The sequence below is a fragment of the Manis pentadactyla genome, chromosome 2 (genome assembly GCF_030020395.1).
Source record: "Manis pentadactyla isolate mManPen7 chromosome 2, mManPen7.hap1, whole genome shotgun sequence".
In the NCBI taxonomy this organism is placed as follows: domain Eukaryota; kingdom Metazoa; phylum Chordata; class Mammalia; order Pholidota; family Manidae; genus Manis; species Manis pentadactyla.
Genome location: NC_080020.1, coordinates 232,409,566 through 232,481,654, shown reverse-complemented (window position 1 = coordinate 232,481,654; position 72,089 = coordinate 232,409,566). Strand labels below are relative to the sequence as shown.

At 46.2% G+C, this 72,089-nt stretch overlaps 1 pseudogene; it reads left to right on the top strand.

Annotated features, from left to right (window-relative positions):
• The first annotated feature begins 71,404 nt into the window (after nucleotides 1-71,404).
• The window catches only part of LOC130682688 (complement factor H-like), a 2,061-nt pseudogene continuing 1,376 nt past the window's right edge, over nucleotides 71,405-72,089 (top strand).

Genomic DNA, 72,089 nt, shown 5'->3' with positions numbered 1-72,089 from the left:
AAGAGCAATAATTCATTCTCAAATTCTAAACTTTGTTTCTACTGGGTGGAGTATTCTTACATAATTGGTCATTGTGCACCAAGTACAGATAATGATAACAAATTGCCTCTGTCTATGCCATTCATTTGGATATTAAGAGTTAGATATTAGCTCTGACTCTACTAATGTGTTGCTCTGTGATCTTGGAGAAGTCACAATTTCTGATATATCACATAAAAAGTACTATATATTTTCAGTGACCTCTTCTACCACTAGTAAAGTATAATTCTGTGATTGTGTACAATCATCTACTTATCACTAATAAGCAGAAGAAATCACAAATGCTACGGGAAATTTGAAAATGAGGCATTAAGGACACACACACACATTAAAAGTAAACAAATTTGACTCAAACTGAGAGCAAAAGTTATACCTCAGGGGAGACTTCATTCCTAGAAATTCTTCAACCTCAAGGACAGCACAAGTTGTCCTCTGAGAATACATTATTCCCAGAATATGTGACAGTTTTAGAATAATTTTTCTCTTCCCATTCAAAGTCTATTCTAAAGAGCATTTTATTATTCTAAATGCATGTTTAATTATTATAATAGCTCTTTAAAAAAGGTCAGAGACTTTCTGTAGGCCACATAGGAAGGATGTCACTCCTGTCCTCTGGTGGAGTAAGAATACCCCACAACTGGCTCCTCTAATAAAGCAAGGAGCCCCTGAATTAGCCGTCGTAGGACAGAACAGTGACTGCCTTCCCAGAGAGGAACCTGCGGTCAGAGGGAAGTGCCATGTCCAGACACCTCAGGGACATACCGCATGCCTGCACAGTGTAGATTTGACAATTTGACCCAGACCCTAGGGGCACAAAATCTCTTTTCAACAATCATCAAGAATTCCAAGATTATGTCATAAGCTTGATGAGAAATAGCACCTTTGAGGTCAAACATCAAGGAAACCACAACACACCCATCATTTTCATCAAGGTCCATTTCATTTCCAAGAACTTCTTCCAACTTCAATTATAGGAGCTTATTTTCTCTTCTGCTTTATTATTCAGGCCATGTTCTTATTTTCTTTCAGTCCATAGGGAAAATAATGCATGAAGTGAGTGCAGCAAAGGAAAAAAATAATTCTTCATTTTGAGTTCCTAAGGATTTGAAAATGCTCTTTACTAGTAGAGGGCCGTCTCTTGAGGAGACGAAGCTCAGCTCCTGCCCTCGGGTGGGCGCCCCTGCGGCGGGCCGCGCCGTCTGTGTGTGATCCGGCTCTGTTCTCAGGTCCTGCCTCTCGCCTTCGCCACCATCCATCACCTGTTGCACGGTGTATCTGGGAAGAACTTGACTCCCTGTCGGCACAGTCTGGGGCACTTTAACCCTCCCTGTGGGCACCGTCTGATGCCCATCATCTTTTCTGTTAGCTCTTCCTGCTGAAGTACCGGGACTGAGAAAATCTGGAGGCACTGGACTCTTAAATGTGGACTCCATCTTTAAAGTTCAGAGAAACTTTGACTAGCTTGGGAAAACCGAGTCCGCACGGAGAGCTGCTTCTTGGGCCGTGACTGCTCACAAAGAGGGAGCTATATAGTTACAAGGATTTGAGCATCGATCAAAGAGTCATATCAGGTAAGTAAATTTGTCCCTAAAAGCCATTCGTGCCCAAACTTTGTCTCCTACTCTAGGGAGTCTTGGAAACCCCCTCTTCATGCAGACGGTATATATATGAAAAGGAAATTTCCCTGATAATCCACCAAGAGTCAGTTGTTATATATATTGGATTATGGATTTGTCAGTAGAGGAAGGAGGTGCCTCAACAATGGGAAATGTGATGGAGACGCATGACTCTTAAGGCCCAATTCTGGCTGGTGAGCTCACCCCCAGCCACAGAGCAGATGCAGTGAGTCTGGCCCTCCCCTTCATTTTTGGTTATACTTGTGGATGTAATGTTAGGGAGGATCCTTTGATGTTGACTCTGTGTTCACAAAAGGAGAATATGAACAAGGACATTAGAAGCATTTTCCCTGAAATTCCATATCCATGAGACCCTGAAGGCCAATTGCACACATTTTTCAGAGAGCATTTTTGAGTGCCCTATTATGGACAGAACACTCGGCATTTTAAACTAGCCATCAACCAGCTTCCCACATATCTTCAACAAGATCTATTTTAGAAAGAACTGTGAAATTTCTGTGTTCAAATGTTATTAGAAGGAAATGTCAGGGACTGCTTCTGAAAGTAATCATGAGAAGCAGGTGTTGTCTTCCCAGTGAGGGAGAGATGGGGGCATCGGCACCCAGCAGGGCAGCTGGCTGCCCAGGAGAACTGCAGGTTCAGGGACCAGCACTGCCGAGGGCGGGCGGTCCACACAGCAGATACCAGAGCGAGGAAGGTGGAGCCGGGCAGAGACTCCTGGCCTTGGAGAGAGAGACGCCTGGCTCGGGCACCTGCAGGTAATGAGGGAGACCTAGGGAGACAGGCTCATCCAGGGAATGGGGATTAGAACATTGAGATGCAGAGTATTTCTGCAAATATACCAATTATTTTTTATATCTGACGAATCAGTTTCACATAAAAACTAGATGTAGCCTATGTTTGGGTAATGAGTAAAGGACATGAGAATATTAGTAAAGGACATTAGCCATAAAATATGTCTTTTCAAAGAGTCTTAAGGATATAGGAAAAATAGTTGTTATATGACATTACCTGAATAAAAAAATAGAACAAGAAATTATGTGCATAGAATAATTTCAAATACATGTATAAATATGAACTTATTTTATTCTTTCCACCAGACAATGGTCAGAGATCCCGCCCCCAACCTTGATAAAATAATCATCATTAAAATAATAGAAAAACCCACAAAAGACATCCAAGCTCAGACACCGAGGGCTGGTAATGTGGTGGGGGGAGAGCGGGTGATCACGGCTTATTTGTGCTTTGTATCTGGGTGGACACTCCCATGTCCACATCAGTCCACACTGGGTGGTTTGAGGAAATGATGTCCCTGGAGAGGAGGGCAGGGAGTGGGCTGAACATACACACGGGGCACTCACATGCGGCAGCAGCGGGCAGCGGCCACTGTCTTGCTGCTGCTGAGGGAATGGGCAGCCACGCAGGCACAGAGCCTGTCTCTCCCCGCCACCATCTCTTTCACCTTCCTGCTCCCAGGTCTCAGGCCCAGCACAGGTGTTAGAAGTGGTTTTCAGCACAGTTAGGTGGAGGGTGGCAGGGGTGGGGTGCCAGGGGTGGTCACTGTGCTGCACGACTGCAGCCCCAGCACCACCCACTGTGGTTGGAAGGTTCAGTGGCCGGAGTCTCCCCACCGTTTGTTTTTTCTTCAGGAATCTGTTGTCTAATTCCCGAGGGCATGGAAGTCTTTGTTGATTGTGCAAAGTGGGTGTTCGGCATTGGTTTCAAAGTATGGATATCGTGCCTGCCATTTCTTTGCTTGCTCCTTGGCGATTTTTCTCAAGCTCATCAAATCAACAGATTTCCCTCATTTGCCACACGGATCGTCAGGAATGACTCCTGGCCTTTGGCCCCCAGGGTGATCTGGTGGGAGCGGTCCGTGGGCTCTGAGTCGGCCTTGGCAGTGATCTGGTGGACAGTGAGGAACCTGGATTCCTCACTGCCAGGAGGGACCCAGAGCTGCAGCAGGAGTTGGTGGGACCTCCAGCTGACGGGGCACTCAGATTGTTGTCATCACACATCCGTGGGTCAGCAGGACAGCCAGCATGCTGTGGGGGCCTGGGCGGGGCACACCCTGGTGGGCTGCAGCCTTAGGAGCCCCTCCAGGCTTTCATGGTGAAAAGCCAAGCAAGAGCTACAAATTAAATTTTAAAGTTATGATTCCCTCCCAGTGCATGTGGCGCAGACCTTGATCTCCGTTACGTTGTGCTGCGCTCTCCAGACTTGCCATGATGCTGTATATGAATCCAGCACTAGAAAAAAAAAGAAGTTATGATACATAGACTAAGGCTGAGCTAATATTATTTCTTAACCCAAACTCCAGAGGTTAACCACAACTTCCCTAAACAGATAGAAAGTAATTTTCCCCTTAAACTGGTTTATTTGGAATTAAAAGCCATTCATGTCTTTGTATTTCTTGCCTTTTGTTATTCATGTTGCCTTTATGTCCAACCAACATAAGAGTGGACCATTTTTAAGTAGCCCTTTGGGGGCATGTGAAGTGTGACCATTGCTAGAAGCCCTGGTCCGTGTGCACAGACGTTCTGGGGAAACGGAGCAGAGATGGGGAGACAGCATTCTTTGAGCACCGACTGCCAGGGTGGCAGAGTGTCCCCTTGTGCATCCAAAGCCAAGGGTCACAAAGAGATTCACATTTAAGAAAACAAGGACTATGTGACCTTGATTTCCAAGGATCCTGTGTCTGCAGGAAAAGCAGCCACTGGTTCAGTGCGATGATGACCTGCCGTTTGGCCAAACCACTGCCACGGAGCCCTTGTGACATGGCTGTGTCCCTGCCATAGCACGAGGGCCCTTGTCCGTCCTCGCATGCAGCACCACCGAGCTGCACCCTGCTAGCACGCACCCCTCAGGCCTCACAGTTTGGTTGTCTCGATAGTTCGTATTGACGCCTGTTTGCCAGCCTCTCTGGGCTGCATTTTGCTTGGGCTGGGCTCCTCCACGCAGAGCAGCCCTGTGATGTTTTGATCCCAAGTGCTGTGTAAAAAGAAGAATGGCCACAAATTCTAGCCAGAAAAAAAGAGTTGGCCAATTAAAATGCTCAGCACTTGATTGCAGTGGGTCCGTTACGAGAAGACCATATTGTAAGTTCACACGAACAGAGACTCAGCACAAAATGTATTCTAGGCTGAACATTCTGCTAAAGAGAGCTTGAAGTAAGCAATAAATAAATAAACAAAATCTCTACTTCAAAAAGCTAGAAGCGGGGATTTGAAGGAAACCGGTAAATGGCCCCTTTGTAGAAATGATGCTTTCTCCCCTTTTACACTCACTAATTGACAACTATGTGGGTCTATTTTTTTTTTTTATTTTTCCTTTCCAGAGGGAAGAAAAGATTTGAATTGGCTAGGATCCCATCAGCACAACTAGCTGGAGACAAGCCGTCTGTCCCAGCTGTCACTCGCTTTAACTGCCACTCTAATTGACAATGAACTCAGAGACCTGTAATAACTGGCTGCTCAGCGACTTCGGCAGGTAATGCCTTCCTTTTAGGACCCATCAGGCCCATCTGTGCCCTCTCAGAGCCCTTCCCCTGGGACCCCGTGCTCTGTGACGCTGCGGAGCTCTGCTCACACCCAGGGCTCACCTCATTAGAGAGGCTCTGCGGGGCCCCAGGGACGGCCGGCCGGGGATGAAACTGAAAACCTCCTACAACTTGTCCTAAGACTTTAATCCCACTGCCAGGCATTCACCACATCTGCTGTTCAGCCCGAGCTGTTCGGGGGAGTTTTGTACCAACTGTTTTTGCTCGTACTTGTTTTATAAGAAATATTTATTTCCATGAGGTTTATTGACCACTATATGCTTTGCTGTATATTCCTAACTCTTGTTCCTTTTAATGTCTGGTTTCCTTTACGGCAGGGGACAGCATACACGCTGCAGACGGCCTGAACACAGTGATGAGGTCAGCAAAGGGGGTGGACAGCAGGGTGTCTCGGGTGCAGTCACATGCCGACCGGCAGAGTGGGGAGAGCGTCAGGGAGCACGACCAGAACGCCAGGCGCTGGACTTCCAGAGACATTTCCTTCACAGTTGATTTTAAAATTTTAAAAATATTCATTTTCTTTTGAAGCATCACTGTTGTCGCTTGGGCTCAGAGATCGTGGCCACGCTGACTTTCTAAGCTTCTTGGTAGAACAGCAGAGGCCTGGTGGGATGACCTGAGCCCATCTGTGTGGCCGGGGTGGTCAGTCCACTGGCGCTGAGGGCAGACACCCCTGCCCACGGAAAGGTGGGCTCTGGTCGGTGTTCACCTCCCGATCTGGGCAGAGGAGACCACGCGAGGCTCCTTCCTCGCAGCTGCTATTGGCTGCGTTCGTTTGAAATATGAATGAAAGAAAGCCTGGTTACCTGTAATGCTCCTTCAAGCTACACTTCGCTTCTTGCGCCTGAAGCGTGTATTTATTGCACAGAGAGCCAGGGCTGCAGGGCCCCTGCTGGTCTCCTGGGGGGAAGGCCGTGCGGCGAGGATGTCCAGGGGTTCCTCAGGCCAGCAGCTCCACGAGACAAATGCACGAAAACAAAGAGACGGGGCACCAAGCAGCCCGCGTCGGCGCATTCGGGCAGGCGGTGGGGAGCAGCCTCGGCCGCTCTGGACCTGCTCACTCAGAACCTCTGGAGAAGGTGCCGAGGGTCTGCGTGCTTCCCGAGGTCCGTGGGTGACCGCCGTGCAGGGACACTGGCCCAGCTCTGCAAGGGGCTCAGAATAAGGTCTGTGAGGCTCCGAAGGAGGAGAAAGCCCACAGGTGCCAAAGGGAGGCTGTTTCAGGCGGGCAGGGAGGCTGGCTTGCACCCCTGCACCCAGGAGTGGGAAGCTGGAGCTGAACTCTGGGGTGCGGTTTCCCCCGAGCTGAGAGACCAGCGGGAGCAAAGCAGGGAGCGAGCCCCAGAGGGGTCAGGGCCCCCGTCTTGGAAGGCGCTGAGACCTCTAAGGATTGGGGCATTTTCCTGAATTCAATCTGTGTTCGTCATGCTTTTCCTTTTTATAGAGTCCCTCTTCTTTAAGATCTTAAAATTTAACAAAAATAAGTAAAAGGCAAAAACCCCTGTATTAGCTGGTGAGGCATCCTAGGCCAAGCCTGACGTGACTTGAGGGAAAATCAGCTCACTTCTCACTCAAGGGCAGTTTTTGCATTGGCTCGTTTTAGTTTTTAAACACTGTAAGAGGGAGAAGTAAGATTTTAGACCTAGAAAGGCCCTTCAAGGTTATATGGTAAGCTATTTTTTTAAATGTATTTGTTCTGAGATCAGATATCCAGAAAGGATGATGTTATTCAGTCAAGATAGTACATGGGATTGAGCTTGTCCCCAATCAGGCTTGCAGGTCAGTCCTGGGGGCCCCCTGCCCTGCCCTCAAAGGAGGCCTGCCCGTCCTCCTCTCACCAGTCATCCATGAGCTAAACTTGCTTCCCCCTTACGACAGTCCTTCCGGCTCCTTCATCATTATCCTTGCAGCTTGGCCACCTTGCAGTTAGTCTATATCCTCAGGACCTCAAAAGAAACTCAGCACTCTAAAACCAGACAGGGCTTTCTGTCCTTAAACTTGACAACACCGGGCACATCTCCACACTGTGCGGCCTGTGGTCCGGCTGGGGCCCCTGAGGACTTCCTTTCCTTATGCGCCTTTACCTTTGTGCCTCTGCGCCTGCATCATCCTCATCTATCTATTCATCTGTCAGGAAGGCCTGGAAAGAGGCTGGGTAAGCAATTCCTTCTCAGGACCTTCTGTCGGGGGACAGGAAAGACAGATTTCCCCTGGCCCCAGCGTGCCGTGGATCGGACGTCTGCCTCGCAGGTGTTGGAGGCCTTGGCTGTGCTGATGGCAGGGCATCCCGCACTTTGGTGGAAAGGGCAGCCCCGGGGAAGGAGCGAGTATGCCCAGTGCCTGAAGATGCAGCTGTTGGCGGGTGGGAAGGGCCATGCACTCTGCTCGGAGCACAGTGGCCAAGCGGGGCAGGGGAAGCGGCTGATGCAGGCATGGCACCGACCACAGAGGAGGCGGGGAGACCCGGGGCACCCTGGTAAGGACGGTGATGGGCAGGCACAGGAGGCCACCGGGGAAGCCCAGGGGACACCTCGTTCCGTGTGCAGGAAGCAAGGAGGAGCCCCCAGCTGCTGGGATGGGCAGGAGCTTGCATACCTGAGCGGGACAGGAGGGTGGACAGAAAGATGGGCAGCGTCAGAGGGGACACGGGGCCTTCACGGTGGGGGAGCAACAGGTGCCAGGGCCTGGGGCAGAACCAAGGCCCTGGCTATTGTTCCAGTTTGAGAAACTTCACAGTATTAATGAAAGAAAGGCAGGCGGGTCAGTCAGCTGTCCTTCCTCAAGTCTCACTTTACCTCCTAGGTGGGCCAGCTCTAATCAGACGTGCAAGTATCATGACAGTGAACATTTTCCTTAGTAGAGTTACACCCTGAGGTCGCATGTGCAATGAATGGCTCTTCCCAGCTTCTTTGTCTTCTCAGCTGTAAGGGGGAGACCAGGCCATGGATGTGACCCAGAACCAGGTGTTCAAAACATAAGAAACTGAACTTATCCTCACCTCCGGTCTCCTGGGTGAGGCTGAGCTTCGGGGGGAGGTGTCCCCTGCTTCCTTTCCCTGCTTTGCTTCGACTTCTGTGAGGCAGTTTCCCATGTCCTGTCCCTTCCTTTCCTTTGCCAATACCTCTCTCACTGATTCTATGGTGAAGGCACTCAAACTCACATTGCTTTCTTTTTGCATAAGTTCAGGCACCAGTGAGAGGCCTGAGGGGTGTGCTGGTCCCCTTTACCCAGGTGGGGGCCAAGCATCACATCTGAGGCCAATCACGTGACAGCGCGAGAACCTGCTGTGGCTCTGGGCTCCGTTTGGGGCATCCTCAGTGAATACCCAAAAGCTCTACTTTTTCCTTAACTCGGGTTTTTCTCCACATTTACCCATCTGCAAACCCCTCTTCTGAATCAGGCACTCTGCAGAAACGTTTATTTCTCAGCGCTGGTTGACGTTACTAAACAGACACATCTGAAATGCGGTGAAGCCCTGGGAAAGACACGTTACTCCTGGTCAGCTGCCCCCACGCAAGTTGTCTGCTCACGCAAGAATCAATTACAAGTTGCACTTGTTTACACTCTAAATTTGTGTGTAAGTCTGTACAAATATGGACCCATATTGTGTTTACTGTGTTATGATCTATTTCTCAAGTTAAAAATATTAATATGTTCCCAGGTTTTTCATGTCCTTTATCATGATTTAATGACTGCATAATATTCCATATTCTACCCTGTGCCCCCATCATCATTTATTTAAACAATTCCCTCTTGTGTTTTCTTCTATTTGTTTCCAGTGCTTCATTAGTGCATTGAACACTTCAGCATACAGAGCTTTCCCTTTATGTCTGAATATTTCCTGACATAAACTATTTGCCTTAGAATTACTAGGTCAAGAATTCGTATTTCAATACGTATTTCCTAGGGTGTGCCATCGGTCCTACTATTAAAAGGAGAATTTTAATATTAGAAGGATTTATCAGATAAAGGGAAGATTTGCAGAACACCACATTGACAAACATGCAAACAAAATATAAGACACGGACTTGCCTTTAGTAATTTATAACCTCCTTGGGGAAATACATACATCTCCATCTATATCAGATATACATATGTATGTATTATGACATATACATGATGTTTTCATATTTATATCATGTATATTTTTTATTTAAGTTAGAGAAAACTTGGATCAGTGTTGGCAAATTCACAGATGGTAGAAAAGACCGTCCTATTCCACTCATCTGTTTGTACGTCACTAAGCCCCCTCACCCTTTGTAATTCACATGCCAGCAATGCATGTCCCACAGATTTATTTTGCCAACCTTGGTCATCTCTGTCTTGAATACCCTGAATTCCTCTGTCCACCAGAGCGGCTGTTGTTCGTCTCTCACAGATTATTTCCTGACTCTGGGTGAAGGTTTTGCTCACCCAGTAGCTCCAATATACAGAATTTCTAACCTTAGGGAGTCCTTGAATAAATTTCAGTGGAATCTATGAATTGAATAGAAAAGAAGACCCCTGATCTCTGACTTGCATTCTGTGAAACAACCAACAGAGCAGAGGGGTTGACAAGTTCACGCGACTCCGTCCACACTATGCATAATAGGTATTTTCACACCACATTATAATTATTGCAGATATCTTAAAGTATTGTTTCAGTCTTCAAAATTATGGTAATTATTAAAAATGCTAACTAAACCTCATCAGTTAATTATTTAATGCGTGGATAAAGATGCGCTTTTCTTTTTTTGGCTATCACAAATTTTTTTTGTAAATGTATACCTGTATTTCAACGTCATGTAATTGGATTCCTTTGACATCCTATTACATGGGAGAGAGTGTGTCTTCTAAGAAGGGGTATTTAAGTTGCACCAAATTACCTAAAGGGATCCAAGACACACAGAACTGCAAGAACCTCGACCCCAAGTAGCAGTAACTCTGAGCTCCTCTGTGTTCATGCCTACACTCACATCTCCCAGCCTGGCCCACTGCTTGCTTCTGCTGCACGTGACACAGCTGTCTTCAGTGCCGAACTATAATATCCTTAAGGGTAGGGATAAGACTCCATCTCGGCCCACAGGTCAGTCAGAGGTGAGCTAAGCAGGGAATAAGTGTTTATTGAGCTAGAGTAAATGGAAGCAAATCTTCAGGAAAGTCTTTGGGATTTATCACAGACACTGAAAACAGAAAGGATTTGGACTAACAAGGAGCACAGAAAAGAGATGAAAAGGGGAATGTTCTGTAAGGACACTAGCTACAGTTGTGCAGAAGGCAGAGGATATAGAGTAACAATACACACCCTCTAATCCTGTAATTTTGACTAAAAGTGATGAGGAAATTGGCACATTGTGCACATTCATGCATGTGGACTGTGCTTCAGTACACCTATGGAGGTATTAGAATCAGAGGTTAATTTTTCCTTTTCAGCTCTGTATTTTTTATGAAAGGACAATTAAATGGCACTAATAATAAGTTCTTTTAAAAGAAAACAATGGCCCATAATATTCACCTACAAAAGCCTTATTTAAACGATGCTCCATGAAATATCCATTGTCAGGAAAATGTCTTAAGCAATTATTGTGAATTGCTGGGTCGAGGTACTGAAGCAGGATTCATCACATTGAAATCTTCATGCCAAAGTTCATTGTAAATCTCCAAAAGAGGTATGATACACACAGTCTTTCTCAAAGTTACCCAGGTCAGGAAGATTTTCACTCCTGGGCATCTTCAGGCTAGTGTTTCTTAGGATATATTTTGGGAAGGGCCTGCCTATATTTACCTCTTCCCTGTTTCAAAATACTAGAGACCGAAGTGTGTACTTACTTATAGAAAAGCAATGCTTTGTGAGTCTTGGAAAATTTGATCAGGTTCAAAGGATTTCTCAGCTATCTCTGCCCAATTCATATCAGTATAGTTTCTCTCACTAGTCTCCTATCAATATTTCTGACATGTCTCATGAAAATTTTCACATCAAATCTTGGGGATGAAATGACTAATAACGGGAAATACAGTACCCATTGCATGCAGAACAGTGTCTGAGATGAGTTATTCGTGGGTCACTGAGGGAGGCCCACCCCCAAATCACTGGAGGCAGCATCTGGGTCTCCTTTGGAAACCTCCCAGCAGGGTTACTTGATCTTTAAAAAGACGCAGATGGGAAGGAAAATGTGGGCACTGGGCACCAAGAGCAGGGATCTGATTACTGGTTGTGAAGACTATTCTCTCCTCACTCCATTTTTTCTGGAGTATAAGAAAAGGGTAGTTACCAAATCTTTTTTGCTGTTGTTTTAATCTGGCAACGATGCTGTAAAAACTATTTTTTATGTTTCTGTTTAGCTTACTTTTAGAATATGTTAAATCCACCATGACACTGCGCTTGCTGATGAGATATGAGAAATGACTCATTTACCTTTTTACTTAGTGGGAAACATCAGAAGCAGAATACATTTGAATGTAACTCTTTGGAAACACCATCCAAACCTTTTTCAATGGACATATAATAACACTCAATCAAATTGAAAGTATAGTTTGTAAGCTCTTAGCTAAGGACAGTCCAGGAGGTGGTAATCAGAATGGCTATGATTCCAGTTGGACCAATCTAATCATTTACGGAAAAGTGACAGTAAGCTTGCACCAAGAAGACTCAAGAAAGAAGTAAATTTAAAAGATTTTATTAGCCCTCAATTACTAAAAAAGAAAATCTAGATTTTTCTGCAGATCAGCGACAGAATTTTTCTCTATGCCTGCATTTCTATTATGAAAAACAGACAAAAATAAGAAAAACAGAATAATCTAGCTTAGACACTACCTGTGTAGTTTCCACTTGATCCCCCTGGGAATCCCCCAGCCCCACCCACCTGAGGACCTACAGAGGCCCAGGATTCACGCAGGTTTCCCAAATCTCTTAGACTTCTCACCCTCCATCTCACTCTCTCTCTCCATCTCTTTCTTCTGTACCTTTTTCACTATTTATACTTCCATGTAAGTCCTTCTAAATAAATGTATGATTATGTTTCTTCCAGGCCTGGTTTCTATTCTGATCTAAGGCCCAGCCCTGCAGAGAAGAGTCAGCTGGATCTGAATTTTGATCCTGGCTTCTCCAATAAGAGCCACGTGACATTGAGCAATTGTCAATGTCATGACTTCTAGAATCGGAACAATAATTACATCAGAGAATGTGGTGAAGTTAAGTGAGAAATCTATATGACTGATTGGTGGTATGCATGGCATTATTTCTGCCTGCCCTATGCTGCCCTGCCCTACCCATGGCAGTGCTCTGTTATCTCCTCCTGGGATGCCTCTAACACCTTCATGCTGCTGCCTTCACCGCCCTGCCTCGACCTCCCCATCCCATGGTACCTCATCCATCCACGCCCTCTCAGCTCAGCAGACCTCAGCTTTCCCGTCACTCCCTGGGGGGCCCTCTCTGACAATCCTGACAGCTTGCCTCCTTCAGGCAGGTGTGCACTTGCCATGGCCCTTTTCACAGATGTCCTTTCTCTTTAATCCCAAGAGCCTGCACATTCCATGGCAGGACACCGCACTGCTCCTCTGCATGGCTAGCGCAGTGCCTGGTAGACAGTAGGCACAGGGCTTGGCTAAATAAAGGGATATCTTAAAATTTACCAGTCTATGAACGAACTTCTGAGTAATGTCTTCCCCACCGAAGTCAAGTCATTTCTTCAAAGAAGGGGATCTGGATACTGTCCCTGAGCCATACTTCCCACCCAGCAGCCAGTGCCAGTGAGACCCAGTTAGCTGGGGAGTGGAGTTGCTCATTATGGAAAGAGAAAAACAGGAGTGATGGATTCAGAGTCCTCACCTTGATGAAGGGCTATATGCAGAAACAAAGTGCTCTAGAAAAGGAGCACAAACCACACAGACATATGTCTGGTGACAGTGGATCAAGGTGGAGCCTTCTACAAGAACAGGGGTGCCTAACCTAAGGAAGTGACGGATTGCAAGGTGGTGAAAGGCTAAAAAGTCAGGGAAGTCACCAGTCAAAATAGGATCAGGAATCAAAGCTGGTTCATTATCAACAGAAGCCAAAGGCATTGTAGATCAAAGAAAAGCAATTAGGTCAGAATCCTCAGACACAACGTACAGGGAGGAGGCTGTTCTGTCAAACCTTATTTTCTGGCAAAACCCACATATGTCCTTTCTCAGTATAGTCCCCTCCAAGCCTGGGGAATCTAGCTTCGTATTGTTGCAACTTCCTAAGGAAATAAGTGACTGCAGCAAGATTTTTCTATAGTTTCTCAAATCACTACATTGTCATCTCCTTAGATTCAAACTTCTCAGAGATAGGAATACTTAGGCTCACAGGGGTCTCTGATATGCCTTATTCATTTATATCTTAAAGTATCTGTGGAGTACCAGAGACTATCTTAGATCCTGGAAACCTGGTAATAAACAAGCCAAACCCAGCTGCAGACCGCGTGCAAGTGGGCTAGCGTCTCAGAGCCAAGTCATTGGCAGGGTGAGATTCAAGGGGGGTTTCTTGACATGAATACCTAGGGTACCTCCCCCACCCACTATCCCCCACCCACTGAGGTTTACATCCTTTCAGGATCCCTTAAACAAATAATGCTTCTAGTATTAGCTGTCACAGATCTTATCTTTTCTGCAGGCCCTTTAGAGGATTCAAATGGTAAAAAATATTTATTCCCTCCATATGAAATTGTCAAGGTTAGTGTTTAAAAGGTTGATATATTTTGGTCTCCTTCCCCTTCCCCAGACCCACAGGCATATTTCACTGTATCTGAAACACACATTAACAGTGATATGAGTCTAGTGGGGTTGCCCAGAGAAAAGGACACACAAGGCTGTGTCCAGATATTGTAATAACAAGAGTCTATCTGAGTATTTTCTGAAGGTCTTATTACTGGAAATAATGGTTTGTGGTATGATGGATCCAACATAGCTGAGATTTATATGAAGGAGACTCTCTGTCCTCCTGAAGGAAAAAAAAAATCATTTAATACATCTCAACATTAAAGAAATCTTTCAGGAAAAATTACTTTTTCAAATTGCAAACCAATTTTAACTCTGTTCCTATCACCCAAGGGCAGACTCCAAAGCAGGATAACTATCTTGCTGAGATTAGCTGCACATTTAAATGATTATTGATTGAGCATTTGAACCAGACCTCAGGTAAAATGGGGCTTGAAAATGCAGCTTGAAAATTGTATTTTAAATTGATTAGAGAGCCCACTAGAAAAAAAATTAAGGATTTGCTTGGTCTACTGACTTTTTACCTTACCTCTGTGAGCCACTGATCTTTCTGTCCAAACATTTCAGTGAGGAAAACGATATTCTCATGTGTGCTATCCCTTGTTTACATAAGAACTTCCAGAAAACTAACTCTTTTCCTAGAGTGGAACTCATAGAATGACTTCCACGTGTTTAAGCAATAAAATCTCACTGCCGCCAACAAGGGCAATATTGATATGAATAAATAGACAAAGTTACCCAACAGTTGATAATTTAAATGAGTAAATCTTATTTCAGGCTCTTTATTAATAAAAGTCATTATAGATGGTAAGATCAATATTGTATCTGAAATATCCTTAAAATTGAAACTAGCATAAAAATCTGTAGCACTTATATAAAATTCAGGTGGCCTTGCCTGTTGTCTGATGATAAATTGAAATAAGCTCACATGAGGAAACCCGGTGACCTTCTGTATACATCTGAGGGTCCATTGTTTTTTTATCAGCATGAAAGAAACAAATACAGGAAGTGCTTTTCTGTGTCTCAAGGTTTCTTTGACCCAAGAACATGAATAATTTAACAAATTTTGAATCCATGCAAGCTCGAGCTTGGGTTTATTCCTTTGCCTTGCTGAGGAATGACGATTGGTGCTGAGTGCATTCATTGCATAATACATTAGAGAATTTTTTAACATCAAAAAAAAAAAAAGAAGGTTTGGGAGTTACAACTAACCTAATCTAATTTAATATAGCTGCTTCATATTAAAGTTCTTTTTTCCATGGAGTGCCATAGCTCACGAGAAAATTGGGACCCCAGGACTGTAAGACCGGGTATGACAGCACAGGATATGGTGCGGTGGGCAGTTTGGTGGCACAGCGCTCTCCATGGGCTGGAAGGTGCTCCCCTGCTTGGGAAGGGTGTGTGATGGGGGAGCAGGGAGCCCCAGAGGCCAGACAGCAGACCCATTCCCCCTTGGGCTGCTCCCGTGAGGGGCCGGGAAGATGGACGTTCAAGGTCAGAGCGTGGTCCTAAAGGTGCTCACCAGAGGGCGAGACCCGCCATCTCTCACTGTGGATGCTGAAGGCAGCGTTTACCTTTTGTCACAGGCCATTGATCCCAGTCAGGAAGAGGAAGGGATCTGGCACCTAAGACTTGGTCAGGAGCAGATGGACTGGAGAAAATCTCTTGCTGTGTTCACTTTAGAAATCATGCCAGTTCTCCCTCAAAAATGGTCTGGAGGCAGCCAGAACCGCCGCGTCCTCAGACTGGCCATGTGGTGTGTGTGGACACCTGCATGTGCATTTGGCTGAGGAGCGGGTTCATGAAAGCAGGTAGGGGGATGTTCATTGCTTTCACTGAAAAGATTTTTTTCCTTTAAGCATTAACACGTATCCCCTATTCCCTTCTGTTTTGAGTGAATGTTTTCTGTGAGTTATTAGACACAATAATGTGGTATGTGAGTAGATCTCAGGGTGAATATGTTTTTATGGCATTGTAAAAAAATACCTTTTTATTGTCTTCATATCAGGTTTGGTGGCAGTGACACTGTCCCTCCAATAAAAACATATGAAAGTGCACGGTTTAAAGCTAGGATAGATTTCAGTGCTCATAGACACCAAGATATATGTTCAGTACAAAATAAAAAGCAAACAAAACTCTTCAAGATGATCCAATATATTAACTAGAATGGATTTCTATGCAAATGTATTGCCAAAAACATGTCAGTGACTTTCACAGAATGCTCCTAAATGATGAATCTCCTTTAGATGTTCTAAGGGGTGACGGGCTCCACGCAGGACCCTTGGTCTGCTCATTTGCTGGGGCCACGCTACTTGCCATCACCGCGAACCCCCAGAGCTCCGCTGTGGGCTTCTGTCCCCCAGCTCCTACCTCCACCCAGGAGCTGGCCCTCTTTGTGAACGAGGCCCCCTTCTTCCCAAAAGCTAAGGTGCCAGGGCAAATTCAAGGGGAAAACAGCACCTGAATGGGGGCCCAGGGAGAGGCCGGCGGCCGTGGGCCTCGGGTGGGGGAAGGGGACTCTCCATGCCAACCCACGGTTTCGTCCTGAGCTGGCAGGGATGTGGGGCCTCAGCCCTGGTTTTGCTGAGACTGTATTTGCAAAGTGGAGCGGCCAGGAAAACCCAATTCGCATGGCCTTCCCCGGGCTCTGGAACTGCACTGCCTTCCCCAAAACCCAGCGAGATCCCTCCCACTCTTGCCCATGAGCACAGCGACCAGAGTCCTTCGGAACCCCTGACTGCCAGAGCCTGGAGACCTTGCAGTGGATCACCCCATGCACAGCGGGAGAATGCTGATGCTCAGAGCAGGGAGGTTGCTGAGAGCAGAACAGAGCTGGGGGTCCACGCCCAGCCCCTTGCCCAGCCGTGCGGCCTCCCTGAGACCCTAGGACCCAAAGAGTGCCGATGGCTAGTGCTCACTGCAGGCTGCCCAGGGCAGACCCCTCGGCTCTGGGAAATGCTCACAACCTGGGAGGGGCCCAGCTGCCGGCGCCTCCGCGGAGGGCCTCCGTACTGCATCCAGGGCGGCCAGCAGGGGGATGTTTGAGGCGACTGTCACCTTCTCCTTCAGGATGAGTCATTTCTTCTCTTCTCAGTCACAGGAGGGCAGAGACAATGCCTCACCCAACCTCCAGGGGCTCATGGAGCACAGCCCACCCACCCAGGTTTCTGCGCACAAGCAGATATGTGGCCCCCACCTTACCCGCAGTGTGATGACTCTACTAAGGGATAAAAATCAGAGCTATCCACAGAAAGAGAAGAAAGGTAGATGAGTCAGAGGGCCGGGTGGGAAGGGAGCATAGATACGCAGGCCCTCAGGCCCACGAGGGACTCCATCTGATGGTCAGTGGCTCTCAGCTCCCGCAGAGCCCCATATGTAGTAGCTGATCTCACTGGTTCTCTCAAGAATGTCATTTGCCACCATAGAGATGAAATCTCTTTCTGCAGTGAGATTACAACAGAGATGCATGCAGGTCTCTCTGCTGAACGTGTTTCTCGCATTCACCGCTATCACTCAGTATTAGTATCGTCACTGTCACTGTGACCACTGGTCATGTCATTATTGCCTGTAAGTCTTCTGTGACATTTCTGTTGACCTCATTCATTCGTTCATTCACTTGGTGAATAGTTTTGAGCTTCTACTCGGCTCCAGGATGGGCAGAGAACGATGGCATTGCTGCCCCCAGAAGCCCACTGGTTAAGACAGGTACATAAATGCCTGCAAACTGCTATGAGGACAGGGAAGGAAGTCCGAATCCTAGGAGACGTGGGGGGCCGTATGTGGGGCAAGAGGAAGTGGGATCTGAGTCACTCTTAAAGTGGCTAGAAGTTGATTGTTTTGAGGAGGAAATAAGTTGCTCCTGGCAAGGAGGGGTTGCTGAGAAATAACAGAACATAGGAAAAGAGTTAAAACAAGGCCACAGCTCTTGGATAATAAAAAGTGAGGCAGAGGAGTGCCCACTGACCTGGGAGGGCCTGGGAGGCACAGAATGGAAAGGCTGGGTCCGTGCTGACCCAGGTTCAACCATCTGACGACCAGGTGCTGCCCCAGGCCACGAGTTTGCATGGTGCTGGCTTCCAGACATTCCTCCCCATTGCTCTGAAGTGCAGCGTGCTGTCCCGGGGTGGCAGCACACATGTGACCCCCGGGCCTGAGGGTCCTGTGCCACCATGCATGAGACAGCCTCTGACTCGGTCTGACCCTCCCCAGCAAGAAGCCTTTGTGTCCAGGCTGCAGATCTTTGGCCAAAGGAAAAGTTGCCATCCTGGGAATGACTTTCAGATTTCCAAAGGCCCCATCAGCCAGTTCTGCCCAGAGAAGAGGACTCCAGGAGGCACATCATCACAATAGAAGCCAGAGATGAATACTTAACCTTTCTGATGCTGAAGGATTCAACAGGTGCCTCTGTGGTGTCTGAGGAAATGTGTACCTTCAGGGCTTAATAAAAATAAGGACTGTTTCCACACTGGTGTGCAGTCATAGCAGAAATAACTCTTCTGTTCTATTCTTACTGCCGTACTGTCTTCTGCATCAGGGGCAGATCCCCACAGACTCAGGCAACAAATGGGAAATGACCACCAAGTACACCCAGCCAGTCACTCCCCCAGGTGTTAGGGCCTGAACTGAGGCAGCTAATTCACCTATGACCTCATGGTTCACGACCCAGATGCTCCTGAAAACCAAATTCCATAAATGAAAGTTGATGAAATGCCAGTGTTTTGCAAACTATAAGACTGGCTTTCTCTCCCAATCTGGCTATAAGTTTTCATAACCTGTTTTGTTTTCCATTCCTTGACTTTATTTTTTGATATGATGTTCTTGTTTATTCATATAAGAACAGAGCATCCCTTTCCTTATAAAAAGGAGGTAATTGAATCCATTCTTTGGCATGGCCTAACTTTTACCCTGTAATGCTAGAGAAATTGATTGGCTGAGGTGGTGGGAAGGTGCCTCATGCTTTAAGGAAAGACCTGCTGGTTTCTCCACATATGTGGCTGTGCCCCAGGTAACTGACCATAGAAAACCACAGACAGAAAAAGCAACTGCATGAAAGAAAGGTTGTTTATGCCTTTCTGGGCAAGCATTCAGTTAAGTAATTTTTATTATAGATGCATATTTAGTCATGTGAATTTGAATATTCAAAATTTTTTTACAAATAGAAACTCAATTATACAAATGACTGGAGAGGGGGGTGTCTTGGTTATTCATACCTCTCAGAGTTTCACAAACCTGGCCCACAAACTGTCAGTGTCCACGGAAAAGGGGCTCACCCTAAACTGCCTTACATTTGGTCCTCTGGTGCAGCTGCTCAAGGAGCCCCACTGATCCTCACCTACTGTTTGGCGTTCACACCCTGGTGTGACCCCCCTTTCCCCAAGTGTGATTCCCCCAAATGACTAGACTATGACAACCGGTGGGGTGCCCCTTCCGAGCTGCGGTGAGAAGCACTGGGGCCAGACTTGCTCTCACTCTGGCTCACGGAGTGAAGCCGGCACTCACGCTGTGAGCTGCCCCTTGGAGAGGTCCACGCATCAGGAGCCGAGGCCCTCTGGCCCACAGTCCTTGAGGAACTGAGTCCCGCCGATAGCTGCTGCATGAGCTCAGAAGCTGAGCCTGCCCTGGGTGAACCCTGAAAAGACTCCGACCCCAACGGACACTTTGCAAGCTCATCGGCCCCGAGCCAGGAGATCCAACCAAGACTTGCCACTTTTCTAGACCACAGACTGTGCAGTAACAAACGTGTGTTGCTTTAAGCTGCTGCTCATTTGTTGCATAGCTGTGGATGATATAGTCATTAACAAATTATTTTAAAGAACTTGCAAACCTATACTTCTTCTGAAGGTCATCCTGAAAAATATGTCATTAATAATGCATAGAAATAGAATGGAAATAGCTTATTATTAGCAAGATAGATAAAAGTTGAAGAGTTCACTCTAATATCCAAGACCTTAGGTCAGGGTTCTGCAAACTATGACCAAATCCTGTCCATATCCTGTTTTCATAAATGAAGTTTTATGGGAACACAGCTATGACCATGTATTTACATGCTGTTTGTGGCTGCATCTGCAGGAAAGCCATAAGGATGAGCGGTTCCAACAGAGATTTGGGCCTTGCAAAATTTGAAACTTTTATGTACATATTTACTGTCTGACCTTTCATACACACAAAAATTGCAGACTCCTGCCCTAATTTAAACTTCCGTGTTTGAAAGAAACTGCACACATTCTAAATGAAGAATACCATCTTCTATGCAAGTGTAGTAGAAAACGGTGAGCTATGGGAACATATAAAACATGAAGCATGAGTGTGTGGAATACGGCCTGTATTTAAGCATTAATGCCATGATTCGGTTACGGGAGCTGCAGGACCTCTTGTTTGTAATTAGCGGTGCCCCACCAGTTGGTGAACCCAGCTCAGCTCTGATAATGTCTTCATTTAGGAAGTCTAAACACCTGAATAGAGTATTGTTTTGTTTCATCTTCTGTTTCCAATTGAATTCAGCTCCTAGAAAGGAGCACTTCAAAGCTAAAATGGACCTAAATCCCACATCTTCCCTGTACTGCTGAAAAAAATGGAAATCTGAAAACAGCATCGTCCTGCCTAACGTGCCCACTGCTGGGTGGCGGACTGTGTACTGGAAGCGCTGCCTTCGCCCTTGTAGCTGTCTTGCTCCCCCAGGACCGCATGTAGTGTGCCTCAGTGGTACCACCAAATGCTTACATGACAACTTCCTGCAGAAATGCCGCAGTACCTTGGCCCACGTTACTGTTGGTGCTCGCCATGTACCCACGTGCCTTTGGCTTCTGGGGCCCCTCAGTCAGGTTCCGAGAGACAACGGCAAGTGCTGGGAACTGTGTCAGCCACTCTCAGGGTGGCCTTCACTCTGCTTTTGTCCCAGGAGCCGAGGCCTCCTGGTGGCCTAACTGCTAAAGAAACCGCCGTAAGTCTCTCCTGCTGAGAGGACTTGCAGGGGAGGTGGGACCCCTCATCACATGGCAATATGGACGAGAAACAAACTGCTGCTGCGTGGGGACGTCCTCTTTCTGGTGCATCTGCTCTGGTAACAAGCCTGCCATCAGTGACTGCAGAGAGGTCAGCGATTTGACCATGTTTTTCAACTGAAATATACAAGAGAATGAAGAAATAAGCCAGACAAGAATTCTGAGCAATAAAAATAACCATCACAAGGTCACTCAAGGTCATTATCTTTTCCCATAAACCATGTGCTCCTTCTCCAAACCAGGTTATACTTTCTCAAGTGCAAGGCTAATGACTCCATATAAGTGCCACAAAACGCTGTGTTGTAATATTTTTTTGTTCACACATTTATCCTCGGTAGCCTGTAGTAGACACCAAAGACATGTTTGTAATAAATGGAAATAATCTTGATCATCTGATTTCCCAGTTAGTAACATATTACAAGATAAAGAGCAGGAAAAAATATGAGTATAATAACAGGAAGCAGAGAATGCAATTAACAAAGGGGACACAAGGGCACAGGGGGGTGGGGGGCCAATTCCATGTGTGATACCAACACCCCTGTGGGATTTTGTCCTAGACCAATAATGCAGGTGCTCTGAAAAATCTCCCTGAACCTTTCATTATCGAATCTCAATGATTTTAGCCTGTTGAGGTGGTGTCTGCTCAGTTCAGAAAAGAAAGAGGGGGAAGAAGTTACTCGTTGCCATCAAGGAGCTCTCACTATAGGAAGGAGAGGGAGTGGTGCTTATGAGGTCAGATCTGGGGTTGGGCAAGGCATGAAGGGCGCAGGTCCAAGGGGAACTTGTTGGCTTTGCAGGATATGCGTGTCCCGATCTGGAACCCAAAGAATGAGTCGGTCTATAGCATCAGACCTGGGCGTGACGGCCCACAAGGAAAGGGAACCGCAGGGCGTGGCCGGGCAGGTGGCCAGAGACAGGGGGTTCTTCCCACCACTTTGAAGAGGTCGGCCCCCGGGGTCACCATGCCCCGGCATGCTCCAAATATCCAAGAAACTCAAGCTAAAATAAAACAAAGACACAGCAGCATGAAAGAACTCAAAATACAAGGGCAGTTACAACCATATCCAGAGACGCAGGCTCCAGGAACAGATATTTTTCTCTTTATAGAAACCTAGGATAGATCAGGCAATATTTGCCAGCATGATTGTTGAGACCTGCATTTTACTGGCTCTGGGCCTAATTGCTAGTGTCACGTCAGCTGCCCCCATCAGTCTTAGAGTCATCTCTGCTTATAAAGTCGGGGACACTTTTTAAGTTCTAGCAGCTGAGAATAGATGTTCTTAGACAATAATAGAAGTCCTCCATCAATTACAGCAGATTTGTAGGTAATAATATCTACGATTGGTAATATTAGAATCTAAGTCTTTTCATGTACATTTGTAGAAATAAAAACCAGAGTAATAGAAGAAATTGGTTAAACAGTATGGGAAGTATGTACGAAAAGAGCAACTTTTCTCTTAATGCAAAGAAGCAACAACTTTAGGAACTGGTCACATGTTTATCCAGGGGTTTTGCTGCACACCCTCTGCCCAGAGCGTGGACTCCAGCCACTTAGGGAGGAGCTGTCCAGGGAGACAGGGCTGACAGGTCCCTGCAGAAGTGTGGGGGGCCCCTGTCTGCCTCCTCTCTGCTTCCTGTGCAGATGGCAAGCCCACCACGCACAACACAAATTTTTGTAAATGAAGACTTTTCTTTATGATTTGTACTACTCTGCCTCCTCCCTAACTGGGGAGGTGGGAGAATCTCTTTCCCAAGCAGGGACGTAACGCCATGTGAGCAGAAGGGACCATGGACAGTCCAAGGTGAGGCTCTCTGGGGTGTGTCCAAGGGACTGAGCCTGGGTCCTCTCCCAGCAGTTCTGCCCCCGTCTCCAGGCGGAGGTCCCTGGGGGAGGAGTGAGCAGCACGGACCACCTGCATGCCACCGACAAGAAGCTGATCGTTCCTCTCTGAGAAACCCTAGGGCACAATCTGAGGATGGGGCTTGGAGCCCAAATCACAAATTAGCGTAGAGTAATGCTCTCCACCCAGTATATGTAAGACCTTGAACTCAGAGGTCAAAGAAGGGAGAGAGGGGAGTGTTAGCCACTTAATTCCAAAAGGTGGACCTTAAGATGTTTTGGATGTTCCTGGGCTCCCAGTCCCCCTCTCAAACACAAACACTCTGCAAGCCAAACCACCTCAAATCCCCAGCCAGCCAGAAGTTCATTTTTCCATTCACTCAGCTAACACTAGTGATTACCCACCATGCTGGCACTGTTATGGGCATTAGTTTTAAGCAACTGTCAGTGCACAGCTTCTTTTTGTAATGGAAAATGAAAGAAAGCAATCAAGAAATGAATGAACAAGATAGTTTCAGCTGAGCGTTCTGCAAAAAAAGAAAACGGGGTTGAGGGAGAGTGATGGGTCGATGGTGAGAAACTCCCTTAGATCAGGGGAAGGGAGAGGAGAGGCTGGGGAAGGAGAGAGCCTGGCTCCCGGGGGCCCTGGGGCCACAGGGAAGAATGCAGGCTTTGTTCTCAGAGGGGAGCTCTGAAGGGCCTCGGACAGGACAGGAGGAAGAGAACAAGTCACAACTAGGGAAACGGGTGGGAGATGCCTGTAACAGAACCCCACACAAGGGATGTCTTACAAACCACACGATGTGTTTCTCACCACTCCCGAGGCTGTCCTTCCAAAAACTGAAAATAACTAATTGTTGTTTTTCCCTCTAGAATAAATTTGGTAGTGATGAGATGACCTCCTAAGAAGACACAAGTCAGAAAGGTACAGACATGAGACTGAGCAAAGAGTTGGTCAAAACACAACTATGTTCAGAGAACAGATTCCTCACTGATTATTGAAAGATTCCTCTACAAAATACTCACTGTGATGTTTTGCCCTGTAAGCTCTGCTTTCATAGTCCTGGGGAAGAGAAGCCAAACCCTTGTCATTAGCCTGACTGCAAAGGTTTCCTGGATCCTTAAAATGCACTCCAGGATATTCTGGGAGAGCTACGAGGTTAAATAATATACTAATGGTATATAAGCAGAGTGTTGGCGCAAATGTTATGTGCTATGGAAACAGACCCTCTGGAAGGGTCTAAGGGGAGTCCAGAGCTGTTGAGACAGCAATTGCCCGCAGACATATGTCTCAGTAGGAGGGATGTGGTAAGAGTGCTGCCCCCTGGCCGGGGCCGCAGGTCTGCTGGAGGGCAGGAAGGAAGGAATGCTCAGAATACGCTGGGTTTCATAGGTAAACGTGGGCAGATGTGCAGGATTTGATTCTCCAAATAAATTATGTCCCACACCTTTCAGCATGGAGGTTTCTAACTTAAATATTTATTTTCTTCCATACAAGGAAGGGAAAAACCTAAAATATTCCATCTTCTCAGTAGGCATATGAGAGTAAGCCCGAATGTCTACCCAGTGGCGATCTCCTCATTAAAACGAGCAGTCTGGAGCCATTACCTTCCCAGCAATGTATTAATACAGTGCCATTAAATAAACTGGGTGTCCTTTGCAAGTCATTGATGGGGTTCATTTTGGATTATGAATATCATGTTTATTGCTGTTTTATGTGTAATACTCCGATAGATGGCTAATTCTTCCTGCAGCAACTCATAGTGAGGACCATTAAAATGGGTTTTCTTTTTCCCTTTTCCTCTAAAATAGGTGATATGTGACCTAATTTTATGGGCTTTGCAAATAACATTCTTTTTAACAAATACTGAAAACAGTGCATAGAAAATTTTGCTCTGTCTGATGTATTTGTGGCTAAAACCCCAATATTATTTCCATATGCATCATGTTTGGGACTTTCAGCACTGATCTAGCTGCCAGGCTAAACAGTAGGGCCCGTGGGTGTGTAGGTGGTTGGCTCAATGCACAAAGGAGGTTCTAACCCGCTGACAGGGCCAGAGACACCCTCTATTAGAGAGAATCAGGATATACTAGGAAGGTCCTGGAAAATCCAGTGGGGAGCCTGTGAGCCAGGAAGTAGTCAGCAGAAGAGGCTGAGCAGAGAACACTGAAGAATCAGTGAGACCCAAGGGGCTAGAGGGCGGTAAGCAAGGAGAGCCAGTCAAGCCCTGTGTGCTCCCTAGGTACTAGTCCTTAGGGATTCACAAAGGTTCTGACCATGACGGGACACCACTCACACCCGCTGGGGTGACTCTTATCAAAGCAAACGAACAATGATGTGGAGGGGTTGGGCCCCCTGCGCAGTGCTGGTGGGAGTGTACCGTGATACGGCCACCATGGAAAACAGTATGCAGCTCCTCAAAAAATTAAACATAGAACTGTCACATGACCCAGCAAATCCAGCTCTGGGTATATGCCCAAAAGAATTGAAGACAGAGACTCAAAAAGATGTTTACACACCCATGTTCACAGCAGCATTATTCCAATAACCCAAAGGGGGAGCAACATAGTGTCCAGGGACAGATGACTGGGTAAGTAAATGTGGTGTCATTCACAATGGGGTGTTATTCACCTAAAGAAGGAAGGACATTCTGTGCACGTACAACATGGATGAACCTTGAGGACATGATGCTCAGAGAGATAAGTCAGTCACCAAAGGACAGATAATGGGCATCCACCTGCACGGGGACCTAGAGTCACCAAATTCACAGAAACAGAAAGCAGAATGGTGGTTCCAAGGGGCTGTGGGAGGGAGCATGAGGAGATATTTAATGGATGTGGAGTCTTGATTTTACAAAATGAAGAACATCTAGAGATGGATGGTGGTGTCAAGTACATTTTCATCTCTCTGCAACTGTCTCCCTGCATGACGTCCACAGGCATAAGCTCCCTCCCCAGCTCCTTGGCCGGGAGCAGGGCAGGTGGTCTGCTTGCCTCCATCTTCAAGCATCCGGGCACCCCTTCCTGCCTCTCCCTGCTTTCTCTGGTTGTGTTGCCTATAGGTCCTTCTTCCCCTTATATTACAGGCACCATGTGTATGTCTCTGCCCCCCACCAATTTCCTGGTCTTCTGTAAACTGGTGAAGGACCCATCTCTTCTGCCACCACCTACCAAGGGAAATTGCTCTTTGTCCACAAGACGTGCATGTGTTTGAGACTGTTCCTTGAGCAGTCTTCCGTCCCCCTCAGATTGTTTCTTCAGTGCGTCATTTATTCTCCTCTACGGACCTTATTATTCTTTACTCTTTAATATGTTTATTCTTTAATCTTTAATGTGTGAGCACAGATTTTTAAAAAATAAATCATTAATAAGCACATAAACACAATTTTAAAAGAAACAATACTTGTGAAAATTGTCATACTCAGCATAAAATTGTTTCTCATTTTTCACTGTCCAAGAAGTATGCATAATTTAAAATCATAGAGTTTTAGGTTTAGAAAGGAACTTGCAGTCACTCTACCAACATTTCTCAATAAGGAGGTGACTAACATTCGGGGTCAGTTGGTCCTTCCAGTGAAGGACGGTGCATTTTAAGACATATGGCATCCTGACCCCTGACTACAAATTCCCAGTGCTTGTGATGGCCAAAGAGGCTCCACGCACCCTGGTTTAAGAGGTGCACGGGCAAGAAGGATAGGTATCCTACCGAGAGCACATGGGCAGTGTGGGGAGCCAGAGTTGGGGCTCTGGGGACCTGGATCCCCACCCAGATCTGTCCTTCACGCTCAATGTTTCATTGGCTGTGATCACAGGAAATGTGGTGTTTGATCATTTATGAGGAACCACCTTTCTGTGATGCAGCAAAATGCCCATCTGTGGAGACAATGCTGGCAACGTCTTCAAAGTTCACCCCAGTTGGACTCTGCATTTGGAAGAGCCAGGAACTCTGTCTGTTTTATCCTTTATGGCTCATGAGTGCAGAGGTGGGCATGCTGAGTAGTGCCCATCGGGTGTGGGACCGGCTGCTTCTCTCCCCCTGCATATGCAGAGGGCTCACCTTCCTGCATGCATTGGGCATCTGTGCCTCCCATGTTTGTTGAGGATTTTCCTAGAGACACTGGGGCTTGAGAGAGCCTGGTAAAAAGGGCAGGGATGGTCACGAAGGGGAGGAGGAGCAAGGGATCAGGAGAGCACCATCGAGAGAGGAGCCGAGCGTGCACATGGGATGGCAGGTGAGGTGACAGAGGAAGACCATCTGGGCAACACGCTCCTGGGCATCCTCTGACTCAAGGAAAACCCAGAGCCACCTACAGAATCCCAACAGGAACCCATCAATGGGAGGATAAGTAAAACTTACAAATGAGACAGACCCCTAAAAAAGTAGTTCCTAGGAACATCTAGTATACCTTTGGCTTTTTAATTTTGGCTTATAAGTTTTTAACTGAGGAAGACACTTGATGGGGGAGAGAAACTTACAAAGAGAACTTTTAAGAAATACATTAGAAGCTATCACCACCTTGAGCTCAGTCACAAATTAATCTAACTTTTGGTACAAGGAAATTGTTAAGTGTAATTGAATCTACTGAATATAAACTGATAGAGGTTTTCAAAAAAAATATCTGTGGCCAGCTCAAAGAATGACATACCTACTGGCTCCTTTTTCAGCTAATTCAAAACACAAGCTAGCGGACTCTTGCCTAGGAAAGAGAGACTGTTCTTCAAAAGAGCGTCCCACCCAAAGCCCTGTGATGGGAGTAGCTACTATTATTATTTTATTATCTTCAGACCAGTGGCTTCAGATATGACCTAGTGAAAGAGGCTACTTAGAGAGACAAATAAGATACGATTTATGGAACATTTCTGAGGAGCTGAATGTTTTTACAGACACCATTTGACCAATTATCCTGGGTTCTTAGTGCAGCGTCATGAACGGTTAAGTTCCCCTGAGCTATCCCAAAGCAGAGCCCCCTTTATCGGGAGAAATCAGCTGTAAAGCTGTGTGCTATTGCATTCCGGATGACCACCGATAAGGGTGTTTGCAGTTGAGATTGTGTGAATGGGATTTAAACCAGCAAACTGCAGCCTTTATCTCAAATAGCCTTCAACATCAAAGCTGTTAAAGCAAACCACTTTCCATAAAAATGTGTTAAGGAAGCTCAGAGCCGCAGACTAATAGGAAGAACAAAATTTATCAGCAAAGTTGTTTGAAGAAAGGAACTGTGTGTTATACTGTGCCGAGGTGGGGAAAATCAAGGAGGACCACTGATCCTCGGGAAGAGCAGAGGAATGATTCAGACCTTACGGGACACTCGGAGCTGCAGGAGGGCCATGCCGACCTGGCAGCAGTGTCCACTAGAACTGTGGCAGCTCTGGAATGTTCTCTCTCCATGCTGCCCGACCCAGAACCCAGCAAATATGCATGGCTCCTAAGCACTTGAAATGCGACCAGTAGGACTGATGAAATGCAGTTATCTTATTTCAATCTAATAAACTAAAATTTCAATAGCCACACGTGGCTTGTGGAACTCATCCCTGTCAGCACAAGATAGGGTCATGATACCTTTAAGAGACAGAAAATAACTCCATTGAGTTAGCTATCCATTCATTCACTAATCCAACTAAGGAAAATTCAGGGGGCATGCCAGCTACTGTGTTAGGTACTGGGATACAGAGATAAAAGACGGATAAACTTTTGCCTGTGGAAATTAAAAAGTCTAGTAAGGAAAGAAAGCAAATGCAATGAATGCATTGTGTGCATGATACGCTATAAACAGAATGGAAGTCCACACATGTCTCCGCAGAGGTAAAAAAGAGATGTGTGGTCCTAGGACGCCAGAGCAGGCTCTGCAGAGAAGGCGCTCGTTGTCTAAGTTGTGAAGAGAGGATAAAGTGTGGCAGATGACAGAAGGGAGGCAGCACACTCCAGCCAAAGGAGATGCACGAAGACCTCTGGCAGAATAGCGCGTCCTGGGGCTACACCTCCAATAAGAGCCTCGGATTGCAACTACGTTCAAGTGATCCGCCAGTCGAGGGTGGACCTCCAGCACCTACGCCCCACGGAGACCCCGTTGGGCATGCCAATCTCCTAGGCCATGGCCGCCCTCGGGCACTCACGTGTGTTTCTGTTCTTGCCCATTTGGTTAGTGGCTTACCAAATGCGGTTCTTCTGATTCACAAGCCTGTTCTGGGAGGGTTTCCTGTCATCCTGTAGTGTAGTTCAATACCAGTTAACATAGAAAGGGGAGGAAAGAGGCAAATTAAGTGGGAGCAGAACACCTGTGAATGGTTGAGGCATCCACACAGCTTGAAGGTTCACCCACTCAAATCGTTCTGCATTCCATTCTGAAGAACCACATCTGGAAATGATGCACAAGGCATTCTGTCTGTGGCTTACGTAAGAAAAACGATGCATAGTTCCACGCAGCCAATCTCAGAGAAGAGTGCTCAGCCCTCCATCAGAACTTTGGTGAATGGGTGCATATGTATGTCTTTTATGTTATAATAAGATATTAGAGACATAATCAGTTTGCTGACTTCCAGTTTAGTCTGGTTCTTCAACTAATGGACTAATTGCCACCCTGGCTTACCCCCTTGTCAAGTCTTCTGTTGTAGCTCAGTATGGCAGGGGTCCAAGCTGGCAGTGGAGGCAGGAAGGTACACGGGAAGTGAGGGGCACCACGGGTTTTCTTGAGGTCCTTACACTCCTTACTGGGACCAAAGATGACTTAGAGTTGTAAGTGTGGGTGATTAGAGGGTAGATGTTCAAGGAAAACGACATTGTTTTGTAAGACGACAAAATCACAGCTGAGTGAACCAAATGCAAGGGAAATGAGTGTGGGTGAGAAGCGGGCCTCAGGGGTGGCTTGGTGACAACAGCGAAGAGCAGAATGGTTTTGTTGTTCGAAGTCCAGACCTGGAGGTGGCATGTTCTAGAAGGATGTACAAGAGTACAGAGTCACAGCCTTTCACAAAAACAGGAATTGTCTTTCAATCCCATGGGGTCTACAACCTATAACTGCAACAGGAGCCCTGAATAACCTAGTAGGAAGGAGGAGATGACCATGACTGGCAACCAGCCGCTATAGAAAAAAGTGGAAACGTGGCGGAATGAACATGACAAGACCTGTTCACTGGCTGGTGTGGAGGGTGGGTTAAAGGGGTGACGCAGGAACGTGCAAATGACACGAGCCTTTATAACCAGACACGTTAATACATCCTACACATCGAGGTTAATGTGAGGTAAAGATGGGAGTAGGGTCATTTAAGCATAATAATACACATTTTATCTTTATACGGGGTAGACGCTTGAGTGAAAATGACCCTCCCAGGACAGACTCCCTGACGGACGAGAGGCTTCAGCAGTGCACCACTGGTCAGCACATGTGAAGGGCAGAGTGCAGTGTGGGAAGGGAGGCAGGGTACACGGAGAGGGGTGACAGTTTCTGATGTCCTCTGTGGGAGGCGACCCTCAGAACTCTTGGAAATAATCAAAAGTTTGGAAGCTTGATGTCCAGTCACCAGGACGAGGGTTTCAGATTACTATGATTTAGTCCTTGAAATACGTGTTATCCTGTTTTGTAATCATAGGCTGGTGAGGTCTGTGATATCTGGGGCATACCTGACCTGACTGGATCTTAGCAGAGGAAATCTCAGCTCACAGAAAGCATCACCTGACTGCTGAGCCCCACCTGACTGACCCACCTGTCCACTATTTGTCTCTAAACTCTGAGCACAAGTCCAACGTATGCCCATCAAGAAAAGCAGCCTCCTGTCTTTGTCCCTAAACTGGTGCATGGGCAAGAATCTCACTTGACAGAATTTCCTGCTGATATGCAGAGCGCATTCGAGTTAAGCCGAGCGCCTTCAGGTCAGAAGTTAATCACAGTTAAACCGTTTTTACACAAATAACTACATGGCTAAATTTTCAAACATCTATGTACAATATTTATATGAACAATGAAAAACTGAATCTACACAGCCTCTCTAAATGTGATGTGTAGGTTTCCCAATAAATATTTTATATAGGAGCATATACATTAGGACAGGGGATAAAGTAAATTTATTACCAAAGTAATCATGTGTAAAGGATACAAATAAGGGGTTTGGGAGAAGGGGACTAGTCATAGGCTCTGTGCCTAAGTCACAGGCCTGTCTCTATTTATAAATCACAGATGTGGCATTTGAGTTAGCCATGGTTTTAAATAATTAGTGTCTAAATTCAGAGTTCTTGTATATTATTTTCCATAACAATCATGATAACTTGCAATTCTAATTTAACATTTTAGAATATGACTTATTATGTGATGAAATAGGAAGAAAAAAATGATTTTCATTCATATCAAGTCCTTACTGGTTGCCAGCAATGGGTTCAAATTCTAGCTCTTGCTCTATCGGGTGGCCTTGGAAAACACATAAAACCTTTTCTAAGATGTCTTTATGGGTGAAATGGAGATAAAAGCATGTATACTTACAGGGTTTCTGTGAGATAAAAAGAAGCAAGTTATGTAACCCTTCAGCAAAATGACAGACCCATAGTAAGAGGCTAATAAATGTCAGTCACTGTCATCATTGTTATTATAATGCAAAATCAATTAATTATGTCTAAGATCATTATGAAGTGCAAAACACAGTAAAGATAATACTAAAGGCCAAATCTGAGTCCCTGCTTCCAAATACTTGATACATCAGAGCAGGCCGTGAGGGTCTGAATTTCAGAAGAGCCTGGGGCACCATATTATTTATGTAAGCAAGAATTATTTATTTTATTTTATTATTATGTAAATTTTGAGAGTTGCACTCTCAGGATGCTCATGAATTAAGAAACAGTTTTCTAGTCGCCCAGCCCTTGGTAAAGCATGTTCCGGAAAGGCAGTGTCGCCATCGAGAAGGGGAACATCCGCAGGTTTATAGACTGCGTCACCCTGCCGTGGGCGCCTGGATGAGAGGAAGGCACCTTTCAGCATCAGGTGGAATTACCCAAATGTACTCAGTGTCCATGCCTGAAGAATGTGTAGATGTTTCTCAACAAAGGGGTACAAAAATTTGCAAGAAAAAGATTATCTTTTAAGTCTCTTCAAGAGCTATGGCCACTAAAACCAGGCCAAGGATCCATTTCAGGAATTACGACCGCTCTAGGGCAGGGCTGGGGAAGAGACTGGGCAGCAGTGGGTCCCAAGCACCTGCGGAGAATGACAGTCCGGAGGGTGCACAGTCACTGCCAAGGCTGGCCTGAGTCACAGGACAGCCACAGGGAGGGACGGTGGGGTCTCAAGCCTTGGGCCAAGCGGTCGAAGTCTCAGAGAGCCCCAGGGACAGCCCAGAGCCCTGTTGGTCGTCAGGTTAGAGAGAACTGTAGGCAAATGAAGGGAAATCCCTCTACATTCAAATATCGGTTGGATGTAAGAAAGCCGTTTATCTGGAACCCAAGAAGTGATGAGGACACAGAGGAGAATCACAAATCTAAACGGAGATTTCTTCCATAGGGCAGAACACATCCCACTGCCATTCGGCCTCACACCATGGCTGGCCACCACCACACATGGGTCACTCCACGGTGGGGCTGCTCGGTCTCGGCGCTGTTGACGCTTTAGTTGCCTGGCTAATTCCTTGCTGGGAGCGCTGGCCGTGCACTGTGTGATATTTAACAGCTTCCCAGGTCTCTACCCGCTAGATGCCGGGAGCGTCCCACCCCTTCCTGGCATGGCAGGCTAACATGTCTGCGGACATGGACAGATGTAACCTGAGTGCACAGAAAGGGGGGTGGGGTGGCCCCCGGCCGAGAACCCCCGGCCGAGAACCGCTGCTTCACAACAATGATATGGAGATTGGGAAGGCTCCCAAGGACCCTGTGCTTGACTCTCCCTCACTCTGTGAGAGTCATTCGTCCAGACCTCACGGAAACGGGTAAAGGCAACTGTTCATACTGAGCCACGTCAGCACCCACCCTGGAGGTTATTCCTGTATTTGTTCTCTGCAAAAACACTCTGAGATTCGCCTGCGGGCTCCAGAGACAGGACTGCATCTTGTTCGTGTTCACATCCCTGGAGCCCAGAAGAGTACCTGGCAAATTCTGTTTTCTCAGTAAATATTCATTGGTCAGTTGACTAAAGTAATGACTGAATGAAGCAAAGAAACATAATAACATATACACTTGCTGCCCTTTTGGAGAGAATTCAGCTGAAAGCAACACGGTTAGCACAAGAAAACAAAGCCAACATGTACTGATGCTGAAGTGGATGCCGGAGCAGAGGCACAGACAGATTTTTGTCCAAAATACAAGTCAGTGACTAATTTCATGAGCCATGGGTGTGCAAAGCTCAAAGGCAACAAAGCAAGGCCCACATTCAGTGTTTCTGCGCATGTCTTTGCACACTTGAAGCGCTCTCAGTAGCCAGGACTGAGCTGTCCGTGCCAAGCAATACGCTGCTCGGCTGCGACTGTCATTCTGCTGGACGCTGCCCTCTCCCTGCAGCTGGACGGCACCTGGGCCAAAGGTTACCGCCCCTTGGAAAATGAGTGGGACATTCCTGGGCTGTTGCAGATCATCCAATCCGTCTTCCCATGCTATCAAAATAGACTGAATTCTAAGGAGAGCAGAAACTGCCCAGATCAAAATGCCCTCCCCCTCCAGGAGCCATTCAATAGGTCTCGGCCACCAAACACAGCAAGAATTGGTTTAAAGTACTCTGAAATATTTAGCCAAGATTAGCAATATCAAACTTCTATAAATTGAACATGAAAACAAATACAAAGCAGCTGTGCGTAAACTAAGGTTATTTATACCTTGTACTCTAAGGAGGGACACCAGCTCATCACACCAGGCTGAGTCATGTGCCTGGATCCTTGTTTTATGAATGAATGCAAGCATGCCCCTCAAATTCTGCAGTAAATGTCACTGAGGTTATTTTAAAGCGTACTTTCATTCAACTGACATTTATGGATTTTATTTTATTTTTATGTAACACAAACATGAACATGCAATGATGTCACTCCTTGCCTGAAATTCTTCACGGGTTTTCTTCATGATGAAATCTACAGTCTTCCCATCCTGCTGGCAGCTCTATGACCTGGCTCTGCGCTCAGCATCTGCAAATTCCCTCCCTCCCTAGTCCAACAAGACTGTCCTGATGGCGCTTCTCTGACCTTAGCAAATGCTCCCATATATCCTTGCCTTATAGGATTTCCCGCCTGTAACATCCTTTTCCTTATTGTCTTCCTGACAAACTCCTATTATTCCTTCCAATGTAGTTCAAATTTCATCTCATCCCTTTTCTGATGCCCTGGCTGACTCTTCTGCCTTCCCGCATTTTTACCGCCCCACCTTGTACTGACCTCGTTGCCCCTGGTGGTGGGGGGCATCACCATCGTCTGATTTGACCTGTTCCCTCTGAGGGTCAGAAAGATAAACTTCAGCATGCAAAAGCCCAGTGCTTGGCTCTGATGGCTAAGAGGCCCTCGGACATATCATAAATCAACACAACTTAGGCAAACAGGAATAGAAAGCAGGATCAAAGAAGAGAAAAACCTCAGAAATGCAGACCAGAGGGACCCTGCATCTGTCATACTTGATGACAATCCTGCTTATTACCAATTATTTTCACTTGCGGGTCCTGTCAAAGGGAAAGGAAAAGATTTCTTCTTGGGAGAAGCAGGGCCTTTTCTGGTCTCAAAAGTTTCATAGGAAATTTCTCATGCATGGCTCCCAGGACTGGGGGGCACTTAGGGTGCAGCAGAGAGCTCCTTCCCGGCATGCACTAGTCTTAGAAGTCATACACCATCAGTGCCTCTACAGGAGGAAATTAGTCTCCATCTCCTAAAAGGAGATGTGCCAAGCAATCGTAGTGCCAAAGCTGTTGCCGTCTGGCACATGGCACTTTGGCCAGCAGTCAGGGCTGAAGCCCATCTCTGTGAGGTCACTGTATGTCCATGCGTGCATGGAGTTTCAGGGCATCTCTTAACTTGGGACACTAAATCACATGGGCACTTACCCATATCTGTGCGTAAGGTCATCCATGAAGAGGTGAGAGAGACAAACCTTTGAAAGGCCCTTAAATAACAGAAAGACCAAGTTGCAAGACATGTTTTTCATTCAAAGTCAGTTCTGCCTAGTTAATGACAAAGTTTAGAATATATTTAGAATTCACTATATGAAAGTCCTAGCTTATGTGCAATGCAAAATCCAGTTTAATTTCTCCAACCTGCTCTTATTTTCTCCAAATGCTCATTTTTGTATTGAATTATTTAATCTACCTTTCACATCGCTACTGTCTAACCATGAGGTTGTTTTAACATTACGATACAAAGGTATTAACTCCCTTGACGGTCCACACTTAACATGTCTCTCCTTCAGATGGAAACCAGTGACCACTGTCCCCAGGTTCACAAAGAAGACAAAGAGGATGAGGAGGAGAGGGGGGAACAGGGAGTGGGGATAACAAGGGAGGGGGGACTAGGAGGGGAGAGGACAGAGCATGCAGGGAAAGCTGTCAATGGACTTTTTTAAATTTATTTTGAATTGTTCTGTTCAAAGGCTGAAAAGTCGTCAGAAATGTCTTATTTGGCAGTTCCTCAAGCTGCCCTCAGAATTGATGCCAAGTTTTCCTAGGACTACCCCGTTCTCCTGTTGTCAGTGAAGCGACTCCATTGTGTAGGGAATTCTGATCATGATGGCAAACGTGAGAAATGGGTAGACAGGTAGTAGAGGGTAATTTCATTGTCCCTGTGATATATTAGGGACGGTACCTTACAACATAATATGAATGAGAAGACTATGTATAATGACCCAGCACATGCAGAGTGTTCATTACAGTGGCAAAGGCATAGATTTGTTAAATTGTAATTGTTTTTGTATTTACAATTTCTCCCATAAATTAAGGTTCAGCACGCTAATTAGATGGTATATCACAGTACCTGCACGTGCCATTTCCGCTCACTCCACAGCTGGTAGATGGTGGGGAGCAGGTGCCTCGGGTGTGAGGAGCCACAGAGTTTTAAAGCAGCGAATGTGATTGTCTGCTTTGCTGCAGTTCCCGAATCCATGTTCGTGATTCTAGTCTCCTTGCACACAGCACGGCTTCAATACTACTTATGTACATTTATTTTGAAAGTCGCTCATGTTTTTTTTTTATATCACTTATATTAGTTGTTATTCCCAAGTTTTAGAACAAGTTATGTTGTGTAGAAATAAACAATCATATTGCTATAAACCATTAAAGGTGTTCCACATTAAATGGTGAAGTCTGGTTTCTCCTTCAGATAGATACTCCATCTAACCAAAGTGTCTGTATCCCCAAACTTGCTTGGAGACAAATTCCCTAAATTATTGAACATTTGTAGAATGACTAAGAGCCAGACGGACAGAACCAAATCAAATACATCCCATGGAAGGACATGTGGATTAGCTGATTGTAACTAATGCAAACTGACCGAATCATTAAAACCTGAGAGCTTCACCCGGCGGACACGGCGTGCTTCTCCCCCGTGTTGCCACAGTTCATCGAAAACACTAGTCCTCGTCGGGGAACACAGGTCCTCGCAGAGGGAGTCCCCGGTGCACATCTCCCCGACGTGTGACCCTCCGAAGGGCAGGGGCGCCCCAAGGCAGGAGGGCCTGCTCCGCCCCGCAGCGCCCGCAGCCCGGGGGCAGAAAGGCTTTTAAAACCTGGGATGAGTGATTCGCGGCTCCCGAGGAAGGTCACCTTGCCCAGGTCACCCACTCCCCAGGGGCGCTGATGGGGGGCCCACCTGTCAGTCTTCCAGCCACTCGGGGTCCCGGGGCCCTTCCGCAGCACCCACGCCGAATCCCACCGCCGGGTGCGGGCCGCCTCCCCTCCCAGGCTGTCCTGGCCCCAAACTGGGATCAATGGGCCCTTCTGAAACAGTAAGTGCCGTCATCGGTAATGTAAACCGAACAGAATTAAAAACAATTGTGTTAAAAATAACTGCTCCAAATAATGTTCTGCCTTACAGGGAATCCACTCTTACAAAATAAAATACATAATAATTTAGAATCTTACCTTCTGAAAGCTTCAACTCAGTTTGCATTAGTTACAATCAACTAATCCACATGCCCTTCCATGGGATGTATTTGTTTCATTTGGTTTTGTCCGTCACGTTCTTAGTCATTCGATAAATGTTCAATAATTTAGGGAATTTGTTTCTAAGCAAGTCTGGGGTTACAGAGACATGTTTAAATCATGGTCTCTCCCAATAAGCATTTGCTAAGAAGACATTACATAGAATTATAAATATACTTATATGTAATTCATTTTAATATATACTTTATAAAGTATATATTAAACAAAAACGATATGTTATAAATTAAAATAATTATATGTAATGTCTTTATAAGACTGATATGACAGTATGTAAGATTAAGACTTTATAAGTCACTATATAGAATTATATAGATAATATATATGTTTAATATATATAATAAAACAAATTATATATTAAAAATTATAAATATGTTATATATTAGAATATATTATGTATGTCTTTGTAAGACATTATAGAAAATTGTAAAATTTTTATAATGACTTTAATATATAATTTCTATATATGAATTTTTATATGTACAAATTTATATACACATATATACATTATATGTTTATCAAATAAATAAATCTATAAACATTTATAAAACTATAAATATATATAAAATTCATTTATATTTTTTACTAGAAAAGGCTTCATTTACTATAATTTTTTTCCTTATGAAGGAAAGTTCATTGGTTTGTGAATATTAGTAATGCTGCCCCTATGCCAGTCCAAACAATGGAGTTTTTCAATCCAGAGGATGAACTTGTAGTGCATCTTCATTATACCACCTGCAAGAGCCATAGAGAAGAGTTTTGTAGTGTAGCTGCCCTGTATATAAATCCCAAACAGGTGGCATGTGGAAGTGTAATCTGCTTTTTTGATTCTTAGCATTTTTGAGACACATTGAAATCTGTATATGATTTTAAATGTTTCTTCCTCAATGACATAGCAAACCACTTATAATACAAACTAATGGAGTCAGAGTTTACTTAGTTTGTACATGTACAAAGATCATTTAAGCCAAACTGTACTTCTACAAAAAAAGGAAAATGTTAAAACAAACAGTTACGTATAACAATCTGAACTCTGGGCTTGGCTGGAGAATTAAATAAAGATCCAGGCTACATTCGTGCACCACACAGACGATGGTGTTTTGAACAAGAGCACCTATGAGACAGACCTTTGTCTTGCCAGGAGCTGCTGCTGAAGCCCTTGGATAAAGCCATGGGGAAAGTGCGCCTAGAAAGAGCCCAGGCTGGACAGAGACCCAGAGGGTCGGGGTTCGATGCTCAGCTCTAGCTTACTGCAGAGCCTCCTTGTTTGTTCTTTTGAAATAAAAATACTAGTGGCCTCATGATATTGTGTAGATTGAAGACCAACCTCAGTAAATGGGTTCTGTGCTTTTACAGTTTCATGCACATGCTAATTACCGTAAGTACTGACATCTCTATCCTCCTTATCTACCCAGGATGAAAAGCCAAAATTAATATGAGTCAAACTTATAAGCGTTGATCAAATGAAAGGAACTGCTGTGAAGCTGAGAATGATTTGTCTCCTCAGAAAGCTTATTAGCCCAAATAAATGTCAATTGATAGGTGGGTAGGAGAAGATGTTTTTGTTGCAAGGGGTCTCCTGGTACTTGTCTTGTGATAAGAAGCCATCACGGAGCCACATCCTCTCTCTGTTCTTACTCGCATTCCCCAGCACTGGCCCCACCTCCAGAAGTAGCCAACCCAGAACTGCCCACCAAGTCCGTCAAGAGGCAACGTAGAGGAACCTGGAAATGTGCATGCCGAGAGCCACGGCCTTTTGCTCTGTCCACCTGCCTGTCTGTTCCCGCTTGCAGAAGCTTTCACTGGGGAGCTCTATAGGTCGGCTAGAGAGTAGCCACCTGGCACACAATTATTTAATATTTTTAGGGTGTGTGTGTGTGTGTGCATACATGTGCACACACACACACACAACAGAAAAACAGTAATTTGGGACGGTTCTTAAGCTCATGGATTTCTTCTCTTCTCTAGCTGGTTCGACAATACATTCTTTGGTAGCAGAAGACATATTTTATGAGTTTGTTTCTTCAATCTCATAGTTCCCACCACGATAAACGTAATCTATATTTGATGAATTAACATCTGCAAGATGTCAACAAGGTCAACACTATTTTCCTGATAAAATTAAGACTTCATTTCCTTTTCTCACTGTGTTGATGTTTGCACTAAAGTTTCTCTAGCAGTGGTGGGTGAAGTGGCTGGCTAGGCAGTGGCACCGAAAGGTATGGGCAGCTGTTGTGCTCTTTATGCCACGTCCTTGAGATTTAGTATGTGTGTGTGTGTGTTTGTACATTTCAGTTTCACAAACGCCCTTGATGATGCTGTAAATAGGACTAATATTATTAAATTTCAGACCTTATGTACATACCTTCTTACTCTTCTGCATGATGGTGTCAGGTATAAAACACTTAGGCACATGCTTACGTCAAGGGAAAGAATGCACCGGGCATTGGAGCCATGAGCTGAATCAGCCGTTTTTTTAATAAGACACCATTTTCATGTGAAAGAATGCCTCATGGACAAACTTGTTTCTCCGATCTGGGTATTTGGCAGGTGTTTTCGGGAAACGGAACGAAGTAAGCCTGTCACCAGCAGACAAACAAGGGGCTTTATTTGTTGCCAATGATTATATTGGAACTTTCTAGTGAAAATTGCAATTGTGGAAAACTTGTATCCATTTTGCTGAGCTTGACAGCTTTTCAATACTTAAAGACATTTCTAATGAGATGGGCGGTGATAACAACAAATGTGATTTTTTTTTTGCAATTATATAATAAAGTGTATTGACATATGGAAAAATCTAGATAACTCAGTGAACCAGTGTTTTCCAAACAAGTGACAAAATCATGGTGTTACAAACTCATGCATAAGTGAAAGATCCAAATTGACCATATATCACTGCAAAAGGGCCCAGAAAACTCACTGGTTTGCATCCAGAACCCACACTGCCCTGAACCTTTAAGAAATTATCACTTCAAATTTCAAGGGACTATCAGAGAACATACACAATTATCTGAAAAGGCTATTAAAATACTCCTCATCTCTGTCTGAACCTACTTTTGCAAAAAATTGATGCAGAAGGAGAGATGAGCCCCTAGCTGCCTTCTTGTTAAGGGGGACATCAAAGAGATTTGCAAAACTGTTTGCCACTCTTCTTAATGCATTTTCATAAAAATATGTTACTTGTGTTAATGCATCATGGAAGTTTATTGTTGTTTGCACATAAAAAAGTATATATTTTAAAATGTCTCAGTTTTAATTACTAATACAGTCAATTTCAATAGCCACAACCCACACAAACCAATGCTCTTTGCTGACCTCAATAATGTTTAGGGGCACAAGGAGGACTCTGAGATCAAAGTAGTTGAGAACCGATGGAAATGCCCACTCAAGGACTGAGGTTTTGTTCCCAGATACATTCTTATTTTCCAGTGTGAGAAGGATGTAAAGAGAATTTGCTTCAGGAGCAGATTCCATCGTTAATGTCTGTTATCCATCGTGGTTTTGAGCTGCAAGCCACAAAATTAATTACCATCAGCTAACGAGTCTAAAAGTGATTTGGTTAGGTCACAGAATGACCCGGAATTCTGTAGAGCCAGGCTCAGAAGGGCATGGTGGACGGGGGTAAGGCGTCCAGGAGCCCAGGCAGGAGCCTTGGGTTTGGGATGGGCGGGAGGGAGCCTCGCCGACTCTGCCATAAACTGTCACTGCTGTCGCCAAGGCTTCCTTGGTCGGACACCGATCGCTCCGGGTCCCAGCATCCCGCTTGCTCCGGATTACAAATCGCAGCTGGGGGCCGGCGAAGCAGAAGTCCTGTGTGCCCGCGGGAAGCCCAAACGCTAGCTCTCTGCTCTTTTCTCTGCTGTGGTAGGGAAGGGGTCCTGCGTGCTCTTAAGAATCGTGTAATAGGACTTCGCCAGCGTAGGGAAGGAATGCAGATTGTACATGAAAACTATATCCCCCTATACCTGTGAATGCGTTTCTCTGTCATGCTCGCCTCTCCCCGGAACCCCCCACGTCTCTCTAAGGTCTTGGGACTTCGGAGTATCCCCACCGGAAGGCTGAATGAAGGGGGAGAATCCAAGGAAGAGAGAAAAGAAAGGCGGCACTGAGGAGCGAATGAACACCCTGAGTCGGCGCCGGTGGCGTGGACCCCCTTCTGCTCTGGTGGCCCTTGGCCGCTGAGCCGACCTTGTCATCAGCGGCAAGGACTCTGCATTGGATCTGATACATACGGGACGATTCACCCGTTTACTTGAGCTCCCAAGTGCTGGAAGAACCAGGATAATGCATTTTCCTTTTCTTGCTGGTTGTTTGCTTGGTTTTCCTAATAAACTATGAGAATGAGAGACCAGTGCGTGTGATTTGTGAGGTTCAATCTTCCTGTATAGTCTTGATATACCTATATTCTCAGGTGGCACTGTGTGTTTTCTAAAAAGTGGCCAAATTTATAGGATGCTTCTTTTAATTTTTTTAATGGAAAAGGCAACAATAATTCTGAGTGGGTTTTAAAGCCCTATTTAGGTATGGTATCTGTCCCATGGTTTGAATTCTCTAAAGTACTATCGCAAAGAATGACAAAATTAATAAGTTAACATTTAGCATCCGATGTTTACACAGCCTTCGGGTCTCAAGAGATTTTCTGCACAGCACAGATATCATTCTGAAAAGATCTCTTCATCTTTAGGACCATATTTTATTTATTCCCTTTATTTTTAAAAGATACCTTCCTGTCACAGAAATAGTGAAAATGACCAGGAATAACTATTCTTCTATCTTAGCACCAAATTTGGCTAAAGGATTGAGCCTCTATAAGGATTGCTAGGTGTTGGTGTAGACGGGTCACCCCTGAGACTATGTTACATTTGGGGAATTCCAGGCCTCCAGAGACTCACATAGGTTGACACAATATATTGTGTCTGCTTTTTCCAACATCTTTCTAGATTCTCAATCTGGTACTGTATTCACTAGCCTATGCCACCTTCTTTTCGATATTCTATTAGACTGAAAACTCGATTTTAACATACAGATGTGGCATTTGGGGAAAATTACAATGGTGCAAAACAAGAATTATCAAAACCTAAGATCTCCTGTGCAGCAGATGAGCCACGGGGAAAGCGCTTGTAATTCTCTAGATGATAATATAATGATGAAGGTAGATAGATGACAGATGGAGACAGACAGGTAGATAGACAGATACTAGGCAACATCGATGTTCTACAAGCTAGACTACTGCTGGCACAACATGCTACGACATCTCAAAGGGAACAGAAGAGAAGTCATGCAATTACACAACATTAATTTTCACAGATCTAGTGAGCTTCAGCTTTGGAATGAACTTCAGCAAAACATCTGGTTTAACCCCTTCATTAGGGGAAATGAAGACTGAAAAGTTTTAAGCCAAAACCAAAAATTAAATCCAACTCTCTTTTTTCTTTGTCATGAAGTCTGCTCCATGTGCCACCCTGACACACAGACCCCACACACTCACACACTCACACACATACCCTGCAGCCTCTTTACACACTAAGTACACAGCTGGCTAAAAAGGCAGGGGGAGTATCTCGGGCAACTGTACCCTGTGTCAAGCATAATATGTCTAAATCACAGCAACTGGAGAACAAAAGAAAATCTATTTAAAATTTTCATAATTTTTATTGTTATGGCTTTCAAAAGCAGTGTCTTGGCTTTGTATTAATTGGTCACAAAAACTAAATAAACTCCTACATGTCCAAATCTAAAGTTTCTAAAGTAAGCTCTGTGTGGTATCCTGATACACCAAGGTTTAGATTGTCTATTAAATTATTTTAAATTAAACATGAACCTTGCTTAAGACAGTTCTAAGCAAAGTACCAATCTTTGCTGGAAAAACTAGTGTTTTAAAGTAACAAACAGTTTTCCTAATAGTATTCAGAGGTTGATTTTAACTGCTTACAACATTCTCTAAGAGGAAAACCATATATATATATATCAGTCTTCAGTTTCAGCCATTTCGTATCACAATGTGCTGATTATCTCAGCCCACAAGCCAGTCTATTATTCATTTCCTTTTGTATCACAGAAATCTTTTATCATAAATGAAAATTATGGAAAATCACAGTAGTTTTATGATTCCCAATTTAGAATCTGCAGGCTTGAGAGTGGCATTAAATTTGACTGTATTCTCTTTCATAGTCATGACCAAATGTTATCATTAAAAAGACTTAAACAGCCAGGATCATTATGGACTGTCCACCAGCATGTGTTAATTTGATAGACTTTACTGGAAAAATAGTTAACAAACAACATTCAAGATGGATACCTTTTTTTTTTAGCTGCAGTTTTCTCTATTTCCTAGACTTCATTTTTAAGTTAACGAAGCTTAATATATCTGAAATGGTATTATGAAGAATTTGAGTCCAATACTATTTATAGCCATGAAAAGTTGTGTATTCCTAGTCAACCATTTTTAAATCAAAATTTTGTACTTGCTCTCTTTAAAAATGTAATTCTTTTGACAAACCAAAACGGTGATGTTTTAGAAAGACTGTGGTGTTCTGCTGAAGACACATGTCTTCCATTGGGCTGATCACTGCCAAACTGGTGCCGAGCGCCGCCGCCCTGTTTCCAGCGGGGGTGAGCACCCCCTGGTGGATTTACGAAGGCAGACCTGAACATTCTCGTTTTAAGTAAGAAAAGAGGAGATTTTCCCTGCCCTACATTTAAGGAGACATCGCTAACTAGCCTGTATTCTCATACTTTGATGTGAATTATACCAGCCCCACCTGAGAGACCCCAGCCGCGCTGCCTGAGGGAGTGGGGGGCACACCTCCTCAGCTGTGGGCACTAAAGGAGAAAGTTGAGTATTTTTCAAAAGACCAATTTCCATTTTAGACTGTAACATGATAAAGGAGCTTCCATTTTACCTCATCTAGTCTCTACTACAAGTGAGAAAGCCAAAGCCCAGACAGGATACAAACATTTCTGGTTTAGACAATAATCCAGAGCATGAAGAAGGGGCTCATGGCCCCAGAAATGACAACATGATCATGCGTTCCCTGGTGGATCTATTCTGATTTTATTTGCTTTATAAAAAAAAACCACAGACGTTTCTTTGAGAATCTGTAACCCACATTTTTCATTTATCTCTAGCGAAGGATGCTGATATCCCGTCTCTGCAACAGGAAGAGAACAAAGTCCGCTTTGGCTTTCCCATTCGGGGAAGAGGCGATCAAACATTTAAATCAGCACATCGAAATGGCTTGCCTCTCCCCAAAGGACCACGTTGTGTAAACACGAAATCGGACGCACGGTCTCACCAAGGGGACGCTGCGATTGGAACCAAGACGTCCCGTGAAATGGCAGGTCACCTCGCCCCAGTCCTCGGGGTCGCCCAGCCCCTGACGGGGACGCCGCACTGTGCGGGGTGGGGGTGGGGGTTGGCTCTCTCGCAGCCGGGTGGGGGCGGGGCTGCTTTGTGACTTGTGCCATTCGAGAAAGGATTAGAAGGGAGGGTCGAAAAGCTTCAAGAGGAATGTGGAGAGTCCCTCCTTCCCCAGCAAACAATCAGCCAATTCTAAGACACCCCGAGGCTAGGATTTGGGAGAGGGCAAGGGGCCCCGTCTGCCATTTCAGATGAAATGTGTCTCCAAGTGATTTTTACTTTGTTGCTGCTAAGCTTTGCACAGGTTGTATTTTACTCTAAGTAGACGTGAACTAAGGGGCTTTGTATTAAGGAAAGACACATACTTTGCTATCAGAGTCTATAGTCATTATTGTCAAACCGAAAAGAAAGTTGTATATCTGAAAGTAAAACCGTATATTCCCTTTAAGAGGAAACTGGATGCATGATGCAGCAGGAAGCTGTGAATTGAGCAGGATACTGAAGAATTAAGGAAATCTGTAATTTTAATGTGTCCTTTGAGAACTATGCATGGGGCATAAACTGATTTGTTAATACAAAAATGTGAGTTTTAAAGGAGTAGGTGCTCCACAGTATTTTTAGAAATGAACAGCTCAGAGGAGGGTGTTACTGAAGACAATTTTTGGAGGAAATTCAATACATGGAATATTTCAAAATGCGATTTAGGAACATTTCATGAAGAAATAAAATGCAGGTCGGAATCTACAAGGTAAAAAAAAAAAAGGTAAATCCTCAGGGATTTTGTTTATTTGTTTAAATGTGTGCCTTCGATCACTAGGGCCGCGCAGGCCCAGCCCCGAGAGGGGGGGCCGGGCGGCGGAGGCGGGCGCGCCGCCAGGAGGGCGGCCGGGGCGCGCAGGGGCGGCCTCCCCGGCTGGGCGACGGCCGGGCGCCCCGTTCCGCGGCCGCCCCTTCCCCTCGCCGGCATTTTGGAGGCTTCTCAGCACCCCGAGGCTCGCCCCGCCTTCGAGGCGCTCCTGTCTCCCCCGATGAGCTGCAAATCCTGCCGAGACAGAATTCCAGTTCGCATTCCTCCTGCCTCGGCTGTTCTCAGGCGCTTGTCCTGACCTGCTCACGGGCTGCTTGGGAAAGACACGTTTTCTGGCACTTTTAAAAGCAGCCTGAAGAAGGGGAGATGTGTCGAGTGGTGGAAAGTCCTTTATGTTCCAGTCAAGAAGGACTAAAGCCTCTGTGGACCCCAGACCCACACCGCGTCCCGCACTGCATCCCAGGCTGCCCGGAATTCGGCCCCGCGTCCCCGGCGCAGCCACGCCGCCCTCCGCATCAGGCCGCGCTAAGGGACGGGGAGAGACCCTTCTGCCCGACAAGGCCGACGCTCCAGCGCCAGGGTGCCGCGTCCATCCTGCTGCTCTCCCCAAAAGACTTCAGATCCAGGGCGAACGGAAGGCAAGTGTTAGTCAAGTTCTCTGTCTCTGTACCACACCCCCTCCCTGCAGCCGCCTTGGAGGTGCAAGGGGATAGCGAAGCGCAGGTGGACCTGAAGGGCTAGCGGGGTCAGTCACATGGCAGAGGACGCGTGCACACACACAAGGCCACACGGTGACACTCGGACCAGGCTTCTGCGAAGCGGTGCCCTTTCAGAATCAGACGGATGGACATGGATGCCCTCAGGCGCCGAAGGGCTGGGCACCGGCCTTCGGGTGTGCAGGGCAGACGCAGAGCTACATCCAGGGCCCAGAGGGCAAGGGGGGAAGGGAGAAGTGGACGTGAGAGAACATGGGGGCGCAGATACAAAGGGGAAGGGTCCCAACACACAGAATGGACACACCAACGAGAGCCCCGCTGCCAGCTGCGGGCACCGAGCTCCTCAGCCGTGACCAGGGTCCCCCTCTGGTGGGGTGGGCGGTAATGGGGGGGGTGTCCACCTGGGGGGATAGAGGGTGTGGGTGCTCTGCACCTTCCTCTTCATTCTGCTGTGAACCTGAAGCTGCTCTAAAACATAAACCTGTAAAAAACCCAGAAGAAACAAAAAAAGGAAACGAGAGATACATGGGGAAATGGAGAACAAGCAACAGAAGAAAATGGAAGGAGGAATTAAACTAAACTTGTAAGGATATGGGTCTTCTAGTTCTTGAACAGAAGTCCAAGACCATCCCACGGCCTCCCATCTGCCACTGATAAAGATGTAAGCCGACGCTGCTTACATTTGGATGGGTGAGGATGGGGTCTCCGGCCTGGTTCATGGAGACAAAGTTCCTCTGAACCTCCTTGCATCTCAGCAGACCCCCAGCCCTTCACCCAGGGCTAGTCCCGTCCCCACCACTGCTGACCAGACGCTCCTTGCGGGGAGGAAGTGGCAGACACTCTCAGACTACCTGCCCCTTGAGAGCGGCCACAGAGAGACCGCAGGGCTCCTTTTCACGACATTTCGTCATCATGCAGGCAGCTGGGAGTATGACAGAATATATGTTACGATAAACATATGCAAATAGACAAGGTGTTACACAACATAGCATCATCACAGCATAAATGTAGTATGTGGTGGTGAAATCCCGAGAGAAGCAGAGAGCAGGCCCTCTGCTAGAGCGTGCGCGGGGGTCTCGCCAAGCCGCCAGCCAGGCGGGTCCCTCTGGAAGATGGGCTCATGACTGCACAGCCTGGGAGGGTCCGGAGCTCAGCAACAGCTGCAACAGTGATGGCATGTTCTGGATGGTTGCCAAGGATGTGATGACCATTCTTCCACCTGCCAAGCTCCGTGGGAAGAATTTCAAGACCCTGGTATATTGAGGGTCAGCTCATGCGGTGGCCTGAGGAAGAGGGACCCACAGTGATCAATCTGGAATCGTCCCCATTCTCTGTCTTCAGGACCCTGCAGGAACTCACCTGCACGTGTCTGACAAACCCTTTTTGATCCACTACCATGGCAGCACCTGGAGCCGGAAGGCATGTCCTCGAGTTGCGCGATCCGCTAGCTCGTTAACAAAACCTTCGCAAATATGCAGACCAGGGCAGGTTCCCCCCACATCTGCCCGGCAGGTGCGCTCCTGTGCGGGGGCGTGAGGCTTGCTCTGCTGTGTTCAGATGCATAAACCAGGAAGGCAGCTATGAAACCTCCTATCACAGCAGAAAGTTCTCCTACAACATCCCCAAGTCAAAGGGTTTCTTGATTCTAAAAACCTTGGAGATGCCAAACATAGCTTCATAAGGAAACCCGTTTTGCTTTAAAAAATTCTGAATGCTAGAATCATCTTCCTTATATTAAACCAAAGCTTGGCTTTCCATACCTTTACCTCCAGCTGTTGGCTAGGCAATGGGAGGTTTCTAAATTATACCTCTTCCGAACTTTGGAAAAGAGGGCACTGTTGTGTTTGCTACAGTGCAGCTTGACTCAGTGCGCTGGGTCCCTCAGTGGTTTACATGCACCAGAGACACACGCGGCCGACCTGCCACCAGCCCAGCACAGGCGGACAGGAGCACCAAGCGTTCTCTGCCGCAGGACACCGTTCTTGTTCTACCACAAGAGATGTGATTTTGATGACCACCGTGAGGCAGTAATTAATCCAACCTTGTACTGAAGGGAGCAGTTGTGGGGTTTCATATGTACACACACACACACACACACACACACAGTTCCATTACCACAACATTGGAAATCCCATCTTTACCATTTCTTAAGGTTGGATAGCAGAATTCGGGAGTGTTGCACCTGCTGACTAGTCCGAGTGTGCGCAGTACCAGAACGGCAAGGGGGCTCTTTGGGTAACAATCTCCCTTTTTATCTGGCCATCTACCATCTTAATGGCTTATGGTTTTAGAATCTAGAAGAAACATTTGATTTCTCAAAAGCTTTGTTTGGACAGAAAACCCCGGGGGAAAGGTACACAATAGAGACAGAATTGATGAGGGCGAGATGCTGATCGATGACAAGACAGCGAATGAACACAGCCTTGGCTTCGCCATCAATTTACTTTGTGACCTTGGAGAGCCACTTACCTCTCAGGGCCTCGGTTTCCTCTTCATGCAGTCAGAAAATCGAGCCCCTGAACTCTGCCTTTCCTTCAGATTCTGAAACACTCTGTGGTTATTGTGACAGCCAACTTTGCAGTGGGACAATAGAGTCACAAAGAGAAAAAGTAACATGTGTGTAAGTCCTTCACAAACATGCCAACGGAATGAACTGAGGACAGCGTGGTGCACTTCAGTGTTTGATGGAAGATCACCCTTCCTTTTAATTGCAAGCTGTGAGGCAGTGCAGGCTTTCCAAGGAAGAATTCTATGCATCCCTAACATGCTGTTCCTGTAACACTAATTGTCAGTTGCTTAATCACTTTTGAAATTTTCATTTATGTCTTGGTCATAGTTTAAAATACACTCTGGTAGCAAAATGGCATCCCATGCTGCCTCGGCGGGGCAGTAAGGAGATTCCACTCAGAGCAGGATCGTGGATGTCAACTACTACTTTCTTATTTGACTTCAACTCTTTGAGTCTGAATTAAGAATTTAGCAAATCATTTCAAGCAGTGGTGGCAGAGTTGAAATAAATAGTTTCCTTCTTGGTGACAGGGACCATATCTGAATGGATAGAGTTTCATCTCCCACAACGCAGGGGCTCACAATATGTTGTGAAGTTAGGCAATGAATGAATGTTAGCCATTTCAATTAATACCTCTATTGATCACATTAAGAAAAAGTTAATTGATATACAGATTGTGACAGCATTTCTTTCATTAAAAATTATGAACACTTTGACAATCACAATGAATTCATTTTGCACAGAGGACGTGACTACAGACTACTCTAGAATATATGATCACTGTAACTGTGAGGTTATTTTTAACATCTATTTAAATTTTATGTACTATTGGCGATGCATTTGGCATTGCTGTGAATGATTTTATGAACTGTATGAGAAGAAAGTGTCAGGGAGAAGGTTAGAGGCCAGAGTGTAAAGATTTTGTATCTTACTTGCATTTATGTACCTTACAAATAATATGTAGTAAATGAATGATGAGTTCATGCATTGGACCACTGTTAACAATCACATGAGACAAAAAAATAGCAATGTGTATAATTAATAACATTTAAATTAATGTTTTCTGCATAATATTGTATTGCAATCCAGGTAAAGTTAAAATTAAAAAAAAAACACATATTTAATCTGTAGCATTCATGTGATGGAGTCAGGAAGGGAATAGCGAATGCTACAAAGACATTAAAATCCAACAACAGAAACAGAAGGCCTGTCTGTGATGGAGAGCCTTCAAGGAGGCTGTACACGTGAACATTTGTTCGAAGAAGGAAAGTGGCTCTGCCCAGGCTGCTCCACTCTCCCCTCAGCCACCGCAGCAAGAAGTGCCCGAGTGGGACACATACTACAAGCCTTTAAGGGTTATTTTTTAAAATTCACTTTACATATCCTCCCAGAGCCCTGGAGCTGAAGGGATGCCATTTTCCTGCCTGTCAGTGATGAGTAGGGCCTTTCCCTCTTTGAGCCCCACAGGGAGAAGTGGCTGGGGAGACCCAGACCCCGCCTGCTGCTGACAAACCCCTCCTGTAGGTGGACCAGGTGCCCGCCAAGTCCTGGCATGGCTCTGCACTCAGTGGAATTGGTTGTACTTAGAAAACTAGTTTCAGGAATCACCTAATCCCTTCAAGCACTGACCCAGGAGGCCATGCTGCCATTCTGTAGGAAGCCTGATTACACTAAGGCAAGCTAAGCCCAGAGAGGAAACAACTCATCCAACTTCGGGGACTTCAGTGTAGGAGGGATGACTGGTTGCACAGAGGGCATGTGAGAGCAAAGGCGGGAAGTGTTTCTTTTAGTTGGAGAGAAAATAAATGAGTAAATGAATAAATAAATAAATACACAGAAATTCTTCTGTCTTAAACACATTTTAAAGGAGAAGATAGAACCTCAGAAGTTTCATAGAAATCATATCAAGGATTTTAAAGACAAGGAAAGTAATATATTGCTTCCCAAATGTGGGAAAATTTGGATGGAATTAAAACTTCCAAATCTTGCTATACTGAACAAATTTTTCACATAGTAGAAGATAAATGTGAATAAAAGGAAGAGAGGCTAGGAAGGAAAATTTCTCATTTAACAGTTTTCTTAAAAATTCATTTTCTTTGAAATCGTTACAAGGTTCCTAACTTTTTAAGACAATACTCTCCCTTCAGCTCTCCGTTCTGAAAACTTTTCAAAATAGTTGGCTTAGCCTATTGAAGTAATATGATACTACTTTTTCTTAAGCTCTGCTGAGATTGAATGTAAGAGTCACCTATTTTAAATCAGTAAAAACCAAAAGAGTCCTCAAAAATCACCAATGTCAGGTTTTGTAATACTTAAAATTGTATGTGTACATTTGAAATTGTACTTTCATTACATCATTACTTCCCAAAAATTCTTTCTGGTAAGAGTCTGACTTCCACAGTGTGTCTCTTGAGAAAGTGTGTCTATCACAGGCCTGTTCTTTAAGGAGTTCAAGGAACATCCTTAGAGATGAACACATAGGCTTCTAACATGTTCAGATGGTTCAATTCATCTGTTGCCTGGTGCACACTGGTCTGAGCACCTCTCTGTTCATGGCACTATCATGTACAGGCTGGAAGCACACAGGTGAACAGGTGGGACATCTGACTTATACCTTCAAATACAGGGGGCAGAAATATACACAGAGAAACACAGGCAGAGGCATTGTTTATAGGGTTTCTTTTAACAACTATTAAAACACTTTAAAACATTTTTCCTTTGATTCTGCAGAGCAGGCTAGGAAACTTTTTTTAAGGTAACTTGACAGAAGAAGAAATGGAAGCAAAGCCATCACATGTCTAAGGTCACACAATCAAGTCTGCTAAACACAAGAGTCCACATCGTGTGGCCACAGTTACCTGTTCCTTCCATACCGCTGGCTGCCTTCAAGAGAGACAAGTGAAACTGCCTGGCCCTGACAGGTGGCCCTTTTCTCTGCCAGGGGCCCTTCCCTGGCCTCTAGAAGCAAGTCTGCCCCCAAGCAGAGGAGACCTGGCTGCTTCCTGTGGCCCTACCATACTCTCCTAGCCACTGACAGGTCAGCGCTCCTGTAAAGTCGCTGTGTAGAACATCTTAAGCTACAGCCAAGCTAACATGGGAGAAAAAACACCCTCATTCTTCCTGCCCTCCCACTTCCCTCTCTCTGGGCTTCCCACTGAACACGTCTTAGACTCTCCTCTCATTTTATTTCTTTGACCCTCCATTATTTCCACCCTGTGCTGGTGGACTTGTGGATGTGTGCAAGTGTGTGCACATGCGTGTGTGCACGTGTAGATGTAGATTTCTGACCTCCCACATCCCAGGCCACTAGGCCCTTCCTTCCCCTCATTGAAGGGCCTATTTAAATTCTGATTCAAACAGGAAGCCTACCCAGGCCAGGCTGCCCAGACAAGACTTTCTATTCTTAGTCCAACTTTGTTTTACCGGTAGAGTCTAAGATCCACCGCAACTTTAAAAATAAACAGTGTCCCTCATGCTCCGTAAGAAGACTTGGGAGCAATCATCAAATATGAGTTATGGAATTAGAGTAACAAGTTAAAATGCAGACAGTTCAAATTTCAGATGTGTGTGTGTGTGTGCAATGTATCTACATGATATATAAAATGTGTACATAGACTATACAATAAAATATAGTAGATTATATGTAAGTCTATATGTTACATAATATTAGCTGATTACATAATTATGCCACTATTAAAATGTAATGATGGATAATATAAAAACATTGTTGTGAATTACATAGATTTATAAATATGTAGGAACATAATATGTATCATATATAATTATATTGGTATATGTATACACATACATCTGAGATTTGAACTGAGATCTCCTGCATTTTACCTTGTTACTCGGATAAAACCATAACAATTACAAAGGATAAATACCGTAACTCTTTGCATAATGGGATGCCAGCCGCTGGGGGCACGGGTCACACTCCTGGAGCATCTTCAGCTTGCTGGGGAGCCCATAGATGCCTCTGTCATTCTTGGCAGTTTGTTTTGGATTGAATCAAAACTGATTTTGGACTATGAGAAAATGACTTGTTATAAAAAATCATGGGTCAGGAACAGTAGAGAAGAGACCAACCTGCTAACGGGGCCCTCACAGTTCAGGACTGTGTCCGTGCTGGCACTGTCATCGTTGGCAGGCTCAGTCAGCTTTACGATCGGTCCCATCATGCATTCAGCCCGCGTCTGATGACCACCTACCACATCCCATCCACTCTGCCTCTTGCTGGCGACACGAGAGCCTGACACTTGCCACCCCCTCCTGCAGCTCACCTCCTGGAGCCCAAGCAGGGAAACAGATCATCACAACACACAAGAACGCGCTCACAGAGCTTTACTGGTGAAGTGTTATAAGATGTGACATGAAAAATCTGTTTTCTTGGTTATTAAATATATTTAAGTATAAATGTATTTCAGAATCATAAATCTTCAATTGAAACAACCTGTGTTTTGAAGTGTCTTACAAGGAGACTCTTCCTATTAGTGCAATTAACAGGGTGCATGACTTACATACACCGCTGACCTGTGGCAATGTGGGATAACATGGCTTCACAGCCTCTCCCTGAATGTCATTCCGTCGTCCACAGGCTGGGAGTCAGCCACGCGCGCTACCCAGCAGCTCTGAGCTTCGGAGGCTTTGTTTTTGGAGCTCTTTGTTACAGTAGCTTCGCCGGTACCCTAACCAACACAGAAGATGGCCCCCAGAAGAAGGGTGTTTCTCTAACCAAAACAAACAGAAATAAGTGACGCTGATTTACAGGGTGGGCAGGACTACCGCAAGCTGGGCATCGGGTGCGCTGCGAGATGCTGCGGCAAAGTGGTTGCCAAATAGCAAAGCAGTCAATTTATTAAATTTAAAAAAATCCAGCTGTTATCTGAGATAATTGGAAAGACTGAGAATGTTGCTCTAAGAAGAAGTTGGGAAAACTCAAAATGTCAGTGTGGGTCCACTGTCCCTTGCTGCTTTTAGGAACAGAATAAAGAGAGAGGTGTTCAGGTCGAAACTGGGCAGTTTGGAGCAGACACGAAAGGGTGTAGAGCTCTCCTCATTGAGGTCTCTTTACCTATGGCCAGTGGACTGAACTGATGGAGATTTCAGAAATCAGGGGGCCCAGACAGTGTAAAAATAGCACTTTTCACAATTGGCTAACACCCATTATGTTTCAGATGCTCTTCTAGTCTGTGTAGATGCACACAGAACCTTTTCAGTTAATCTCCACTTCCATTTCATTCACCTTGATAACAAAGATAATAATATTTACTTTATAGAATTGTTGTGAAGTTTAAATAACATTAATAACCCTGAAAGAGATCGAATCTCAAAAGCTGCAGGTTTCCTTTGCCCCATGTCTAGCTTTCCAGGCTGAGCCTGACTTGTATCACTCCCAGAATACATGCATCCCGACCCTGAAACATGATGTAATAGCTGAATCCCTACTTCTGCTTCTAGAAACAGCTAAGCCAGCACATGCCCCCAAGCGGTGACAGCATGCGTCCGTGTGGAATCCTCTGTGACGTAGCCCGAGTCCTGGTGCCTGTCCTCTGGTCTCCGGTGGACCTGCGTTCTTCCCCTCCCCCAAACTTTGAGCAGTTCCCCCCACCCCGCGATCCTTCACACGCGGCCATATTCTCTGCGTTGTGCCGGTGCTCGCGTGCTGGGAGTTCCTCTGATCATACATGGAAAGAAGCGCCTGAGCACCTGTTCCTCCCTCTGGGGCCTGCCCTACCTGTCCTGGACTCCCCGGGCTGGGCTGACACCCACCATCTCTCCAGGGTACCTTTCTGGCAGGCGGCCCCAGCTCATTTTAAAGTTTCTCAGCATAGAGAATATCGGGTCAGGTCCATCTGGTAACGTTGCCTATTTAAGGTTCTGGATTATTTGGATGAAAAATGAAACAGAATAAATTCATTCACTGCCTAAAACATCTGGCCCCTTTTAATAAAAACTTAACCACTTGGCAGTCTGGAAACAAGTCTGTTTGTATCCAACATGTATCCTGAGAGTTCTTTTAGATTCTTTTTCCCTCTCTGGCCACAAAGCCACACGAGAAGTAAACGTGCTCTTCCATGTAATTCTCCACTGCAAACGGTCTGAAACTATTTCCCCACTTGCCTGAATAGATTCTGAATGCTGAAGGGACCTTTCTCAGATCTGCAACAAAAACATGGCATGTGAAATTTGCCTTTTGATAGGCATCAAAGACAGCACACGCCATGTAGATCAAGACCTCCAATGGTCGCTAAGCTTATGATGTTTATTTCCAGGTCCAGGTTGAATCATCTTTGGGAAAAGGCATTGAAAGAGCTGAGTATCCTGCCATGTTTCATTCCACAGCATTTGGGGACAGACATCAGGTATCATGTAGGACTTCCCCTGCCTCTTGTTAACAACATTTTGGTTAAATGCTACAGTTTTCCAAGCACTTTCAGATGTCTTATCCCACTTGACTCTCTTGACAAACCTCTGAAGTGAGCAGGGCAGATGCTGTCATCTCTGCTTTGGAAAGAAAAAAAGTGAAGGGGGAGATGTGACCTATCTGTGACCTCTGGCTGACATGGGGTTACTTCTTGACCAACTGTCCTGCTCCAGGCACGTTGACTAACATGTGAAATATAAGCAAAGAACGGCAATATTACAACTCCTTACTCTACAACAGGGTCCTCGTGTTCCTGTGAGCCTCAGGCACCATCTACAGAGGCAAATAGTGCTGGAGCATGACACCCACTGGGTGTGGAAAGGAGCAGCCCCCCAATGAACCAGAATGTTCCATCTCATGCTAACCCTTACTGCCAGATTCTGGGTGCACCATTTATTTTCTTATCACCAAAGGGGCCTGAAAACCAAAGAAAATTTGTTTTGCGCTCCTCCTTCCCCAGTGCTTTTCTTGAAAATGTGTCTAGAGAGGATGAAGGCACAGGACAGTCTTGTGACAAGAGCTGAAACAGGATTCCCATGGGCTCATTGGGTCAGGGAAAGCCCCAGCCACCCTGAGATCAAGTCCCCCCACAGGATGCGTTTGTGAGCTGAGAGTCACAGAAGGCCAGGCAGGCAGGTGACCAGACAGGAAACAACGGTCACAAAGGGACAGAAAAAGAATAATTAAGCTGTATTCTAAATGACTACAAAGCAAATTATCAGAACAAACTAACAACAATTTAATGTTGAGAAACACAAAGTAAAGTATCAGGAGAGGGATTCACTCTAGACCAAGTTGATGCTGTAGAAGACGACAACCTTAAATTAAGGTGACTGTGGGTAGGGTGTTCAAAGGATAAAACTTGATTTTTGTTACAAAGAGGAAGATGTTCTTAGACAGAACAGGTCTAAATTTCTAGAAGACTGGCAACCGTGCAAAAGAGCCAATTGCAAATATGAGAAAGAAAAGTGTAGCCTTTGCATTTTTTCTAGCGGAGTAGATGGAGTATTAGTTTCCTAGCTCTGCAAACTGCCACAAACTTACCTGCTTAAAGCAGTGCCGCTTTGCATGCAAGTCACACGGCCTGGCAGGCTCCCCTGGGCCCTGCTCGGGTACCACCAGGAGAGATAGGTGTGTGTGGGAAAGAGCCCACGTCCAGAATTGGCCAGTTGCTGGCAGAAGCCAATTCCTTGTCACCATCAGTCTGAGGTCCTGTGCACTGGTGGGCCATCACCGGGACCACTCTATCCTCGTGGACGCTGCCAACAGTCCTTCCCATTCGGCCTTCCACCTCCTAAGCCAGGAAGGGAGCACCAATTTACTCCGGCTTCCAATCCCCCTAACATCCTCTTGCTAAGAACCAGACGAAACTGCTTTTAAAGAGTTCAAGGGGTTAGAGTCAGTGCATTCCGACAGTCTCCCATTAGCTGTATAGATCATGGCTCACAACCGTGGTGTGATGCCTCGGCAGATCCACAGCACCCACCTGCACTGCATACAGGGAGGATTTCACAGGGGCAGGGCCGGGGGGCACATGTAGAGGCCTGCCCACCACACCAGGGTCCGACCAAAGCTGGAAAGAGCCAGAGAACTGATGGAATAGAAGACTGGACCAACAACCTTTATGAGAAAGTAGCCCAGAGAAACACATAGTTTATTATCTTTAAATGAACACTTTTGAAAGAAATTAAAGAATAATTTTCAACCTATTCCTCCAGGAATTGATAAACGTCTCCAACCTCCCTCTAATAAGAATCCCAAAAAAGAATGAAGGAGATACGGGAAGGAGAATAAGAAATAATTACTGATTTGTTAAAGGATTTGATAAAGATATAATCCTTATTTAGAAGGTGCCCCCAAGTACAATAAATAAAAATAAATTACCTCCAAAGATCTATGATCACACTAAGCATACTTCTCATTAGGAATACTAGATGTCAGCAAGTACAACGCGGAGAAATGCCCTCGCACTTCTGAAGACTCGTTCACCTAGAGCTGTGTGTGCAGTTAAACGGTCACGCAAAAGTGATGACGTCCGGAACTGCCTAATTAAGGTGAAAGCCAGACTTCCAAGAAAGGGACAAGAGTAACACAGGAAAGAGAATGCCGATCAAGAAATTGCTGCAAAGGTGCCATGAAGCTACCTAGAGGTCACAACCCACATGTGCTAGCATCTGAGAACATGCCTTGACGTTATAAACATTTAACATTTGAAAGTAACATAGTGAATAAAAATCACAAGGAGGGGAGTTTAAGAAACTTTGTCATCTGTCCATCAATACCATCTAAAAATCATACTCCAACAGACTGACTACAGGAGCCTGCCTCTCTTTCCTCCACGGGCACCTGACCCACACCTCACCAGAGGGTCTGGAAAGATCCCTGACGCCTGCGCAGGGAGGAGCCGGAGGCTAAGAGGGCGTGGTCTAGGGAGCGATGACGAACACATCATTTGAATATGTTGGTGCTCATTCCTGGTTCAAAGAAAACAAGTTCTCATTATAAAAGACCAAAAATAAAACATTGGATAAAAATAATAGGGTAGGAAGGAATAGTCAGTGAGTAGTTAAAGAAAGGTCAGGAGGAAGGAAGGCGGAAATGCCAAATCATTTTAACCATAAGCAGAAAATACAGTTACGTATTTCAGTTATATTCAGGTCCCTCTAAAAGAATAGAAGGAAAACCTTAAGGTGGAAGAACGTAGTATAGAAAACCATCCATCCAGAGGAAGGCAGTGAAAAAGGAAAATGATAAAAGAGGAAACAAACAAGCAAAAAAACACAGTAGAAATAATTCCAAATATGTGGATCAATATGAACAGTACATGTAATCATCTTAAACTAAGCTATAGAAAGAAAGAGTATCAAACTGGGTTTGTAAATATCTAAATAAAGATAAAATTAAACATGCAATGTATTTAATAGTTAATATGTCAAATAAATATTAAGCAAATATGAACTGGTATAAAAATACTAACATAAAGTTAGAATAAAAATGAATCCTATGCAATAATCAAATGAACATATGTCAAATCCTAAAGTTATGTCCCTGATAACATAACATCAAGATATACGAAGCCAACAAATGACAAAATTATAAAGAAAAAATTTACAATAATAGGAGATTTTTATATCTCTACATGTGAAATGGAAAAACAAGGCAGCCAACAAAAATTTGTTAGGACTGAAAATGTAGCCCATGCATTCTTTTCTGATAGGCACAGGACTGCATGACTGACATAGGGGGACAACTGGTCACCGTAAAGACATCATACAGGATGGATCTGAAATGAAAAGCTGCATAGAAATGTAAATAAAGATACAGCCAGCCTGGGTTCTTTCTTACAAAGATAAAGCAACCTAGGCATTCCTGGGGCACCTACGTGTCTACTGTTTCTGGTAAAGCAGCCACGTGAAATGAGGGTCTGGTTACCAGGTTCAAGAGGCTGTGTGTTTTTTTCCATCTTAATTTTTGCTTTATGTAACTTTTCTTAAGTTTCCATACAATTTTCCCATTGCAGATATTTGATATCCAGTAACCGTGTATGTTTTCTCCTTTATCAGTTGGCATCTGGTAGGGATATAATTTACAAAGATCAACCATATAAAAGGCATTCGTGATGAATCTTCAATAATCCATATCATACGAACCAAGTCCTTGGACCGCGTGCGATCAGAAACGATCAGGAAAAGAAAACACACGACGACCACACTGCTACCACTCAGCGCAAACGCCTCCACGTGGGGGGCAGGTCAGCTCGCCCAGCGCCCCACAGCTAGCATGTGTGGGAGCCGGAACCCCACAGCCTGTGGCTCCGCCCATCTCAGATCCACTTCGCAGGGGTACCTGCGGCAGGGCACGAGGCCCCCAGCTCAGAAGGACCCAGTGCTCGGAGTTCAAGTCTCCGTGTAATCTTGAAATTCTTACTACCTTTACCTGTGAAGCCGTGTTTGAAGTGCAGTGGGATGAGGTGACAGGGCAGGCGCCAGGGGCTGCGCGCTGTGACCAGGTGTCTCACCGCCAGCTGCCTCCCGGGGAAGGGTCCCCGCGGCCTGCTCCGCTGGCTCCCAGCCTGTCACCTGCCCTGACCTGGTACAGAGCAGGTAGCAAGCTCTGGAGGGCCCCTCATCTTCTGTGGGTTGGGCCAGTGGGCCTTACAAAGAGATTCCTGGCTCAAACACAGCCTGGATGTGGGCCTGGTCCCCAGACTTGGGAGGGCGCCCTGGCAAGCTGCTCTCATGTAGGGGCCACTACATGCACTGCCACATGTGCCATCATGCACACACACCAAGGGCCGCCCTAGGGGTCTTTGGGGACCCTGAGTGTCTGCCCTTCCCACAAGATTCCTATTCCCCAGGAGGAAGACATGAAATAGCCAACGAAAAACTCCAAGACAGGTCAAGAGAGAGAAAAAAGAAAATTATATTTTACTATCTCTAATGGCAATTTTTCTTGTTTTTAAACAAACCTGCATTTTCATTTTGTACCAGGTTTCAAAAATTATGTTTCCCTCTTCACTACGCCACATCAGCAAAGACCTTAAATGTTGCTGAGTCTGTGCCTTTCTCCACACCTTGAACACAGCCCTGTCATTCAGAGCCATTTCACTGTCTCAAGACTGTGCCACCTCTGAGCTGCCACAGGGCACCCGGGTCCATGGCTGCTCAGCCAGGCTGAGGCACGCCAACTTACTTCAAGAGCTACCGAAGTGAAGGACTTGTGTACACACTGAAGTATCCTTCTTCTTGGGACTAGAAACCACAGACACCAAGGTTTAAACAAAAACTGAGAAACAAGTATCTTCCCAGAGTATACGGTGCCACAGCGGAGCGGGCTATGTGAGGAGGAGGCGAGTTCCCTGTAGGACGTGCTTAGGGGGCATGGCAGCTACTCCCCCAGGAAGCCTGGAGGGGAACTCAGGGCCCCAACGGCCCCAACGTCCTTCGCAGCTCTGAGGTCCAGAAATATATCAAGTGGCTGTTAAATCACAGCTGAATGAGAGGAAACATTACAGCAGGTGAAATATGTCAGTCTCCTTTCAGTCACTAATGTATGAACACTTGGAAACAGCTGTGTCTATATCCTCATCTGATTATGTAAAACTAATTCAGAGACACTGATGAAAAATAGGGAAAAAGTACTTTTAACACCTCTGCAAATCTGAGTCAGGGAGGGGATGGATACACAGTTATGAGCAGAAGGTAAGGAGAGATCCCAGGAGAAGTTAGAGGAATGCATGTTGGAACCATTAAGTACTTGATCAATTCTAGTAAATATCATCGTTCATGGCTGATTTCCCATTGGTAAATTCTGGAAATAATTACTACTCTTCTGCTCTTTTCCCTAACAACAGAAATGTCATTTTTCATCCTCAAATTGACAGTTTTGTAGCAAGAAGACCAAACCACAGAGCACACAAGAGTGACAGTCCTCCTAGCTATGTGCATTCACAGAATAAGGGAAGTCAGGGGAGGAGTCCGATCTGCATGCTTGGGATTACTAAGATCTGGTCAAGGTCCTTAACGGAGAGAAATCATCCCACATCAGTTCCCTAGGCACCTTCTGTGATAGAGCTGTGGTAAGTAAGATCTTTCACGACCTGCTAGATGCCAAATGCAGCAGTTCCCTTCACCCGGTTTCTGTTACCCGCAGTCAACAATGGTCCACAAAAAGATGGCAGTAGGTAGTGGCCTCAGGCCGTGTCCCTGTACCCGTGTCCTTCACCTCCCTTCAGCCCATCATGTGGGCACATTGGCACCTCACATTGTCACAAGAAGGGTGAGTCCAGCACAGATATTTTGAGAGAGAGAGACCACAGTCACATACCTTTATTACAGTACATTATTATCATTGTCCTCTTTTATTATATCATTAATCTTCTACTGTGCCTAATTTATAAATTAAACTTTACCATAGGACCATATGTGTAAGAAGAAACATAGTTCCATATAGGATTCAGTCCTATCACAGGGTCAGGATGCACTGGGGATCTTGGAGCACATCCCCATGGATATGGAGGAGCTGCTGTACACAGAATTAAATTGTTACAGGATTCAAGAAGGCTGGGAACCTTTTTTTTTTTCAAGTTTTTCAGGAAGTTTCTTTGGGAGAAAAAAATACACGAAATTTTGCTAACCGGGCGCCTCCCTTCAGCTGCCCATCATGTGGCGTTTCATCACTTTCATGCATCCCCGTGTATGTTCCAAGTTTTGATCCGATAATGACTGTGAATCAATTATCATGCAAATCCCATGAACCGAAATGCACAGAGCACCAGTAAGAGCTGCACAAAGCTCTCTGTGTCAAAGGTGTGAATAAATGCTAAGTGTCATTAGCAGAGTCCCTCCCTCTTCCCAATCAATTCCCAGAACCCTGATTTCTCTTAAATCTTCCTTGAAAAAATGATCTCATCTTGACCTAATGATGCTGATTCACAGACAAGGTGAGGTAATGCACTTAAGATAATGCATCATCTCGATGGCTCACACAGTGTAAATATTAAGCAGGATTTCAGTACAGCATTAACTTTTACTGTAACAAGAAACTATAAACTAATTTGAGCCACTGGTACAATTCCACATTCATAAGACAGCAGGAGAAAATGTAAGCTTTGATGCTTTTTCCTCCTCCATACATAGGATGTCAACTGATTTTATAGCTTTCTCTCATCAAGGAGAAAGGGGAAAATAACATTTCTAGGTAGTAAATTAAACTTTTTTATATAAAAAGCAATGTGTGAATCTGCATGACCCACTCATAAACTAGCCTTTATTTTCTATTAGTCTGTCATTCTTATCAGCACAAAGAGTTTAAATTTGTGAATAAATATAGATTCAAAGCACTTTCGAAACATATGACTACAGGATGAATTTTTTAATGATCCCAGTAATAGAATCCAGACTCAAAGAAGCCTTTACAGTTCACATGTGTGTTCAGATTACAGTGTGTGTATTCGTCTAGCAAATTGTTATTCTACTTCAGTTTTGTGTACAGAACCATTATACTCAACGTGCTCTCTCAGAATACATGAACACGGATGGTGACGGATAGACTGGAGAATCTGGGAAAAGGGACAGGATCATGGAATTGCAGAAGTTAGAGGCAGAAGGTGTCTTAGAAGTTACGTTCTCTGGTGGCCTTATTTCATGGGCAGTGAAATGAAGACATAGAGATGATAGATGAGGGGCAGATTCACTCATGTGTTTGGTCCCCCCACAGATACACAGGGGTCGCAGTTAGTGGTAGGGTAATGGTGATGAATGCAGTTTTTTCTTGTTCTCAGATAGCTTCCAGTATAGGAGGGAACATATATATGTAAACAAGCAATTATACACTTAGAAGAAATAAGTGCCATGGGACACGGAGAAAAGAACAATTAACTCCAAATGGGAAAGAGACAGAAAGTGGAGGTCAGGGTATAACTTAGAAGCTGAGAGCAATGCCAGTAACAGAAGGTAAACAAGAAAGGGGCCCAGGCTGATGGAGCAACATGAGCAGAACACACAGAAACGATGTGCTGGGCACACGCACTGGCTGTGCTGGAGGGGACGCTGCGGACAGGTAAATGAGCACACCAGGTCACAGAGAGCCTCCCAACAGCAGGACTGCGATTTTTACGAGCACAGCAGCACGGTCTGCTATGCCCTTGGATGCTACTTACTGGTCAAGCGAATTAAAACAGAGACCCTCTCACGCTAAAGTTCCCCTTGCTGCGTCATGCCACTCCGTGCGTTTTTGTACAATAAAATGATTTGTAGTAAAACAAAAAGTCAAAGATGCATTGAGCTCATCACCATTGCAAAGAGAAGCATAGTGATGAGGATCCTGTATAATTTACAGCACTTTGTAGTTGGCAAAGCAGGTTCATACATGCCATCCCATTTGACTTTCATATCTTCTCCGGGAGTAGAACAAGTATGATTTTCTGTTTTGCACATAAGCGAAGAGTACCTCTGAGAGTTTTCCGACTGGTTAGGTAGTGGCCCTGGGGCTGACACCCACTTCTCCTAGACCAAGTCTTGGTCTTTCTAATACATTATATGGCTTCTCAACAGTTAGGTTTTGTTTTGTTGTTTTTTTCCATAAAAAGGCATCTAAAAGACCATTTTAAAGTGTGCCTGGGAGCCCAGGGTCCCGTTCCGGAGCCCCAGCCTGCCCTGCCCGGCTCCCCTGCCCTCCCTCTGCCCTCCCAGCCGCCGGGGCTCAGCGGGTCAGACCAGGGCCTCTCCCGGCCCCACCCTCCTTCCTTCCCCCTTCTGGAGCCTCTGCTCCTTTCCCTGGCGTCCAGGTGGGGAAGCTGCCCTTTCCAGCCCCGCTCCCCGCCTCCACCTGCCCTCGGGTCTCCCGGGGGGCGCCGCCTGCAGGCCCGGCCGTCCCGAGGAGCTGCGCTAGGCCCCCTCCCACGGCCGGGCCTCTCCCTGCGCCACCGTCTCGCTCCCCCCGCATCAGTTCATGCACCGAGTGCCTCCTCGCTGCCACTCAAGCCGCCTCTCCCCGGCTCCCGCGGCCCCAGGAGGGACGGGGCTGCCGCGCCGGGTTTCCCGGGACAGCCCCCCACCCCACGCAGCGCCGGGAGCCGCTAGCAGGGGACAGCCCGGCCGGCCCCACGGCACATTCGAAAGCTTTGAAAATATACTAAAATTAAGTGCTCCAAATACTTATAACAGCCTCGTGTCCGGCACAGGCTCTGAGGCCGCGCCCCCGCCCCTTGCCCTCCTCGCGCCCCGCCGTGGCCCCGGTCCGAGGCGCGCCCTGCGCCCGCAGCGGCTGCGGGGTGTCCCTGGGCTGCGGAACGCGCGCTCCCCTACGGGGGTTTCTGCGTCGCGCGGTCTGTTACGTCTCCGGCACTTCGAATAGTAAATAGCACTTTGTGGATCCTCAAGATATCGTTGCTGCCGGAAAGAGCGCGCAGATGCTGGGAGTGTCCATCTGGTGCAGTTTTCCGCCGTCGTGGGAGGAGCAGGCGAGGGTTCTCTGGGCCGTGGGCCGGGGAAACCCCACGGGCTTGGGAATGCTGACAGACCCCCGTGGTTCCCAGATGCGGTAAGAGCCAGTCCAAGCCGGACTGCGCTCAGTTGGCCCCTGAGGCCAGTTCACATGGGGGGCGTTGTGGCGATGTCTTGGATAAGCTGCACAGAGTACCCACAGTGGACAGACGGTCACTCCGTGGCTTTGGTCCCTGGGCTGCGTCTTCAAACCACCGTGCAAGGGCGACAGGTGCACTGACTGTCCTTCCCTGCTGTGAAGTGCTCCTGTGTGTGTGTGCACTAGCAAAAGAATCTGTGAACACACAAGATTTCCCGAAGGAGCAGCCGAGTCGTGGAAAACAAAAATTCCTCAACACTCTACAGGGAACTAAAGTGCAGAATCAAGCAGAATGCTGTCTGCATAGATACAATACCCTTGCAAGAGAATTCCAAGTGATATCCATTTGGCATCAGGTTGCATAAAAATAGATGTCTGGGTCAATCATAGAGTTACACATCAATGCAACTCTTGCTAAATAAACCCTTGCTTTTTTAAGAAGCGTTCTCACATCAGATCTGATGGCACCTTTATCAGAGAAACGCTTCATGTCGAACAGCTCGTCTTCGCCCGCTCTTCTCCTGGTGCCAAGTTGCTGTCAGAGCAAGGAGTGACAGAGCAGTGGCCAAGGGTCCCCGATCAGGGAGGACAGGAGGCACAGGGGGCTGGCAGCCAGCCAGCCTGGGACAGACTCTGCCTGGTTTATAAAGGTTCTCCTGATGAAACTAACCTGAGGACCTAAGCACGCAGCAACTCCACAGCAACTCCTACCTTGGCTGCAGAAAGAGGGCCCAGCCGGACGGTAGTCCTGGGCTCTGAGATCCCAGAGACATGATGTCCGGTTCACCCACAAGTATCAAAATGCACCCTTGACCTTGCTGGAAGTTGAAAATAAATGAGCCGGCCCCAGCTCCGTAGGAAGGGCGTAGGGAGCGTGAGGCTGCTCATCCCTGTTCAGACACAGAAGAGAAGGATGGGAGGAATGTTTCCAAGAAAAGGCCGAGGAGAAGATTGCAGCATGGTTAAAAACATCAATTAGACTCAGTAATTTTCAAATAGTTGAATATATGTTTTTCTTATACTCCATTTCAGAGAAACTCTGACTTAAATCACAAATGTAGACAACAGTAAAAACATAAAATTACTAAGAACCACCTCTCCTATTTTCTTCTTAATCAATGCACCGCTATGGCGTACCCCAAACTCCTGAATATTGTTTGGAAAAACCTGTCCTATTCCCACCAGCCACTCAAAGCTCTGACCAGACCCAGGACCATGGCCTTCCTTCCTCCCCTTCTTTTCTTTCTTTCTATCTTTTTGCATAAAGAAGAATGGTCCCCAAAGAGAAACAGCAAGGGCATGTGGAGAGGATGCGGGTGACAGGAAGAAAGCCGGGGCCGCCCACACCCTTCCAGCAGAGGTCAGGGTGAGGTTAGGGTACTGTTGGCAGACTTAGGGTCAAGACCACACGTGTCTGAACCCAGCCCTCCCCTTCTCTGGAGGAACGTCAGGAAGTAGACTATTCCTTCCCCAGTGTGGGGGTCCAGTGCTCAGCTTGGGCCCAGAGGTGCATGACCGCCTGTGGTTTCTCTGACCGTAAATCGAGGTAGGCCAGGGGAGCAGAGAGGCCCGTCCCTGCTGGCACCCGCTTGGGGCAGGAGCAGTAGGGGCAGCTCTCCCGTCGCAGGGCTAGATTCTCCGTCACTCGTGCCCCGAATCGGGTCGTGAAGGCGGCAAGCGGGAGAGGGAGGCTGGGGGAGGTCGCAAATGTGGGGGAGGGTGTGGTGGGACGTGAGCTCCTCTGCTGTTTTGAGAGAGAGGGAAGCCACTGCGGGAGGAGGGATGCAGCGTGACTTCCCTCCCCAAGGACGCCTTGAGCTGCCCGCGGGGACTCGACGGAAGGTACGGAAGCAGGAGGGCCATCCAGGAGGCTGCCGCAGTGGTCAGGCCGAGACGGAGGCTGGAAGGAGCCCCACTCCCTTCTCTCCCCAGGACCCCAGGGGCTTCGGTGCCTCCTGTGCTTTGCCCGCACCCCCCCTCCCACCTTCCTTGTTCCCAATATCTGCTATTTCCTTGGTCACCCCCAATCTGGATCTGTGTGTATAGAACTTTGCCTCTTCTTATCTAGATATTTTCTGTTTTATTTTTTAAATACAGCTCCTTTTTTTGCAAAAAACCAGCCTCCATTGATTTCCATTAAGCACTTTTTAAGCTTGATAAATCACATGTCTATACATCATCACATTTTAGAGATGAAGTTCCCTCTATCAGTTGAAATATAGTTAAAGAAATCGACAGAACTTCTGACTTCATATATAAATACATACATATGTATATAAATACCAACTTTTAATATGATTGTCATTTTTTAAGATCAACGGATGTTTTAAAATTCTTCTCAATATGAAAACTGCATTTCTAATGCCCGTATGTGTTTCCTCTCAGCTCCTCAAGCCACTCAGGTTATTCTGAATATGTCTTTCCCTCTTCATTCTTTCATTCCCTTACTTAATGCGCATGTTTAGCACAGATGATGTTCCAGACATTATGCCAAAACTGAGGGATCAAAGATGAATAGATCATCCCCTGCCCTCAAGGAGTTTACAGATGAATGAGATGAACACACTTAAAAAGTGCAAACCTTAGTAGAAGAGCAGAAATGTAGAAATGCACATAGTATGTTTGAACCAGTGTGGTCAGGTCATCACTCAGAGGAAATGTGAGTGGCAAGAGACTTGAGGGAAGAACAGCATTATGTAGAACAGCCCCAAGCCAGGCTGCTCAGAGAAGGCAACGGAACTTCAGAGAATTTACTTTTCATTTACCAAATTGTGAGTGTCCAGAAGAAATAAACTTAGAACTGGTCAGTGAGGCCTTTAGATGAACTGCTTTCTGTACACAGAACTTCTGAACCTCTGAAGGCTAAACAGAGCCTGACTTACATTGCTAACTGTGAACATCAAGGGGAAATCACATTTTTCATCCAATGATAAACTATTTACTTCCTCTTCTTCATCTTGGTATTGTTTCCAAGGCTATGCCATTCCCAGCAAAAGGGAAACGGAAACAAATCCTTCTGAATCTCAAGCAAGCACATGAGTCACTCTCCCACTGTAAACCTGGCTCCTCTCAAGCCCTACCACTTCTGCTGAGGAAACAAACCGAAATCCTTTCAAAAAATTGTAAAAATTGTAAAAGTAAGACATGAGAAAGGCATAAAGATCGCCCATGTGGCAAACATAGCTTCATTCCTCTGTCCTTAGGTCCAGGAATTCCCTGGAGCTTGGCATTCGGCCCTAAGAACCAGCTTCCTTGGAAGGTGAGGGAGGGAACGCCTTAGCTCGGTTTCAGAGCTGAGATAAGAGAGCTGCGGTGCCGGACTGGCCCTGATGTTTCCCCCACTCCACTCTCCCCTGCAGGAAGCCCCTACCAGAGAAGCATGGCCCGCGGCTTCTGAAACGTCAAGAGGTGGGGTCCACAGGTCGTTCTCTGCCCACCTCATGTCTGTCACTAGTTTATGAATCCTGAGCAAAGGTGGTCTGTTGGTTTACACTTCTCTGCCCTGGAAAGAGGGCCTTTCCCTGCCCAATGGCAGGACTGCAGCCCTGTCCCCAGCTGCTGGTTTCTGGCATCCCAGAGCTGATGACGGCCATGGGGACATAATGCTGCTTAAGCTGATGCTTGCTCTTCTGCCGCCTTCCGGTCCTGGTTATGGATCTCAGCCTATGTTCTCTTTGGTGCAGTGCGTGGCCCATTTCACCCCAACTGGCAGCCTCAGTTAATATTCTGCCTGCCACACCCAGAGCACCATCTCCATCTGTCTTTACCCTCCCAGGTCCCTGGTCCCTGCATTTAGGACTACCAGGACTACAGATCCCACCTTTGGGTGACATATAAGATGGCACTAAAGCTTCCTGAATCAGTGATGCTGTTACAACTCACCTTATTCTAGAAGCATCTGTGACGGAGCCCAGGGTAGGATTGAGGATGGAGATCACCTGTCAAGCAGTTGGAGACCCTGTGCTATAGTTCCTGTACCAGATGCTTTCTGGCAGGTTCATGGGTGCAGAGCCTGAGACAGGGATTCTTGTGTAAACGATTCATGAAGGAAGGCCTCCTGGGAGAGGAGTGGAGGAGCAACAGGGGAAGTCATCTGAGGATGGTGTTTGGTGAGCTCAGGTCGACATGATTCCGCTGGGAGCTTAGCAGCATGCGGGATTCCAGCGTCATTTCATCTTCAGGCATGAGATCCTGGCTCTGCACTCTCTTTTCAGTCAGTGTGGCCCATGGGCTGTGGTAACTCTCCAGGGACCTCTGGGCTAGGATTCAATACTCTTATCTGCTGAGAGCTGGAGACACCAATTGGTACAAGAGATCGGAGCAGAGCACCAACAGACCCCACTACACCAGCTTGCCTCCTCCACAGGAGCCTTTCGGGCATGCAGGGCCATATTTACCCACTGTTCTCACTTGGCTGTGCAGAGACGCAGTTCAATTTCCACTCCAGTGTGACTGTTAAGATCTCTGGCATTGAAGATTTCTGTTCAGAAGTCTCATTTTATATCTGTGCATTGACATTCTGAATGCCTCTGCCAGCACACTGGACTTGGCCTTTTTGACTGGCTTCAAGGTCAATCCCGCAGGAGACCCTTGGCCCCTCCAAGCCATGGGGTTTGTCGGCTCTGCTGATCTAAAGCAAGGGGAACATGAACTCCAAAGAAGTAGTTAAAATGTGTTCAGAAATTCCATCGTCTTTGCACATGGTCTGTTTTCCAATATGATTTCTATTCCTGCACAAAATGGCCAGTCACAGGTGGAGACTGGATGCAGTGGCTCCATACAAGGGATCTTATGTAGATTTACAGGCTGACACAGCAGAGGTCCTGTGAAGTCGACCTGACATGGGTCCTGTGAAGTCGATTTACTGATAGGAGCCAGTCAGAGCGACCAGTTGCCCCAGTGCCAGTGACGAATATTGCCAGCTACGCACAGAATCTACTCCCTCTGTTCCGAGCACGCAGCCGGACCCTGCCCATCCCACTCAACTACATTTCTTAGTGTTGAGAGAGGCCATGTGACAGAGCTCTAGGCGAGCAGTAAGAGCCGGAGGTGTGCCTTCTCCAAGTTCAGCTCGCAGACATGCTCACCTGCAGTCCTGCACACTTTATTTTCCCTTCCCACTAAGATGGCAATGTCTGGGGCACAGTCGTGTTGAAAAGCTGAGCCATGGCCTCCTGGGTTCTGGAATGGCAGGTGCCCCCACCATGAACTATTCTGTGAGTGAGAAATAAACTTTGACTGTGGTTGAGCCAATATCCACTGGTCAGCCAGCACACAAGCAGAAACCGGCACACTCAGATCGGGATGGTGTGTGGGGTGTTCATCGGCAAGGGGAGCAATCACTCAGTCTGGAGCAGGAGGTGAGGACCCCTGTGGGAGGACACAGCGACCGAGGCCCACCGCGGCCTGGAGGGGCAGGGGCAGGAGGGGCACAGGAGGCCAAAGTGAGAGGCAGGTCCCCTAGAGAGGAGGCGCGGTCTGCCATGGACATGGCCAGCCCCAGGTGACCTCCCAGGGAGGGGGTCAGACTACACACGGCACCCTCATCCCACTCCTCCCCGTGACCCCCCACAGGGCTCCCCACTGGAGGAAACCAGAAGCCAGAGGGCATGGGATTGATGGGAATGCACGTAGGTCAGTATCCGGGGCGAAAGCCTGAAAGGGGCTCTCACAGGCAAATGGGCAATGCCAACAAGATGAGCTTTGGAATCTATTTGTCATATCAACAGCTCTTCCCTGACTAACGGGCAGGCTGAGGAGGAAGTTCACACATTCAAGATGCTAAGAGGGATCAGCTCACATGAATATTCAAGGAAAAGAACCTAATAATCTCATGGAAATTTTTCTTGTTAGAAATTCTAATACTGTCATATCTAATTACCTACATCTTCCATCCACTGGGCATCTATCTTGTCTGTGAGGTTACATAATATAAATCTAAACCCCCTGGCACACCGGAGTCCTGCAAATATTTAAAGGCAATCACCACATTCCTCTCCCACCTTGTTCCTCCCTCTGGGGGACACCAGACTCCTCTGCACGGTGTGTGCCGGGAAGGATTGCCGAACCCTTCAAGGTACCAGCCGCCTTCCTGTGGGCTCACCAACCTGGGGGACTTCCTCAAATGTGGAGCTTCCGAGACCTGAACAAAATGCTCCTGAGGATAACTTACTACTTTACATAAAAGGAACTTATTTCTAGAACTATCTTTTAATTAAAGTAAAAATTACTTGAATTTTTGAAGTCACCATGTCACATTGCGGATCATACTGACTTTGATAACTGTGATATCCTGTGCACCTGAGGTCAGTCAGCTTTCTCTCTAAAGGCCAGATGATAACCACTTTAGGCTTTGTGGGCAACAGTCTGTCACAGTGACAAGCAGTCACTGACAATATGTAAATAAATGGGTGTTTATATCCAACAGTTTATTTACAAGAACCAGCCTGCGACTGCACAGACCCATGGACCACAGTCTACTGACACATGCTCTAAGTTAGAGGCTCTCAACCTTTGCTTCATACCAGCAAAGGTTGATTTAAAAATCCCCATCCCCAGGTCACACCTTGTAACAATTGAGCCCAATATCTGGGTCGGGAGGGCTGGCTGGGCCTCCAAATGGCCTTCCCTGCCCAAGTGGGGGTGAGGTCCTCGGCCCCCTGCGCTGCCTTCTCTGACCCCAGCAGAGCGGCCGGGGTGCTTGCCACAGCCTGGTGAGGGCCAGGCCTGGAGGCTTAGCCCCCAGAGCGCCAGCTGGTGTCGGAAGCAGGGGGTGGGACCACAGTGAGCCGTGTGCCCTGCTGTTTGTGCGCCAAGCAGCCTCCCCCTCCTTCTGCCAGTGAGGCCCCTCCAGGTCTTTTTCAACATTAAATGCCGGTAGGCTGACTCCCTACCACAGGACTCCAGTCACTGGCACAGACCCAATTCTGAACAACACTGACTTGAAATAACCGCCTGAGACCCCACAGCACTGGGGGTGGAAATGCTTCTCAAAGGCAGAAAGTCACTGACGCTCCCCTCGTGGTGCGAGTGTTCCTGCTGAGTTCAGAGGTTCTGCACGAAATGTCCTTGCCTCTTGCCTCCCTGGCCAATGGCCTGCTTTCACAGGACCTGCTTACCAGGGGCTGGAGCAGCAAGAGGTTTTCTGAAAATAAATATTTCAGTCAACTTGGCTACTTTCTGCCTGCACTTTGGTAACCTCTGGTGATCCCCAGGAGCTGAGTAACAAGACTTAATTTGCACGAGCCTCCCATCAAGGCTCACTCTCTGCAAACACCCTCTCATCTGCCTCCACCACCATGCTCACCACAATGTTTACCGGAGGGTCCGTCTCTAACACAGTAACACTATAAAGACATGTCTGCACACCTAAATAAATCCCAGATGTGTTAAAGAGGGAAATGTAGAAACAAGAAACTGAAGCATATAAGCCTTGGAAATAATGCTTTAATCTTGAGGTTAGTGATTTGGCAAAACTCCAGGATTAATATCTTGATGCTCTCCTCAGAGCTGTCACATTCCTTGGAGGGGCACAGCTGCTCCTGTAGGATCAGGGTCCTGCCTGCCCTGGGAATCCGGTGCTGGGCTCCTGGACCACTGGCATCCAGGGACACATGGCCCCGCATCTCCCTGCCACCCAGATGGGCTTCAGGCTGCAGTGCACGGGTCTCCGGTGGAAGCCACCAGGTACTAACACAGGTGAGGACAGACATCCACTCTGGTGGATGGGCACTGTGAGTGGCACAGATGCCAGATTGTGGTGGCTGCCAGCCTCCAGACCATCTCCTCACTTCTGCCCACATCCTCCTGGTCCCAGAGTACCTGGGAGCGCCTCACTGGTACAGTGACCCTGCACCTTCTCACTTTGGCCTAGGACCTCACTTTTCTGCCGGCATTCCTACTCCCTGCGGGCTCCGCCCCGGAGTGCTGCCCCCTCTCGCGCTCTGTGTCCTGGTGGATTCGTGATTTTTGTGAAGATTGCTTCCATTAGTTTTCATGGGCTTTAGCAAAAAGGGGATGGATGCATTTCAACATCATTCTTACCTGGAGGAGATGATGATATAGTTTCAATGCTTTAAAATAGCATTACTACAACAAAATGCAAAAGTCCTATGAAAAGCATCCAAAGGAAAAAGCTTCTAAGTATGCCAAAGTAGTGAGTATGGCCCAAAAGGGAACTGATGCTCGTAAACGTGACGAGGGCAGAGGGGGCAGCAGCTGCCTGTGGCCACACACCCACGGGGCACCGAAGGATCACACAGGACAGTGGCAGGAAGGGTCTCCCTCAGCCCACCCCGA